Here is a 72,089-nt window from a genome sequence, read left to right as displayed (position 1 = left end):
TGGTTCATGGAGGGGTTAGGACAATTAAACTAATTGACTGGTGTCCTGTTGCACTGAAGTGTATCCTTTAATAGTTTTATTCTCGTATCACTGCAGGATTGTAGAGTTCCACACACTGTTGGCTCCCATCGGGCACTGGGTGGCGGGCGAAGAGAGAAACTGAAAACAAGCTGTTTCGTCACTTGGAACAACATACTCCACTCAGTTGTCAGTTTATTAGGGACACCCACTTAAACCGAATGCACTCTTTATACAGAAGTGCTGCAATAAATCCTCAGCTCATTTTGGAGGCTGCAGTTTAGTGGTGCTGTTGAACTGCACCGTGTTACATTGACAGGCGTTCCTATTATTTCGTCCACCCCATTCGAACCAGTGAGGGCAGGCTGAACAACAGAGACGCCTCTCCGTACAATGCAATGCAGTTCGACAGCGCCACAAATGACATCCCACAAAATGTTTTCTACATTTGAGTGAAAACCACTTGGACACACTTTCAACAAAAGCAGGATATTATAACCCTGGTGGATTTGGGATTTATTGCAGGACTGTTGTATTAAATTGCATTAGTTTAAGCTATGGGTTCACTGTACCTAATAAACCGACAACTGAAAGTGTATATGAAAATTGCACACTGTGCAGTATTATATAACGGTCACCGTTGCCGACTTGATTTCAGTATTAAGGCCAAAGTAATATATCAGTCAACGCTCAAGAGGCTACAGACAATTTCTTCCCAGATTTCCATTTAGGATATGGAATCAGTCAAGGGGAGCAGATAAGAATACTTATCTGAAACTATTCGCAGATGTAGCACAGAAGTCGGACATTGGCAGAATGACCCTCTAATCTACATAAAACACAAGGAAATGAAAAAGTGGAACAAGCCCAGGCTTATGGGGCTTATAGCCAACACAAAGTGTGTTTTGGTTCACAAATTAATAATTCAAGCAGAAAAAAGGATATTTATCTTTTCTTGTATGATGTAGCTCTGAATACAGGGGCAGAAAAATAATTAAATCTACAAATATTTGCATGGTTTTCATCACTGACGTCCATACAGAAAAAATGATCTGCCATGTTTTGGTTGGATTATTTATCTGCTAACAAGATGAATATGATCCAGTCAGATTTTCTTCGTTTTCATAAACTGACATGAGTGAGAGATTCACCAATGCGACTCGCTCTCCCCTCACATCTGGACAGTGTGCCGGGACGGACATCTGTTTAAAATTGTGCCAGTCATTCCTGCGAAAAATGGTAATTCCGAGTCGAGCCGTCTGCCAGAATAGACATAGACGGATTTAGAACAATTTCCTCTTCACTGTCTCCATACTTTGGTGAGGTGACAGTTTTTGAGGTGACAGGATGAATCTTCAGCAGGAAAGCGAAACACTTCACATACTGTGTTTTTGGAAAAACTATGCAGCAAAAACACACAAGAGAACTGTAAATATCATGGACTAAAATAAAAAAGAGTGTAAAGAAGAGAGTAAAGCCTTTCGATTTTTCCACGTATCACCTGGAACCCACTTTTGCTCCATCGCTCCGTCTCCATGACTCTTCGGTTTGTGTGTGGAAACTCTTCCACTCGTGTGAAGTGTCTGTTTGCCAACTGTTAAAGTGTGTGTTTTTCTTTCACACCGACCTATAAATGAAGAGTCAACAGAGTGGGGTAAATGATGCGCAGTCCACACAGGTGGGAAGGACGCCGCAAACCTACCGTCCAAACAAAGAGGCCCATTCAGACACCTGCCTCTTCTTACAAGTCTCCCTTCTTAGCGCTAAAAAAAAAAGAAAAATGCAGTCGCACGCACTGAAAAAAGTCACGTCGGGGCCAAATAACTTGAAGGTCGGAACAAAAACTGCGATCCAGCCAGTGGTTATTTTGGCAACATGGTCATTTCAACTAATTTCAACATGACATGCTGTGATTGGTAAAAACAACAAAAAAAAACCCCTGCCTCATTTTACCACAAACAAAAATATACATACAATGTCAAAGAAGTCACCTCATCACCGAGCACCGCCGATTTCAGACCTGCTGCAGTTGAACAAAACACATTTCACTGCCACTGTCTGGCGTCACTGGGCACTAACACGGAAAAAAAGGGTCGGCATGTTTTTTTGCAGTTTAAAAGACGGCCAACAATATATTAACAAAGGGGGTAACCCTCCGGACCATTTCATTCAGCAGTTCCAGTCCCAGAGCGACGCCGGCCGAGAGACACAGGAGGCAGTTGAGCATGAATTCAAGATTTACACGGAAGCCCTGCAAGACAGAAGCGGGGGGGTCAGGGTGTGGACCGCAACCGAAGCTGTGGCCTCGGCTTTTTTAATGACTGACCGCGGTGAGGCAAGGAGGAGGTCCATTGTGTCCAGCTCCGCAGCGTCTTATGCTGGCTGCGGCCGCAGCCACGCACATGGCAGCCGACTGGGCCTGCGCTTTGATGTACAGCTGCTCCCCGAGCAGATGGAAAAAGAAAAGAAAGAAAGAAAGAAAGAAAGAAAGAAAGAATAATAATAAAAACTGTTAGGGGATTAAAGAGACAAAAACTTGAGGTTGTCGGAGATTGGATTGAAACGGGACAAGGCGGGAAAGGGGTGGATAAAAACAGAGCAGAACAGAGTTTTGTTTCTTCCCAGTATGATTTCAATGCTGCGTGCTCATATGTGTGTTTGTATTTGTGTGTGTGTGTGTGTGTGTGTGTATGTGTGTGTGTGTGAGAGAGAGAGAGAGAGAGAGAGAGAGAGAGAGACCTACAAAATCATAGTAGCAGCCAGTCCCAGGCCCCCAACCCCCTCGTCCCGCGCCGCCAGGCTGGAGTTGGGGTGGGATATGCAAATACAGGCCGTCTGTCTGCCTGCCCCTTCACAGGCAGCAGAGCAGCACGCTGCTTCTTGCGCACACACCCTCAACTCATGCAGAGGAGGGCCGAAGCCCAGTCAGCAGGTCTCACACAAGCTGGTGTGTGTGTGTGTGTGTGTGTGTGTGTGTGTGTGTGTGTATGCAGCCGAAACTTTCCTAGAGACACACTCGCACGCTCTCCTCCCTCCTGCTCTCCTCTGTCCCGCTCTCCTCCTTCTCCTCCTTCTCCCCTCCCCTCCTCCTGCACACCTTTGTGTTGTTTTCCTTGCCCCCTCTCCCTCTCCCCTCCCTCTCCAGCCTCACTAGTTTCCCCCTCTCTCCACCCTGCCCTGCACGAGTGTGGTTAGTGTGCGAGCTGAGGGCGCGCGGGCCAAGATGCTGCTGATGCTGCCGCTGTTTGGGCTCCAGGTCGCCGTCAGGGCCCACTGAAGGAGACACGGCCGCAGGTGTTGCCAGGGGGATTCAGCACAGCGCCCCGAGGAACCCGACGACTTATCGCCTTTCACGTTCGTTTTCCTCATCGCCAGTTGCAATTTCAAGAGAGACAAAAACAATGAGGACCAAGTTGCGTCAACTGGTTGTGCAGCTCTTTCTCCTAGGAGCGTTGCTCCGTGTGGTGGACAGCAAGGGAACTTTCTACGGCGGTCATGTCAACCCGTTCTACGGAAACAGATACAACCTGTTCAAGGGCGGACTCAACGCTCACCATTTACCAAACAAGCCCATGACCCGTCACAAGTAAGTTCTCAGTTTTGGATATGTCAAAGGAGCTGATGCGTGTTTTATTTCAATCCCAGTGCCGCAGGCTAAATATCAATATAGAGTGCTCGCGAGCCGGACCCACCTCATACTGTATTTCCCCCCGAGAAACACATGTCACTGGCGTAGTTGCAGAAGTATGGTTTTCGTTAGGGCATCAGCTCGGTAACAGATCCCTGAATTGACTCTGTGTTTCTCTCTTGCTCACCATCAGCCCCTTTCTGCGGCTCACACCTAAAACCATCTGTGGCCGGGGATAAACATTATGCTGCAACAATGACATTATGAAAACAAAGCCCACATCATGGTCAGAATGGTGCAGAGGTGGGGGGGGGGGGGGGACTGAACTAATCTTCAGTCAAGACAACTGAATTTACAGCGAGATTACTGTTGAAAGCCGTGTTTTACTCTCTCTTTGTGAATCATCCAATATCAATAAGAGCATCCTCTGTATTTGAATATGTGGTCTGCGATGTATGCTAATTCCCCGGGACTGATACTGTCAGGACAGTCGAACCCCATGAGCAGAGCAAAAATCACAATCCCATACTTGTGCGTGAAAGATTTGAAAGTCATGACGCCGGGAGATGAAACGGAGCCTTGTGGATATATATTTTGCCTGGACGGAGATGGCTGATGTTTGGCCGGCGGGGCTCTGTCAGATTCTTTCCTCCCTTTTCCTCCCATCTCTTTTGCTTGGCTTCCCCTGAGAGCTGTTATGTCTTTGGACAGCTCGCCCAGCTACCTGCTGCTTCACTCAAACTGCCACAGAGGTCTGTTGCTCGCCGAGCCCTGTTAGGACTGCCGTTCACCAGCACCTCCAGGGAGGAGACCCCTCGGCATCCCTCAAACCAGCCCGTTTTCTCTCCTCTCCTTCAACTCTGTCGCCCGCCTTCATCCATCCCTCTCCCCAGCCTCATTTCCAGTCACCGTGTCCTTATTTCCACTGTTTAGCCGACTCTACCAGTGCTGTGTTTAAAGCTGAAATCACCACCTGTTGCTTTTGTCTCTCTTGCGTCGAGTGTCGGGCGCACGTCACCAGCTAGTCGAACGTTGCTGCATGCCAGAGATTTCATCCTCGTCCTCGTCCCGCAGCCTCCAATTCCCTTTGCTGTTCATGGCATTTGCATGCTGGTGCCATATGACGGTGGCACCGAAAGAGATAAGCCTGAACACTGCCCAGTGAAGAATGACAGATGGTCAGCAATTGCTTGTTGCTGGTGGCTGTTTTCCCCGCACGTGTCTATAAGTCCAGCTAGTGTTTATACAAAAGCTGCTGAACCACCTTGGACACAGTGGGCCCCCAGGGACGTGTCAGTGTCGGACCACCACTACAGATATATGAGCTCAGTTGTTGTCGGCTGACTGGTCAGTGGAAATTGAGACTTAAAAATAACACACGTGCTATAACCAGTGTATGTGTGTGTGTGTGTGTGTGTGTGTGTGTGTGTGTGAAAGTGCTTGTCTAAGTGTGTATGGGTGTTTGATTATATGTTTTTGCGTAGGTTTTCACTGCTTCTACTACTGCTGAATGCCTACTTGTGACCACACCGTCACATGGACGGAACTTTTAGAGAGAGATATATAAAAGATTCTCAGCTGCTGTTTTTCTTCCTGTTGAATTATTGTCTGTGTTTTGGCAGCAAAGCGAGGTATTCGATTTCACAGTCATTCCTTTCTTTCAATATGATCACTTGCTGCTGTAGAAAGGAGAAGAAAACCTACGGCCACTTGTCACAGACTGTCACATCTTAGAGTATCTTACAGCTGCAATACTGTACCTACCACTTCATTTCCTTTTTGCATTGGCGGCTTAGAAGGTGTTTTGACATGCAATCTTTATCTGAACAGCAATTTATCAAATCGTAACTTTGCACATCACAAATGAAAAGACATCAAGATCCATCGGTGTCCCTAGCATCGCACAGACACCGCTCGCCGTGTTGCCCGACACAACATATCGCTATGGCACGAAAATGCACACAACAGGTGAAACATAATCCAACGAGAGCCACAGACCCTTCCCTGGCCAATGTGTGGTGTATAAATCAATTAGGATCCGCAGCAGATGTGACGTGTCCTCCCTGATCAGATTAGAGAACATATCTGAGGGCTTTGCCATGATGTATGCGACAGGGATCAGGGGAGAAAGGTCAGCGAGTTAGTGGGGGTTAGAGGTCATCGGTTGCTGTTGTAAGTTTGTGTTTGAGTGTCCAGCGGAGGACAAGAATGGAGCCAGCCTCCTGCTAAGGGGTCACAGAGGCTGGGCAGTAAACTCTCAAGCTCCCTACCGGCACCAAATATTTCTGTTTCTTACTGACCCTTTGGCAAAAAGAAAGATTTGAGGCTGTTAACGTGAATTTATTTTATCTTTAGGTTTTCTTCTTTAAGATTCCACCACATAGTGTTGTCAGGCTACCAATGTTTTTGTCTTAACAGTAACCTCGTATTATGCAGCTACTCTTTTCAAGGGAGCTGCGTTGGTTAGTTCAGCAGTGACTGCCTAAATAAAATATCATACCGCACTGCTATTTGTTTCACCCCCAATTAGGCGCCCGTGTACAACGAGTCTAACAAGAGAAACCGTTCCATTGGAAAACTATTCTTACTCAAAGAAGATTATGTGCTTTGGGAAATGCCTGAGGATAAGTTATCGGTGTGTTTTTTTTCTCCCATTACCAGTGTTTGAGCTTCTTTCTGTATTTCAAGAGAAAAATAGAAGATAATAAAAAAAAAATCAATTAATGAGATTGTGTGTTAATTTAATTTGAACAACTAAAAGTTATGAATAGTGAATAAGAACCAGTACTAAATTAATGATTAACTGTCTGACATGATTGCATTGCTGTAACAGGGATTAAAGACCAATAGCCAAATTCTAAGCACGCGTCAAAGTAACGGGCTGCCTTCAAGCTATAGCAATCAGAGCTGGATCGAATCGGAGTATCACATCTTTCCTTTAACCTTAATCAGTGGCCACGAGATCAACGTCAATCAACTCTGCACCATGGGGCCTTCAGGACCTGCCAGTTGGCTCGAAATAGGACTCATTAAAAACATATATGGAAAGAGATGGGCCCTGGAGGGGAGTTGTTAGCCCACGGACCCGGTCCGCTCAAGTCATAAATCTACCAGAGGCAACAGCAGTGACCTGAGTTCCAACAGTCAGCAGCCCCGCAGGTGAGAGCGTGGTCAGGAGGGAGGAAGGTGTGCCGCGGTGTCAAAACGAGCGAGGCGACGGTTGGAGAGGTGGCAAGTTAAAGGGCCGGAGATGTCAGTGGCATGATTTTGCAACACAGAGAGGCTTGATGAAAAAAGTGGAAGCGAAAAAGAGCACGCAAGCAAACCCTGGTTATGCTTACATAATTAAACAGAGATTACCTGCAGTGTTCATATTTTGCAGGGGGCGGTGGGGGATGGAAAGGTGAATTGTTTTGGTCCCAGCAGAGGGTGGAGGTCTAGCAGCAATAATATTTGCTGAAAACGCTCCACGTGAGAACCCGAGATGGGAATTCGGCGTCGCCCCCTGGGAGGCTGCGAAGCGACTTAGAAACTGTAATTTCATCCTGGAAATATTTACAGTGAGACCAGACTAACAGTCAAAAAATGACACGGTCCAGTGACAGAAAAAAAGACAATATTTTGGTCTCGAAGAAGGCGAGAGAGAGACAGAGAAAGAGAGAGAGCGGGGGCCAAAAGGAGCAAGCAAAGTTTGGAGTGTGGCTTTTTTCGTGTCAGGGCGAAAGGAGGCGAAGTCTGTTTGGATATCCATCAGGGAGGAAGAGAGGGAGGTCAGGTGAGGGTGGGAGGTGCACAAGACAGGAGAGTTTAACACACGGAAGAATTTGAATCGGCCGGGTCATTTGGGGTTGGGTGGTTCAGTGAGGGTGCGGCTGAACTAATGACATTAATTTGTTTCTGCTTCTTCAGATATTGGGTGTTTTCTTTTTGTCATTGGTGTGAAAGCAGAAACACACAAAAGATATGTGTGTGGAAAAAATGTGAATTATCATCAGCACTCAAATAGTATAGTTAGTGTGGATATTCAAGGCCTAGATTTGTTTCAAACTGCCAATGGGAGCAGGTCGCAAGTGTAGGTGGGCGAGCAGTGGACGAGCTCTACGACCGGCCTCGCCCCTTCTCCTCCAAATATGGTTACTGATGGTTTAAAAACAAACAAACAAGATGGCGCCGACCACGACGCTTAACTCAAGGCTTTAAAAACAGCAGGTTCACGAACCAATGTGTTAATTGCCACTTGGCTAATGTGCAAATGTGAATGTGCTAAAACTCTAAACCACAGTGGTGAACATGGTAAACTTATTCAACCTCGACATGTTAACAGTGTAATTGTGAAGGTTCGCAGGCTCGCACAAAGACACTCGCATGTCTTGTAGACTTTTCTTTTCAGGATTTATTAGGTTTATTAGGTTTATTAGGTCCTATAATCCTTTGACCTTCATCCACCTTTTCCACGTCCAGGTCACTAATAGTTCCTCGGACCAGATGCTCTTGTCCGTCCCACAGGCACAGTTGGAGCTGAAGGCTCATCAGTGACTTTTTCCCGTCTGGCACTTACTGCGTTATTCTGTGTGGCCAACCGCTCCCCTGTGTCATCCACCAGCGATTAAACAAACGTCAGAAAGTATTTGTAACTTTCAACACCTGTCTCCGCATGCCTGCGCTCCTCTCCCTCCTCGTCTCCTTCCTCTCCATACTCCCCATATCTCAAATCATGTACTGGATCAAAACTTCTCCCCTCACGTGTCCAGTGACTTGTCCAGCCTGGAGATTCTCCCATACAAGCAGCTCATACAAAGTTCTCACCTACCCTGCAGCTGCTGGGTCTGGATGAGAGGGAAAAAAGAAAAGGAGACAGCACTTTTTCCTCACATATGACCATTTGCACGTAATGGTTTTGCATTTCATGTGACGAAACTTGTGTAATCCTCATCCCGCGGAGCTGCGCGGCCCCTGTGGATGTAAAATAAAAGGGGCCATGAGCTTCGCTGCGCATGTATAATATGTGCACGTGTGCGTGATTTGGCCTCGGTGTCCACACAGCTAAAACACAATATGACTGTCTCTCAGGCTGAAACTCAACATCCATCCTATAAAGATCTGCAGCTGAGGAGGTGACCTGCCGTTGCCCCGACCAACACCGCAGCGCAGAGGGACAGGATTTATCTCAGCACTCAGCTTTGATGCTCACAACGCCAGAAACCCCTCTGTCTGCGAGACACCGAGGATAAAATATCATTCACAGCCCCAAATGACGTTGACAGATCCGTGAAAACAGCCTCGGCGCAGACAGGGAGGGAGGGATGCAGAAACAGAGACCAATGAACACGTTGTTTGTGCACATCTGGACTCCTGCACTTTTCTGTCATAGTGTGAGAGTCTGAGGGCCATTGCCCCCCTCCCCGCCCATGATGTGCACTTGACAAACAAATCGGTGAACATTGTCACTTTTCACTCCATTGAAAAGATTGGCTCTTCGAGTAATGTGAAAAAGATCACACACTTACTGTGCTGTACACGCAAGCATACTCATGCACTGAGTCTGCTCTCTGTCAGCTGTCACCGATCCTCCTCTGCCTATAGACGCTTTTCCCCCGCAACTCTTACACACACACACACACACACACACACACACACACACACACACACACACACACACACACACACACACACACACACACACACACACACACACACACACACACACACACACACACACACACACACACACACACACACACACACACACACACCAACAAGTCATAAAGCTCTCTAATGCTCACGATAAATCTGTCGTACATGAGGAGGAAACCATTGAAAACTATTTCGATTTTACAATTTGATACTTAAAGGACTTACTAAAGTGCTGATGGTCTCATGGGTGAAAGCATTGTCACTTTTTTCTTAAATCCAGGAATCCATGAATGGGATCTCGCATGAATTGATTTGTGCTCTGCGTATTCTGTGAGCAGCAGATGAGAGCAGAAGGAAGTGATCGGTCTGAGCCTGCAGGTGGGACGGGGCTGAGGAAACATGTGAAAAGTGATTCGGATTTGTAAATGAAGGAAAATGTACCGGAAATGATGACGCAGCACTATATGTGTTATCAGATTAGGTGTGCAGTCTGCATACACACACAAACCACATGATACATAAAATCGATGTTTTTCCAGCCAGATGTTCGTGTTTTTCTTTTTCTTTTTCTACAGCTGCAGTGGCCGCGAAATTTCCTGCGCGAGTTTAAAGTGCTTTAAGAGCTCCCATCATCCCACATCAGTGCAGGTCTTAACAGCCACTTCCTTAACAACGCATGACCTGGCAGCATGCTGTCAGGCCAGTATGAAAGGAGCTCTGTCATTCTGACTCCTGCCCTTTTCCTTCCCCCCGCTATTAACACATGTCAACACAAGGAGAGTGGTGACATACGCACAAAACGCAGTCAGCGGTTTGCAGAAGGCAGCAGCAGCAGCAGCAGTGCAGTGGTTTCTCACAGACTCCAACAGGCTGTGCTGTTTGTTATCCCTCTGAACCTGGCAACTTGGCACGTAGGCCCTCCTCGGCTCCCGTGTCCCTCCCTGCTCCTCCAAACGCTTCTATTTGTCCCGAAACAGCTGTGGAGTAACATGAAGTACTGCATGTGTTGCTAAATGCTCCCCGCTGAATGCAAGAAATGCTTCACATGTGAGCCCAGAGAGCCTGGATCATCGTTTCCTGTGTTGCACGGGGGCCAGGGGAACATTTAGCAGTTGCTATAGCTGCGCTGGCAAGTGGAGCGAGAGGAGAGAGGAGGTCCAGCTCCGGCATGATGCAAGAACTGCTCAAAGTAGTTATAGAGTGAAGTTGTTGTGTGCTGGATGTTGCGCCCCTGAGATGATGTACGTTGTGATTTGGTGCTATACAAATAAAATTGAATAGCACTGAATTGGATGCATACAAAAAACTATCTGTGTTCTGCTGCTGATTTGCCATATTTAAATTTTAAAAAAGCAAAAAGACAGATGAAAAACATCCTCTGTCTTCATACGGATTAATGCCAGTCGTTTGCATGTATTTATTTTCAAAAGTTAAACACATCAATCGCTATAATTCATGCCGTGTAACTGAGTGAACAACGGATTGATGTACTCTCGCTTTAATCCACTGCATTTGGCAGATGCAAAGCAAAAGAACATATATATTCTAGGATTTATATACACATCAGTTATGTATGCTATTAAATCTAATGTCGTCCTGCCATCTCCACAGGAACCACTGTGCCTATGTGGTCCAGAGGAACATTACCTGCACCATGCAGGACGGGGTGGCCACCTACGTGAAGGCAGAGTATACCACCAAGTGCATCTGGGGTCAGAAGTGTCCTGTTGTTGTGTAAGTCTTTTTATTTTTTTTAAAAAGTGCAAGCAATTTAAAGTGTGAGAAGTTTGTCAGTGTACATATTCCCTTACATTCAGCAAACAGTAGCATGGAACACACTGTGGAATATACTCTGCATCAATGCTGCCCCCTAGTGTCCACTCAGTGATCTGTTCGAGGAATGATCTGTTGTTGTCAGAGAGTTCTTCTTCAGAGAAATGCCACTAGGGAGAAATAGTGTTAGTTCAAAGGACACCGGCAACCAGTGCCATTTCTCTTTCAGCAAATTAAAAATGTTCAAAATCTCCTCCTCAATTATGTATCGTTCTGCTGCAGACGTGGTCACACTTCCCTCTTACTTGCCAAACTGAGAAACGCAAGAGAAAATGTTCAGATTAATATAATGAATGTATCACTACATATTTACTGTGTTCTTAACTGTATATGGACTTCTTTACTTTTACTGTATAGTGATTTTGTAGATCTGTTTGATGTGCCTTTCAAAAGCGGCCACAGGGAAATCAAAGATGAATCACTGTGTGTGTGTGTGTGTGTGTGTGTGTGTGTGTGTGTGTGTGTGTGTGTGTGAGAGAGAGAGAGAGACAGACAGACAGACAGACAGAGAGAGAGCGAGAGAGAGAGAGAGAGACAGAGAGAGAGAGAGAGAGAGAAAATTCGATTGACAAGTGAAATTCTGCTTTTACAAGATAACACTGAAATTTGCTGACCCCGGTTCAATCCTCTGGTGTCACATCATTTACACTACACTTGTTTAATCTCCCTCTAATCTGCATTTAATCCCATTGAGTTAAAGCTCATCCTTTCATTATCCTCTGTCCAGGCTCTGTGCCCGTAATTAGTAAAAGGCAAATGCGCTGATATGACAGTTGTCATATCTGTCAGACCTCAAAACCTCAGACCTCTGACGGTTAATATGTTTTTTTCCCTTTTCATCCATGCTTCCTTCAGGTACAGGACGTTCTACAAGCCAAAGTACAAGGTGGGTTTCAAGACAGTGACTGAGCTGGAGTGGAGGTGTTGTCCAGGCTACTCTGGAGAACAGTGCCACGACGGACCCACATCGTCGCCTGACGCCGGATTTCCCCATCGCCCGGGGATAAGGGGTTTCCCCCACGGCCCGAGACCTCCGGTGGACCAGAAGCCTGAAGGAGGCCAGCTGGAGCCAGGCAACCCTTTCCCCAGTGTGCCTGACCAAAGACCAATACCCACAGGACAACTGCCTGCAGGAAGCGGAAAACCAAACTATGGTAAGAAGAGACTTCAACTGATTTAATGCTAAGCCCTTGGGTTTAAACTCCCACTGCTGCTGTTCCTGCGTGCCAGTGCATGTTTGTGTGCTGGCAGACTTTTTCTAAAAAATGCAAAACTGTCCCCCCCCAGGAAACAAATTTGGTATTTCTGGAGTGACCGGTGAACGTTTGGACCGTATGGAGGAGGACCTGAGACGCCTCACCCAGGGTCTGGACACTCTCAACGGGGTGGTGGCCGGTCTTGAGGAGCGACTGCGCACGTCCCTCAGAGAAGACACCAACAAAATCCTGGTGTCTCTGCTGCCCAGCGGTCCCCGTGTGCCTGACTCGACCGTGGGATTTGGGGCGATCCCCGATGGGACTCCCGATGGAGTGGAGGGAGGACAAAGCTTCAATGGATTTGGGGACTTAGCGGGGAGAGTGACAGAAGTGAGCGATGAGCTTCGAGCCAAGACTCACATCCTCGAGGAGATTCAGGTACTGTGCACAAAAATCTAATTGATATATCTGTACACTTTTTTTCACCTTAATGCTTCTTTCCTCCTCACCTGTATGTGTCTTCAGGGAATGGTCTTGGGCCATGATGGACAGCTGAAGAGGCTGCTGGACGGAGCCCGAGGCAGTCCCATCCCCGGCCCCGGCACCACCGCTCATCTCGATGAGATCCTGGACGCCAAGTTGAATGGCGTGCGGGCTGAGATCCTGGATCGCTTCGAGAGCCGTCTGTCTGGCCACGAGAACAACTGTGACAAGAAGATGGGGGAGGTGCAGAGCCAGTGCCACCGGGAGCACATGGATGGCCAGGAGCAGATGCAGCAGAGTCTGGACGGAAGGGAGACCGGGCTCAGGGAGGAGTTGGGCTCCCTGCAGGCTCAGATCCAGGGCCTGACTCTGACCGAGAGCTGCTGTGGACAGGTACAGACACGATTGAGATATGATCAGCATGAAGCAAATGAAGGTGAACGGCACACAAATTCATTCGTTAATGTGATTTCCATGCGGGCCATGTTCAAAGGCAAATAAAGTCTGCCCGCTGTTTCCTCATTTCCAGTCTTTAACAGTCAATTTCTCAGTAAGTCAAACCCTCAAAACTTTTCATACAAACAATGTAACACTAAGTACTTTACAGAACAAAAGCAATAATAAACAATAGCACTCACCCACGCACGTGGCAAACCATGTTAGTCTCATCAATTTGTAATGAGGAAACACCGGAGGCAGTTAGAAAAAGAGAGATGAATTGATAAACATAAAACAATAAAACAATAAAAGAGAGGAGAAAGAATGTAGATAAAACAATAAAAATGCTACAGGAGAGGAGGACGTACCAGAGATAAAACTTAGGGTCTTAAAGGGAAAAAAATCTGATAAAATAAATGAATAAGTCAACGATTAGATATATAAATATTGCAGAATAGATTACATTTTATGTATTTATCACATAGCCAGATAAATACATAAATATATTTCAATAAAAAGCCATGACTAAAAAAGTAGGCCTTGAGTTTGCTTTGGAAAGAGTGAGAGTGATACTGATATTTCTTTTAGTAAATACTGTACATTTGAGACTACGCTACTCAAAGGGCAAACTCGCTACACTGTTGTCACGTATAACTTTTTAAAAGGTTACCAATTAACCAATGAGTTATTGATTTTTTCCGCAGGTCAACAGCCTGTCCCAGCGTGTGCTGCTGCTGGAGGAGTCTGTGAAGGGTTTGACCGAATCTCAGCGACAGCTCCAGACCGCCCTCGCCGACCAGAGCATCCACGTGGAGACGCTGATCGAGACCCGCCTGGTGGACATAGAGGGCCGCCTCAACGCCACAGAGGGCGGACCCGACGGAGCAGGAGGGCTCTCTGGGGGTCTGGATGGCTTCAAGACCATGCTGGAGGACAAGTTGAAGACCCTGGAGGAGAGAGTGTTTGTGGCTGTGGAGGAGCTGAGTAATGCCACGGCCCCTGCACTGCTGGAAGGCCAGGTGGTGCCAGCGCTGGAGACGGAGATCGAGTCTGTGAGGAGGAGAGTGGAGGGAGACCTGGACGGCATTCAGAAACAGTTGGTAGACCTGGAGCTGCTCTGCACCTCCTCCTGCTCACCCTCCACCCCACCAGCAGGGGGTGTCAGTGTCACCGACGTGGAGGAGGTGTGTGAGGGGATGGAGAAGAAGATGACGGGCCGCCTGGACTCTCACTCCAACCAGCTGGACCGCCTGAACCACACCCTGCACAGCCTACTCTTCAGGATCGCACAGGAGGAAGAAGAGGGCTCCGTCCATGGGGAGATCACCCTGCTGAAGGTCAACATCAACTCTGTGAACCGCACGCTGAAGGGCCTGAAGGACTCTATTAGGTACATCGCAAGTGAAGTGGGCCACGCCAACAGCACCTGGGAGCAGAGAGAGCACCAGCTCGTCAACCAGGTCCAAGGAATTACCAAACTAGTGGGCCACCAAGCCTCCCTGCTGGGGGCCGGGGAGAGGCGGCTGGCCCAGCTGAAGGGAGAACTTGTGTCGCTGAAGAGGCGGCTGTCCGGGGAGCTGCAGGGCTGCAGGAGCACAGCGATAGAAGTGCAGAGAGAGGTGAAGGACTTTGACAGCAGGGTGAGCCATGTCGAGGGCCAGTGCAGCAGCCTGGGGGAGCTGGCGGAGCACCTGGAAAGGATCCGGGCGGAGCTGGAGAGACACTCGGAATCGTACCTGGCCCAGGTGAATGGCACCCTGGCCGTCCACTCCGAGCAGCTAGCTGAGCTGAAAGGAGAGGTCAAAGACTGCGCGGCCAAGGAGGCGGCAAACCAAAAAGGAGACCAGTAGCATCTGAGCTACAGATTCTTTTTTCTTTCTTTCTTTCAAGAGACTTTATGTGTGCTTCTCGTTAGGCTCAAGCGACTTCCTCTGATTCTCTCTTCTCTTTTTCAAATCCCATTTGCACAGATGCAAATTAACTGAACCGGTGAAAGACATTTCCCATAAGCATCCCAGCCCAGTGCCTCCAGATGTCCCGGGTATTTGGTTTAGTGAAGTGAGGGGAAGCAGACGCAGAATACAAAGACACACGTGTGGGTGTATGGCTGGGCAATATTTTCCCTCGAGATTTTATTCTGTAGGGCATTTTTTTCCTCTCTCTCTCAGATCATGATTGTTTTGTTTTCCATATTTTACCTTTTTTTTTAACTTATATGAGGTGACTGCATTGATATGATGTTAAACTGTTTGTATTAGAGAAATAATTACAGTACAAAGTGAATGATATGGGACTAATACGCTGCTACGGGTTTCTACTGGCCAGCACACTCAACATCCTCTGTGTGGTCACTTGTCTGGTCTGTTGTTGTTTTTTAAGAATACTGTACATCCACTTGGTGCTATTTACGTTTTTTGTAAACTCCTGTTTTACACAATGTTTAAAAATGTGTTTCTCTTTGGACAATTTTGTTTGTTTTCTTGCCACATTGCTCCAAGTTGCCGAGGAGTTCCATAATTCACCATTGGAGGACAGTGACGACACATTTCATGGCATGGTAGATGGAAAAGAAATAAAATCTTAAACACTCATTTTGAATGATAGTGGTATTTACACTAAACTTAAGCTAAGAAGGTTTTTCTTTCATTTCAAATACCATGTGGGTTCTGTTCTGTTCAATTCCATATAACTTTATTAATCCCTGTAAGGAACTCTAAAGTGATGTGGAGTTTATGATGGAGATATTTAGAGTTACTATTGGTGATCTGATAGCAATCCCACGTCTTTGTGTTTATTTTTTGGGAAATGGACAACTCTCCATCCCATTTAAGTTTAAAATCTAGATGTGTAATTGGTAAAAAAATATCTAATTAAAACCATAAAAGCGTACAGAAATACAAACCATACAAACCAATTAAGATGTACGGAAACATAGAGATCATACGGAGAACTGAGAAGAGATAATGTAACACCAAATTCAAACTGCCGTCTCACACGGCTGGAGTGGCAGTCGATAACAATAAATCCTTGTTAGTTAACAGAATCTGAAGGGTCACTAGAATTTGAATGAACAGGTCGAATTTACAGCATCACAGCACCCTGGAGGCCGTGATTCAAGTTTTCTTGCCAAGATGTAGTCTAAAGTAGATCTAAAGTCTTTAAAGTAGTACCTTTAAAATGCTGTCAAGGCTTTTACTGTCTTTCACTGACAGGCTCTGAAATGGAAAGACCAAGAAGAACTGCACAGACTGAAAAAGAGTCAGGGTTTTCAAGAAGATACATTTAAGTAGTAGTAGTAGTAGTTGATGGTCAAAAAATGTCCCTTGAGAATGTCTACATGAAAAAAAGTCGACAGTATTAATCTGAAAAGATGAACTAGGGGAAGTGTGAGTGTGTTTTTTTTGTTCAAAGGCTGCATCACATTGGATTCTTTCCTACATCACTTTCACTGAGTGAGGACAGCAAACAGATTTTGAATTATGACTAAGCCCGTAGTCAGGCTGCACTGTCTGCAGGTTCCACACAATATCTGCACATAGTTTGAGACAGCAACATCTCTCACCGATTAACTGGCCTGTCGGCCTGTAACGGGGACCGCAGAAAGGTAATAATATGGCGTGTCCCGCGCAGCCTGTAGGCGGCAGGGATCTGAGCTGCGAGTGCACAGAGTAAGCAGTATTTTTTTCTGAAAAAGGAATTCACTTTTGTTCAAACCCCCCTGACTTTACCGAACTGGCACAAAAAAGGAAACTGTGCTCATCTGATGAGAATGTAATTGAAATAACACGAGGAGAGCACAGCCTAGAAAAGTTGTGGCCGCTCACAAGACTTCGGTCACATGAAGCGGTCAGGTGATAAGCCGGGTCATTAGGTGAATGTGTGGAGGATATTGGCGTGTCAGTAGAGTCGGAGGTTATGTGCGACCCAATGATAATGAATGGAGCCCAGTGAAATGAGGTGAAAAAAAAATGGAGTTGATCTTGCACCACAGATGCACCGTCAGCAGGTCTTCTGCACGGCATCAGCACATAGCTGTTGTTTTTTTTAAAGACAACATCTCTCAACCAGAACGGGATGAAGCAATCATAGCGTAATGAAAACCAGAGGCTACACAAAAATAAGAACGCTGGAGGGGAACCGAAGAGCGGATAGAGAGGGTGGAGGTCACAGGCAAACGCACATATGGATAAAATGCTGTATGGGGAGGAATTGGCTGAGGGATGAGGAGGGAATGATGATCACGAGCAGGAGGAGGGAGAAATGCTGTACAGGAGAGACGTCATGCGGAGAAAAACCCATTACCGTATAAACAGTCAGAGAGAAAAATGAGACGAGACAACAGATGATGAACAGACGTGGCACACAGTGCAGGAGGGAGGCGAGCTGATAGGATGAGCCCAGCGGAAGTGAGGAGGAACACTCCAGCCGAGAGACAAAGGGTCCGACAAGAGCCGGGCGGTGACACGGAGAGCCCAGCGGATGTGTGTACAGCCTCCCCGTCCTCCGACTGCATCCCGCCTGTGCCGGCGGGGAGAGCAGGCAGGAGCCACAACAGGAGCGGGAGGAAACACGTCTGCTCTGATGCGTGCGAGTATGCCGAGCACAAACAGACATCTACAACGGGGCCAAACAGCTTGGACGTATTCAATCCCCAGGGCCCCGGCAACAGCTGGACGCTCTGCCGTCGCCCGGGAAGCAGCACCACACAAAGGACAGTCCTGTTGGTGACGAGGAGAAGACAGAGCACAAGTGCACACATGAACAGAGAATATGGCATCTACGAGGGGGGGGTCCATGATAAATAGTTATGTAATACCAAGCTCTGTCACCATGCTGTGACATCCACACATGGACACTGTTTTAGGTTTTTTTCCCACATCTCTGAGACAGCAGCACTTCTGCGCGTACATGCGCAACATCCCACGAGGCACCGCTGTTTCTCTATTACTCAAACATCTGATTTAACAAGAAATGAGTGCATGGGCCCCTTGAATGCGATGAGGTCAGCACATACAGTATTTAATATAGAAGGTACACGCAAAGCTAAAATTGTGGAAAGCTAAAGGGCACGTTTCTGGTTGGAGAAGGCACGCGCGCACACACACACTCTCACACACACACACTCTCACACACACACACGCACACACACAAACTCACACACACACACACGCACTCACACACAAAGTGTTGATGAGTGTGACACTATTCTGCACCACTGAAAAGACCCAAATCCAGTTCTTCGGCTATTTCCCGATGCCAGTTGATGACCCTCAGTAGGGAGAAGCGAACACAGACACACGAGCAGCACACAAAGGCAAAGGCGCCACAGATGACAGCAGAGCCTTTGAGTAGCAAGATACTCAAGGGGTTGCGTGTGGGTGAATTAATGACGGGGGTGTGTGTGTGTGTGTGTGTGTGTGTGTGTGTGTGTGCGCACGGGCGTGTGTTGTATACACATGCCAAGACATCTCTTGAGATCGTAAGAGCTGCCCCCTGTGTGTGTCTGACAGCTTAGCGACGCTGGTCAAAGCCTTGTGTTTCCCAGACTCCATTAAGATGTGGCTACTTCAGCCAGGCTCTGTGCCTCTCTGCCAAGCCTCTCCCTCCCCCCGTCTCCCTCTCCCTCTCTCCACCGTTCATGGTGAGGATAATAAATATTTAAACTAATAAATACAGTCCATCATATTAATTACAGCCATCTCCACCTTTCTCCCCACCAATTCTGTGGGATACTATATTTACTCCCATGCAGCTATTCCAATCCCTGCTATTCGGCATTTCATTTTTTCTGAGAGCATAATTAAATTATCAGCTGTCACTTCTGTTAACTAGCAGAGATGCACACAAGTTAATGTGCCAAACGCCACAGGGTTGTTGCTGCTCTGATTCAATGACTCTTGAGTGAATTGTGGTCAAAGCCTCTCATTCTGCCTGTTTTTCCCTCTCTTCTTCTGTGGATGGACAGGCTGGACTGTTCCAACAAGCATCCCCATTGTCTTGGGATCTGGATGTCCATGTGTGCACGCACACCGCACAGCTTGAGACAGCATGACAGAATGTAAAGTGGAACCTTTAAAAGAAAGTATGCTAAAATTGAGAAATCTTTTGCCAAGAGTTGGGACTTTGTTAGCAGCTCCGGATCACGAGAGTCGCTCGGCTGGTGTCCGACACAAAATCACTCTGTTTGGGCGAGAGCGTTTAAGCCTCAAAGGCCCTCACACTGGAATTCAGCCCCCAAACGAAGAAAACTTATAGGTCACGTTGCTCACGCAGTTACTTTTGTGGACTCAAACAACTTACGTCGAAATAAGTGACAGAAATATTTTAGATTTTTGCAGAACATCCTCTTGGACATTCAACAGCCCTGTGAACTGTAAGTTCCCCCAACAGTCCATGAAAACTAAATACCTCCACACGTCCATATATTTTCTCTCGCAGCGTAGAAGTTGAATACGCAGCACATCATTTTTCCGAACATTTAAATTACAGACACTGACCGCAGCGTGAGGAAATGCTTGTTGAGAGCCGCTGGTTCCAGGAAAAACACTGAAAGGAGATGGACCTCAGAAAACACACATTTACACACTCGTACACACACGCCGACAGAGATACTGTGTGTTTTGTAAGTTTTATTGGTGTACTTTGACAATAACAATGATGGTATAAAAGAAAATCTCCATCATACAAATTTCAATAATCAAAAGATAATATGCCGATACACAAACAGATCCACGTAAGGCTGACATCAAGTTTTGACAAGTGGCTTCAGATGGCTTCAATTCAAGGAGAATTTCTCTCCTTACAATCAGAGAAGATAGGATTTTCAATTTAGCAATCTGCATCTTTTATTTCTTTTTTAAGTAGATAGCTTTCGTACAAAAAAAAAAGAAAAAATATTGATTGGTGTAGATTTTGGAGCAGATCGTGTCGCTGGTTTGGGTGCCTCTGTTTCATTGCATTGTAAGCATAATATTGTTTTTGGCTGACACATGACGCTTTCCTGCAGTGCTTCCGTCCGACCTACACCTCACCCCGACTGCCGTCACACTCACAGAGACATCACACGCAGACACAAGGACACTGAATTCCATCTGGAGATTGGTGTCAAGCGTCTGCCGTGATACGTCTCTCTTACTGCTAGAGCATGTCAAGTACAGGGAGGCCTCTGGAATGCACCACACCTCTGAGATGATGAGAGGAATCTAAAATTGATGGGCTATTTCTAATAAGAATAAAAAAAAGAAGGAAAAAGAAGATAAGAAAAAAGAAAGAAAAGAAAGGCTGTGCTGGTAAGCAGTGATGTAAAAACATTGATGTCACTGTGTAAGCTTCACTAGCACTTAAAATGGCACCAGATAATTTACCCCCCGCCCCCCGCCCCCGGCCAAACCCCCTCCAAAACTTGTTCTTAACGGTAGCATCTGTAGTGATTTAAGACCTTATAGAATTTCTAAAACACTACACACAACAATATTTACAATGATCATCATGTTGATATGCACTTTTTTTCTTCAATTTAAATATATTCGCTTATAAAAAAAAAAACCAACTTGAGTGAAAAACAACAACAGCAACACTGCAATAAATTAAGAAGCTTTAAGGCTGCCAGTCTTGTCAGATGCCCAAAGAATGGTCCCTTCATTTAAACTGGCACAGAATGGATCAGAGCAGGTGAGATTATGGTACAATGAAGGCTCTTTTGTGAGCAGCAGGCTTGGTCTTGGTCTGGACTGAGACCACACACAGGAAGTGAGGAACACGAAGAAGACGAGCTTTTGTCGCCAGGTGCTAAGAATATTTCCTGTTTTTTGACAGAAGCGAGAGATCGATTTGCTCCTGTTACCAAGTCGTCCTGTGGACAAAGCTGTCCAGCAGTCACAGATAACCAGTCCTGTTGTCTAATACTGACTCTAAGAATCTTTATCTACGTCATCCAGAGGGCCCTCTCATGTTGAGGCCGCTCGGGGGCCTGAATCTGCACCTGCATACTCAAACTAGAACCATTTGGCTTTTGCTAAATGTCCATCTAGCTTTGAATTTAAAGCAACGAAAATATAGAAAAAAGAAAAAGGTAATACACAATGTTAGCATGAAAGTGTTAGGAATGAAAAAAATGACCTGCAGGTTCTGTGAGAACCAGGTCACTATGAATCATGTTCTAATCAGTGCTGGAAAACAAACAAACAAAGAAAATCCTCAAAATCTAGATGGAGGACAGTTAGACCCCTGGAAGGTTTTAACCATTTCACTCAAACACACGTGGAAAAGAAAAACTTAACACAAATGCTGCTACTGTCCTTGACTTTCACTGGGCTCCTCCTGAGTGACTGGCTAGGAGGTACACACGTGCTTCTGCTTGTAGCAAATGAACCGGAGCAATAAAAACATACATTATCTGAACCTGGCAGGATGGAAATGCATCAGGATTGACAAAGGTATGGATGAAAAAAAGGTATGGATGGAAAAAAATGTTGAGAGAACATCTACACCACTTTTTGTTGTTGTTGTGGGTTGGAATTAGATAAAAGAGCCATAAAAGCTGAAAGAAGGTTTTTGCCTGATGATACGAGCATTTACGATGTCAGGGTTGGTTCCGGTAAGCACGTACAGCAGTAAGAGGCTCCCTCAAAAGGAGCTCCGGAAGGTCAGCACCATTGATTATCAATAAAAAAAAAACATAAAAGAGGGCGCCCAGTGAAAGACAGTGACCACTGGCATTGTCTGATTCTGTGTCTTGCTCTTCCTGTGGTTGTCACACAAAATGGCCTCCTCCAACGTGTCCATTCAGCAGATTAATACACACCAAGCTGCGGCCCCCCCTCCCCACTACGTTCCATTTCATCAAAAAAAGCTCCTCCTGTAATTTACGAAGAGGAAATCTGCATCCGAACGAAACGGAACGATTTTACACAGACCTGAACCTCACAATCTCACACAGACACATAACTACAAGTTTCAGTGCATCTAACACTGTCATACAGTATGTCACCAACTAAATCATCACATCAATCGCAAGAAAAGTAAAAACTGGACAATTCCAGAAAATAATCCATAAAAGATCAAATAAATAAAAAGAGGTCCCGCCTCTATGCTTCTTTTTTTCTCTCTCTCATTGTTGGATACTTCAGTTTGTTGACCAGCCACATTTTCCCCAAAAAGATATCTTCTTAAGAAATGCATACAAGGCGATTCGTGTGAAATGAAGTAGCTGCATGACTAGAGGACAGCCGGTAAGGAAAGAGTGTCTGCATGTGTGTGGGTTTTTACTTTTTCTGTTAGGGAACTATGTTTTCAGTATTGGGACATTTTACTCAAAAATCAACACTGTCACACACACAAACAAAGGAGGGAAATTATAGCAACCCCTGCATGCTGCCATAGTGCTGCCGGTCTGTGCACAAAACAGACCGAAACTCTGCTGAGACCACCACTACTGAAAGTCGGATTCACACAACTCCAGAGCTAAAACCTGGGTACAAGCTAACGGGGACAATCGGTGGTTTATCACCTGATGTCTCAGTTGAGCATTGAGCTCTGCCCCCCCCCCCCCCCATCCAAGAAGTGTCAGTTAAAAAATAAAATAAATAAAGGCAGCCATAGATACGTCATTGAAGAGATTTCACAGCACCCGCGGTGAAGGAGGGCTGGCTAATGTCATTACGAACACTAGACAATCTGAAAAAATAACAAAGCAAAAGCTTCTGTAAACACCAGTGACAGCAATCAAGTATTTTCTACCTCCAATCTTCTTCTGTAAAAATGAAGGTGAGTAAACATTGAGGATATGGGATCTACAAATAAAACGGTTCATCTGCCCCTGGCCTGGACTTGCGCACCACACACAAAGTGAGGTCTGAAGTCAAGTCCGTCGGTTTCAGGAGGGTGAAGCCTCCTGGAGGTCACGCTGATGACCTTACACTGACAACAGAACACACACACAGGCCATTTGCATAGCTCTCCCTCACTTTTATATGCACACACACACGCACGCACACAGCTGAGAAAAGGGTGGCATGTGAAGTCTGTTGAATGTGAAGTTTGCATACACAGTCACTCGTTCTCTGTAGTCCAATAAGGGTATGGTAGCACCCGTGCTATTGCATCTGTATAGTGAGGAAATCAGGTCTAAGTTCTGCTGTCTGCTTTTAAAGCTTATTGCTTACAGGATGAGCATTGCTTTCCTACATGCAGCCACGTTCAGGCAGCCAGAACATCCGACGCTATGCAAACAAAAACATCAAACTATCACAGTTTTTAAAATGGTATGTTCACAGGACAAAATATTGTTGGTAAGAGATGATTAAGGTATCAATATTCTGCAAAGCTAGGATAAAATATTTTACATACAGTTTATATATGTATATATTTATATATATGAATGAAAACACTCATTCTTTAAGCCATTTTTTCTTGCTCTCGTCACTTGTAGATTTGGCATACCTTCTGCAGAACCAGCTGCAGGAATCCACTCGGTTAAAGTTGCTATGTGGTGGTCGAGTGGGTGTGTATGTGTGTGTGTGTAAAGGTGTTCAGTGTTTTCACAGGTTTACTGCATTTGTGAAGATAAGAAGTGCAAGAGCAAAGTAAAATTCTAAAGCCTCAGGGACCATGTCAGCACATGCAGGTCAAAATGTTGCGTCCGTGCATGTGTGGCGTGTGCGTGCACTTGAATGAGCGTGTGATCATTATGGCCTATTCTAATAGACAAGCACAACAGTGTAGGGCCGAACCTATTGTTGACTGAATCCAAAAATGAATGAATGGATAATGAAATGGATGCTGAAGGCCAAAATGGTGCAAAAAGGCATGTGGAGAAAGAAGACTAGATAAGCCCAGATGAGAGGAGTGATGGACTGTAGCACAAACAAGTGCAGCGTTTATCCCTATTTTTTTTTCTCTGATTTATCTTACTTATTTAAGTCTTCATTTTTTTTTTGCATACAAACAAAAGAAAAAAAGCAAAGTATCAATCAACTGAAAAGTCCTAAGCAGTACTGCAACTGGTGATATATGGCTGACGTCCCAGAGGACTTTGATTCCCAGGTGGTCTGCAGTCCAGCGGTGCCGATGTCAGTAGTCGGCTATGGGTGCAAGCTTTCTGCTCAAGCTGACTGTGATGTTGGTGTAGAGAGGCCTCCTGGACACTATGGGGGAGTAGTTTAGGTTGTTCAGACCATCCACTTTCTGTCTCGCCTTTGAGTGACGTAGTAGACTATACCTGCAGGAAGGAACAATCAAGAGAGGAGAGGAGAGAATTCACCCAGTTTAACCCAGTGTAATATTAAACAATGTATAGTTCAAGTTAGACAAGTTACACTGATTCGCTCCAGAGCCTTAATGAGAAATAAATATGAAGAGGAACAGGTCCCTTTATCATACACAGTGTTACTACTGTAGATGGTAAACTTGGCTGATGTAGAGAGCATCCTAGTCAGTGGTTTAGACAGAAAGTGACATATTTGTGGCTTTTTTTTATCCATGGGAATGATTCATCAGCCGATCACTTCCTCATTGCGACTGCACCAGAATAATCATGAGATGAAAAAGCTTTAACTAAAGCAAATTCATTTTTGAGGAAATACATTTTATAGTTTTAATGCCCAGTATCGACTTTTCGTTATAAAGAAACATTTATTCTTTGGGCTGTTATAAGTATTTGAGCAGAGGGAGCAATGATCGGAATTCAGCCCCCGAAGCATACAAGCATATCACATGCAAAGTCTTTAAAAGAGACGAAATTCTCTCAAAGTTACTGCTTTCGCTATTCATGTGACTGGCTTACATCACATGAGGCTAAGCCTCATTCCAATTATTAACTTCCACTTTTTACCAGAAGGTGTGTTTGTGTGTGCGTGCGTGTGTGTGTATGAATGAGCTTTGCATTCATGCACACTAACCTTCCAAGGAACTGGACTTCCCCACGATGGTGATGTGGAATGGACATGTAGCGTCCCTGCTCTCCGTGTGGTCTACTTACTGTGAGGTTGGCAAACTGCACCCTACACAAACATATGTAATGGTCTTTTATCCAAAATACATGCAGTCAGGCGGTCATATTTTCATGATTATTATCACTCTGAAAACCAGGCTGTCAGTGACAGGGTTAAAGACATAAAAATGCTAGAGGAAGGTTCACAGTTACTGCACACAGAGGGGATCATGTCATAACGACGCATACAGTATACACAGGTCAATCGAGAGCCCCCATGAGTGTTTACATCTGCCTGTGAGCTGTAAGGGTGGGGGGGGGGGGCGATGACATTGCAAAGTGGGGTTAAAAAAAACAACCAAAACTAATAGTAAAGCTTCCCTCACCTATTCCAGAGGTCATCGTCCTCTCCTCCCCAGCCCCAGAACGCATTAGGAAATCCATTAATCTTCTTGAACTGCTTCACCGTCAGGCCACTGACACCGCCGAAGAACTCATTATATGGAAGCCTTGGAGGGACAATTACACGTATTATATTCATATTAAAGGAAGGAATACATTTACTGCAGACGGCGACAGAATCGAGACTCACATGTAGGAGTACTTGTCGAGCTTGACCGCAAAGTGTCTGGGCATGTCTGTGCATCCGTAGTAGTTCCTGTCGTTCTGCATGAGGTGGTCCACGTCGTGGAAGACCAGACAGTCCCAGTCCAGGTCCTTCATAGCCTCCTTGTAGCCCACGTTGAACAACATGGCTCTGTTAAATGGCTCCGTGCCCCCCTAGAGGACAAATAAATAATAAAAGATTATTTTATATTATTACAATTCCTCTTTTTGCAGGTTGTCACGCTAAATCATTTCAAACCATCAGTATCTACTGCAAAGTATTGACATTATTACCACCGGAGAAAGATAATCACTTCCTGCAAAATACATGTGCGAATATACCTGCTCTACGACATAAAAGGCAAACTGGAGTCTCTGTTTCCTGAGCACTGGCACTAGGTGTCTGAAGAGGATTGGTAAGTGCTCATGTCGGTTCCTGAACGGGACTAAGATCGCGACCTGGAGACACAAATGGAGCAGAACAGAATATATAAGTATGACAAAAATGACAAGCATCTGCAAACAAATGTGGGAGATGGCATGTGAGCGTTCAGATTCAGCATTCTGTCCCTCCATACTGGCACACCTTTATACACAGACCTCGATCAAGCTCTGTGACTACCTCCAACAAGACCCCCCCATTCTGTGTTCATGTCTTTTATACGGAACAGCAAGGTGGAATAAAGGTGCAACCTTGCCAGCGTGAACAGGCTTAAGTCAATGGTACCATTTGTAGATTCCTGGGCATCATGATCTCTCACTATTAAAAAAACACAATCCTTTTTCTCAAAAATTTCCACTGTCAATCAAAAGCTGCTCTCAGACATGGCACTGAAGTCTGGACATCTTCCTGAACTCTTCCAGTGGGGCTGTATGTGAGTACGGAAATGTTGCTCAGGAACTTTTTTGAAAATGTCTTAGAGAACCCATGTGAGAATACAGCCAGAAAATCGCAGCTTGTAGATTGAATGGGATTTGCTGAGGCTTGAAGATATCAGCTGTGTCACACTAATGCATGGAGCTCAAGGTAACAATCTCAAGGCACAGCATTGTAACTAACAGTGATTCTTTGTTACAATGACGAAAAAAAGTTGCTAAACTCAGTTGCTAAAACTAATGTCTAATGAATAAATCCTACTGTCCTCATCCTGTGATTTCATGAAGGTTACAATGTTCAGTTGGAGTTAAAACTGGTTCAGGGACGGGTTGATCTTTTTAAAGAATGTAGCTTGAGGTTCTGTTAAACTGCAGAGAGGTTTTTCCGTTGTCTAACCTGCCCTTGTTGACAGGAAAAGGGTTGACAAAATTATGAATTCATCCGCCAATATGACACTGCAACTGCAGCCTCCAAAATGACAATGGAATGAAATTACCACCTCTCTAAAATGTCTCAACATTAACAGCCTTCATAAGGATTCACTGCAGGAGTTCTGTATTAGACTACATTAGTTTTTTCTGCAAGGAGTAATAAACTGGTAACTAAGTGTATACTGCTTTTAAGTGCAATTTTATTTTTTGCATGCTCAACCAAATGCCACTAAGTGCTGCATTGTCAAACTGGTACACAAATAATACACAAACAGGAAGCAGGGGACATTTGTATATAGAGCACCATTCAAAGCACTTTACACTAGAAGACACACCCATTCATACACAGTGTTTCTATATTCCATCACACATCATTCACACTCTGATGGAACAGACATCAGGGGGTGAAGACTATTACTCTCAAATTCTTCTATGTGTTTGTAATGACGGTGTCTCACATATTGTTCCATGATCTCCCACAGATATCCACTGGGATCTGGATCATTGACACACTAAAAACACAGCAACCTGTATGTGCTCTGCATGGAAGCATCTGCATTATTTTTTCATTTCTCCACTCATCCGATCTGCATATTTGACGGTGCTTTTAACAAGGTCACATCCCCACTTACCTTCCAGCGAGGTAAACAGTCTTTGGGCTTCCAGTAGCCTCCTGGGGCCATGTTAGGCTCCGACTCTAGCAAGGATCTCTCCACCTCCTCCAGAGATACCTCACTCATGTTCACCTCCAACCTGCCCTCTGTGTGTGTTGAGATGAAATAGTGAAAAGGCAAAGAAGAGGAACATAAGAGGAATAAGAAAAGGAAAGAGGTGTGGAGCAGAAGGGAGGGGATAGAAAACAAACAAAAGCAACGCTCGTTAAAGCCTGTAACAGTCTAACAATCCGGGACACAAATTGCAGGGTAAAGCCATTCTGTTCCATTACAACATATTTGCATGCATCATCAATCAAAGCAGAAATAAAACACAAGGTTTCAACCGTTTCACTACTCATTATTAAAACAAATATGTACCATGGCACAATGAAAATCCACTTAAGGGAACACTTAACAGGGCCGAGAAAAACCACTGTTTTAAAGTTATTTCAGGTCAACCAAGGAGACTGAGAGAGAGAGAGAGATGTCCTCCTGAGTCATGAGCCAGGATCAAAGCCAAAGCATTAAAACTCAACTTTAAAAATTGTACTTACTCATGGAGGGCAGTCTGTCAGGACAGACCTGCGAGGGGAGGTAGGTGAATCCCTCAGGGAGGTATGTGGGGGGAGGAGAATCGCTCTCACTCAAGTTGAAGTCATAGGAATAATCTGCAATCACACACACACACAAATGCAAGTGTCAACATCAGCTTCCGGAGCAGCTCCATCAAGTCTTTCACTGCAGGATTCTAGCCGTGTGTGCTATAGTTTTGCATCATTGCTTTTTGCCTTTGCACCACTAATCTTTCACTGGAACCCTTACTGTAAACTCTACTGTATAAACACATGAATGAGTCACCAAAAGTGAGACTGGTTGACTCAACTTAATCAGTGTGGGAACTACATTTGTGGCCGTGCAACTGGATGTAAGCCAGTATTAGCCAGTATTCAACTGTATGTTCTTCTTACCTGTGCCGTTGACGCTGTACGCCCCTCTCACCACCTGCTCCAGAACCTGTGCCCCAATGTTCTTCACATTCTCTCTGATCTGGATCCCCGTGGCTTGGGCCATGAACACATACTCATTCACTGTGGACAGGAGGAAGAAAAGATGGAGAAGTCAAACATTTATTCTTGTTCCCCCCTGCAAAAGTGACGTGTTTCTGCCCGGCAGACTGAGTTGGCACGGGTCAACAGGTCAACATTTTAACACAACACAAGTTAAGGCCAGCCGAGTGCATTAATTAACTCTGGTAGCTTCACTCATGACTCATGACCAACAGTCATCCCATTGCAAAACACATGCTTCCACTTGATCTGACCCAAACCGATTATCTGCCATGATGGGGGTTTCCCGGTCACACATTACAGGTCATTCATTGCAAACTATTGGAATGTTAATCTATGATGTCGGGGGATATGGGAGGAGAAAGGCGCCACACAAATTTAGAGCGCAAGACTGAGTGACAAATCTGAAATATACAGTTGGTTCCTTCCCTCTGTGTATGACTATTGCAATGTTTTGACTTATTATTTTAATCTGTACCATTTTCAAATGTAATTTTAGTTACAGATTGTAATTTTTTGATGCATTTATCTGGTACAGGTAAAAAAAAAAGAAAAAAGAAAATGGGCTGACGTCCATCATACTTAAGCGTGACCAGCATTATCAACCTTCAATCAAGCACCTGACATGACCACATCCTCACATCATGTTAGAAATCACGTATTACTACTGTTCGGTGGATTAACATGACATTGGGAAGTTTACCAGAGAGGCTTAGCACCAGTTCCGCTCAGTGTGGGCTGACCTAAATAAGACTACAACATGGTTCAACCTGCCAAAAAGGAGCTACGCAGTGGAACACAGAGGGGACGTGGTCTAACTGACCCGAATCCTCTAGCTCACCTCACTCAACTGTGCGCCTGAGCTGGGTTATTTATGCACAGTAAAATGACTGTGTGTTGCTGATTTACTGGAGAGGTGACTCACACAAGTTCCTCATGCCAGGAAACAACACAGGGAAAGACAGTTTGTCCACAACTCCAGGAATAACATCCAGGGTCATTGACTACAGCTCCCGTCCAGTTTCTCTATTTGATGAATCGTGCCAGCACAATGCAGCCACGTTGCGGATTACTGCCTATCTATATCCATCTACACAATCTCTTGCACATTAATCCAATCAACATCTATCTTAAAGCAGTGCCAAAATGATACACACCCCTCTGTGTGTGTCTCTGTATGTGCTGCTGTGCTCGTGTGCAATAATGCTGAGCTAGAAATTGTCATTAGTAATTGTATTACAGTCTCCATCACATTCATCTTGTTTTATACGAACTGCCTGGCTTGCAGGACTAGAGACTCATGGCGAAGCAGTAACTGAAATCAATGTTCTCATTTTACCTCTGTAATGCGAAAATATTACTGTGCAGCTGGAGCAAATCTACAAAGGACAATAACAATAAAAAAGGAAAACAAGAACACAGGGTATATCCTGTTCTCTCTCTCTCTCTCACTGCAAGACACACACACACACACACACACACACACACACACACACACACACACACACACACACACACACACACACACACACACACACACACACACACACACACACACACACACACACACACACACACACACACACACACACACACACACACACACACACACACACACACACACACACACACACTTTGACTTCCTTTCTGAGGCATCATATGATGGGGAATTGCTAAGAGGCTTCTGTAGTGTGATCCAGTCATGCAGGCAGCAACATATTTTTACATGTTGGTATCTCCGTCTCATGCCTGCCAGGAGACAAAAAATGGAGTAGATGGACACTGGATCGTGTCATAGCAAAGCAAACCGTTGAGCAAAAGAAAATGGAATCTCTTCCTAGAAATGAATGTTCTAGTCTTCTTTTTGTCGCAGAAATGGAGAATATAAACACACCATCTACATTATTGTACGCAAACCAGTGGACATACAGTTCCCCTCTAATCAAAAAAGCACTCTATGTATGCACTGGAGTCATGGTCAGTGCCGAGGTATTCATGACTACAACCTGTGACAAATGCAATTAGACACATGGCAGAGGACTGGAGTTTGGAGGACGCTAACGTGGCAGGCTCCAGCACACGGCCATTAGCGGTGGACATAGAAGCAGATAAGGGGGCACAGACACACAGACGCATAAAACAGTAAACAGTCTGACATGTCACTGTCAAGGGACAATGCCTTAATACACAAGCACATGATGATGCCCCCCCCCCCCCAACTGCTTCTCATCCCATAAGAAACCCCCACTGTAACCTATGAAGCATGACAAGAGACCTTGAACGACCTTGTATTCTATAGGTCTCACAGAGCACACTGTCCGCATGCCAAGGCCGGCCCACTTCTCCCCCTCGCTCGCACTCTGTCTCGCTGCACATCCCTCCATTTTCTACTTATCTGCCCTTCCCTCTATCTCTCCTCTTCATCCCCCCGCGCTGCCTCTCTGTGTAACGCGGTTTGTATCACTACCTGTCAAGTCCGTTTGTCCCTGTTGTGTAAGTAAGTCATCTGACTGATGTATTGCAGACTTAAGGGGACAGTTCCCGGCACAGATCCTTTCACCATACGGTACCATAAATGAGGTTGACCCCTCCCCCAAAGAAAACAAACCAAAAAAACGCAGAAATAGTCAAGGAGCAAAACAAAAAGAAAAAATAATAATATAAATGCGCATGCACGCACACAAATACACACACAGACACAAAAACACACTGCTGCTTCGCCACTGAAAGGCAATTAACTCCACATTGACAGCTCAGCAGTGGGAGGTGATCGGCCCTGTTCTGCTAGCTCCCTGATAAGAGCTGAGAGGTAGTTTTTCCGACCAGCAGAAGTGGCTTCCGCGCGCACACACACACACACACACACACACACACACACACACACACACACACACACACACACACACACACACACACACACACACACACACACACACACACACACACACACACACACACACACACACACACACACACACACACACACACACACACACACACACACACACACAGAGCTTTCAGGGCTTAAAGCTGTCACTCTCACAAAGCGTCATTTTTACTGCCACTGCCTATCACAGACACCTACAGCCTACAGGATGTACGACACTACGGGCGCATACCCTTTATCAGTGAATGCCGAGTGTGTAACCGTGTGAGTTTAAAAGCTGAATTAATGACATTATCAGCCCTGGTAATGCTGCAGATTAGCCACGCATGGTCCGTTGCGACACCTTACTGGAAAGCAAACAGGCAAATCACTCAAAACATTAGCACTAAATCCCTCACAATTAGCTGGAGCAACCACTGTAATTTGCATGTATTGATCCGTCGAGGATGTTTAGGATTGGCATGCGATGGTGATGGAGATTATTGATTTCTGATTGGGTGTCGGTGGACTTTTTTAAAATGCAAAAAAATGGTGTTCTCTGTCAAGGATTATTGGCTCTGAACTAAAGGGACAAGCATACTATTACCTCCCCTGACCCTCTTTAAGTGATGCCGAGAAACCCTGAGGCTATGGCGGATCAATATCCACACACATGTAAACACAAATCATTTTTTTCTCCTAAACCAATTCGTTATTTTTACAACTACAAAAACTGCCACTATCAATCTTCACTCTTGTCTGTAACGGCGTTTTTCACCATACTCACAAACTTCTTTTCACTACTGTACATCATAACTAGTAGAGGCTGATGTACTCTCATCTTGAGAACGTCATTGTGCACTAGTTACTCCGTGTATATAACAACAACTAAAAAAAACCTTGACCACCCCCTTGTTGTGCCAAAACAAACACATTACGGTCATACCAGAGCATGAAGTCTGCACAGCCCTGTTATGCATACATACTTTGAGTTGTCGATTAGATGCCATCTCCTCTATTGTTTTGGTAACATTTGGATAAATGCACTCTACATATTTCCTTCCGACAGGACAGATAAGGAACTAGAGCACACAAAGTTATTTGCCCCCATTTTGCACTCGCTCATGGAAAAAGATCACCGGTCTCCAAGATGGAATTTGTCACTTCCCAATTAATTATCAGTGTTCAGTCTCACTCACTGTCTCTTATCTAGGTCTTTGTTTATCTTTCGCCCTCCTTGTTCTTCATAGCCCCGCCCCCCAACCACTCCTGTTGTCATGGGTAACTCAGGGTTATGTAAGCAGCAGCAATTTGCAACGCTTTCCCAAGGGGCCATTCTGTGCACACTTTGAGAGACACATACAGTACATACAGTACAAAGCCATTAAACTGCTGTATCGCCCTTCGGTTCAAAAACAGTTGTTGTATAATGTATTTCCTAGAGAATATGCTGACAAATGATCCGCAACATTTATATAAATGCTGAAAGACAAAGCTAAAAGTTAAAACACTATTAAAAAAAAAGATGGCTCATCCATTCTTAAAGTGGAGAGATTAACTTGTATGCCAGAGCTCAAATAGCTTCTCCAATGTTCACTTAATATTTGACATGGATTCAGACTTTTCCTCTACATGCTACATATAGCACGGTTAACGGGACAACTTTTATTTTCCTACTCTTATTGGCAGAAAAGCGGTGGACAACATAACAAAAATATATAATTAAATACAGTCAAAAATCAGATCAGCTATCAAGACCTGGTCATACACCTCAATTAACCCCAGGGAGGAAGACAGAAGGAAATGAGGCAGAATGTGGTGATGTACTAACACTAGTAAGGGGAAGTTTGGGTCACAACAGCCAAAGCAAGATCATCTGAGCAAATAAAAAATGTTGCGTTGCTTTGTGAATCCCTTCTTTTATTGTTGCAGAACTTACGGACACAAATGGACACAAACAGTAGCTGATAATGAGGTCAATATTAGTCTAGTGCAAATGTGATCACAAAACTCTAAGTCATAAGTGGATCATGAGGCTTTGTTGAAACACACAACTGCACTGCAGGCACAGGCACGCGCACACAAACAGAGCCCCTTTCACACCACACCCAAACTGCCTGAAAATAACTGAATGTGGAACTACAATTACAGGAAAACCATCATGACTGCATCAACCAGAATCTCCGTCACACGCACAGGAATTCAAAAACGCTTCCAAGAGCTCCCTTTCTTGATCCGACCTGAAACCCAAACAGGCTGGCTGGCAAACATGAGACGGAAAAATCAAGAGTTCATGAGAGTGAGAGAAGAAAAGAAAAAAAGGGAGAACAGGGCAGACAAGATTCTCAGAGCAGATGTCTCTTTGACAGGCAGAGTACTCCACATTTACTGCAGCAGAAATGATGTCAGCACTCATAACAGTCCCTGGCATCCCACTTACTGAGAACATACCATACCACTTCTATTCCCTTCTTCCCTTCCAAGTTCCTCTCTTGTGGTCAGTTTCATTCATTCGTTCAGCTGGGGCAACTTGTACTACGCTGCTGCTCAACACCACACTTGCTTTTTGTTGCCTCCCTCCACGAGCTAATGCGACGTGTTCATACAGCGGCTTCAGAAAAATACTCTTAATACACCCTTCACCTTTTGCACATTTTATGGTGACGATTTGATTATTAAATGGATAACATGGCCTTTGCTTTTCTTTTTTTTTTTACAACTTTAAATATCCTGTCCTCCAATGCTGGAGTGTTTTCGGGGACAAGGCTCTGACTGTCCCTGAGTGTCCCGGCCAATGTCCAGACTTTACTGAATTAAAGGTCTGACTATTTTGTAAACAAGTTTGTAAATCAGTCTATGATCTTGAATTAACTGGCTGGAGAAAGTCCACTGTACATTCACAAAGACACAGAGTGATTACATGATCTGTGGTCATATACTCTAAGTCAAATCATTAGCCTGCATGAGTAACTGTGATGGAAGCTTGCCAATGTGCTAAGCAACCAAACTTTCAATTAACTGTTGTGAGAGAAAGGCTTTGAGTAAGATAAAAAATGCACTACAAAACCTTTTCTTTTTTTTTTTTTTTTTTAATCTTACAGTTAAGTGACATTAAGCAACCATTTGTTGCCCAATTTCTTGAATTGGAAGAAAACTAACATGCATCTAATTGTTTAAGCTGAGAATGTTACACATGATCATTTTGTGCAGACAGTGAGGGATAGTCAAAAGAGTCACGCTGGGAAATTCTCATCTGTAAAAATAAAACTTAGCCTTGCAGATGCCGGATGTTGTGGTGTGGCAACAGACACGACAAAGGCATTAGGCCCATGTCTGAATGACCAAAACCACTTCTGTATCTGAATAGACAAAACTGGCCATTTTAGATTTACCCGCCCTGCACGGAGTCTTAAGATATGGTGTGAAAATGTACTTACTTATATCATTGTACTCTGTAATGCAGCAAATTCACTTAACCACCATTTGAAACGGAGGAAGACATGTGAATACAGGCATATGCCGTTTTAAAGCCATTCTCAGTGTAACGATACAGTAACAGCCAACTGGTGGCTACTTCTTACCAGCATTATACTTAACTCTATTGAGCTATTTACTCTTGGGTACAGGCAGGGCCTGAGTAAGCATACTTTCTTAAACTCTCAGCTTAAAGGCTGTTTTGAACTGCCCTGGTTAATCAATGACACCAATCGATTGATTAACCTCCCAACAGAGAGAAAGCAAATCTGCTATCTTGTGGTTAAAAAAAGAAAAGAAAAAGAAAAAATCATTGCACCTGTCACTCTAAAGAATGTTGAACTTTTCCCCTGACTCCGAACTAAGACAGAACACAGAGTGGAGCTGAAAGGATGCATTCAGAAGCTGTGTTATCCGGAACTATACGTCATGGAAAAGAAAACCTCCTTTAAATGGCATATCACACCGTCAGTCTATACTAACACATGCCAGCGGGGACAGCATGACATCTAGTTTGAGATCAATTTTGGTCTTGCACTAGTCACTCTGCCCCTCCATCTGCTCAGCTGTCCCAAGTGTGTGTGAGCGCGTGCATAGCCGCCTGTTTGCGTGCGTGTCTGACCCTCCCTTGAATCACTGTCTGCCGAGCCGCTACATGGCAGAGGAACACAGGGACCAGACGCTGCGGGAAGACTTACATAAACGACATAGTGGTGCCAGGACCCCTTGCTTTCACTCGACTGCAAGCAAAACAGATCTAAGGGAGGGAAAGTGAGAGACAGAGAACGGGAGACAGACAGATTGTGTATATGTAGTGTGTGTGAGGGGTCTAGAGAGATCCATTCTGCAACATGACAATGATCCCAAACGCAGAGTCGCAGAGAACTATCTTTTGGGAAAAAGAAGAACAAGGAGACCTGCAACAGATGGTGTGGACCCCAAAGAGCGCAGATCTCAGCATCATTGAGTCAGTCCAGAGTGTAATATCAAATAACTGTGATATTTGGAACAACCTATCAGCGAAGATGGATGAAAAACGATGCACATCGGTCCCTGAATGAATTGGTGCTGTGTTTAAGCTTAAGGGTGGTCACGCCAAATATTGATAATGAATATTAAATTAATGAACTCATTTAATATTAAGTCCCATATTTCGTCTTAGCAACACATCCTGGAACTGCTTACAAGTGATTAAAAATGCTGGTGCCAAGCTCCTAATCCTGGTTTCTATATGCTGGCTCCCCATCAAATATAGTTCAAAGATTTTTGTGATTATGTTAAGAGCCTTGCAAGGGCCTGCCTATATCAAAGAGCTATATAATTCCAGTAGGAATTCGAGGTCCTCTGATCAGGGCTCGTTGGTTGTTCCTCGCTCCAGGCTCAAGACAGGAAACTTTTTTAACTCTCTCCAATTGGATTTAGGATCTGTGGATACTGTGGACGATTTAAAAGAGCAGCTTAAGATCAATTTGTTAAGACTTGCTACTGTTGGTGTCAATATGAGTGTGTTTTTTCATTCTTTTTTTTTGTGATGCTCTTGAAGGTTTTGTTTTTCCTAATCTGCAGTCACGGGTGACTATAAAAAATATAGAACCTTCATCATTCAAACTAAACAGAGCAGGCAGACACAGGGGCATACAACAATGTTGAGGAAGGAACAATGAGTGGTTTTCCAGTGGCTCTTGTCTGCTGTACTAAGTGTGCCTGCAGGTGGTGGTGAAGCCCCACCGGCCTATTTCCTCAGCTTCCTGTCTCACCACAGATTCTCTGTTGCCCAAGATTTGCTAACCCAGCCCTGTTTCATCCTTTCACAACCTCTGATTTCAAAGCGAGTGTTTGTTGCTACACAAGTGTACACTTGTACAATATTTTCTATAGTCGTGTCCACTTACGCCCCCAATACTTTGTAACACAGCTATTGCACACCACCACATCCTGTTGCAATCAGAGGGCTTACAGCAGTGAGACAGTTGGGTCGTTTGTCCAGGAAGTAGTGATTGATTCCGGCAGTGGCTCCGCCATTCCCTTCTGCCAGCCCATTTCAGCGTGCTTTTATATTTGGCAGCTGTCCAGAACATTCTTGTGTTATTGCAGTTGCTCAGTGCGAAGGATTGGAAATACATAGACAGGTACGCACAAACACACATCGGTACCTGCCACATGCACACACACACACACACACACACACACACACTCACAGATCCACACAGACACACAATACTGCCTCTGCTTATTTTCTTCTGCACGCTCTATTTTCCTATCCCCACCCCCTGCAGAAAGATGAGGTCTACTCACAGCTGGAGGTTACTCCTGTTGACTGAACAAATGGGCCAGAGCAGGCAGCTACTGTAGTATACCACACTAGCACAGCCGCTACACGATGCAGGAGAGAAAATAAACACACAGCAGTCCCTATGGATTAATGACATCATCTTGATATCTATTTTGATAACTTACAAGTCCTAAAATGAAGTGGTGAGACATCAAAAGTAGACGGCTCTTTTGAAAATGCCACGATTACCGTTTACTTTTTAAGTTGATGACAAACTGTAACAGTGCACATTTGAAGAATACAGTATATCTGTTATAGTATCTATTCACAAAACTGTATAAGGCAGCAATATTTAATACAAAATACATAAAGTGGGCACAGCACTGTAGTTTGAGGACACAATTAAAATCACTTTAAGATACCAGTTAGTAAATCATATTGTATAGATACTGTATAATAGTATAAGCCAAGTACCCCAGTATTGTGTTGTATTACACTGCTTGTAATTAATACTTGAATGCATGTAATAATTTCAAAAAATTTAAAATTGCATGTTTGGCAGTAGTTAATATTTGGCAGTTATTTTTAATGGGAAAGAGGTTGGTTTAATTAGTGAGGGTTATGTAAACAACCACAAGTGGTAGTAAAATTACTAATGGATTTCAAAACCAATTAATTTCTGCCAACATGAATCCAGGTCACGACACAGATTTGAAAAGAGGTGTTTTATTCTTGAATTTAAGTTTGCTGTGCATCAAACAATAGAAGTGAGGGTGGGCTTTGACGTGAAGTGTGAGTTTTCGATATGCTCTGGTTCCCGGTATGCAGTGTATAGTCAAAAAGCAGCAAGAAGGTTGTTCTGACTCAGAAAATAATACAGTAATTAGAAAGTATTCATCTAGTCTGGTACAAATCATAAGAATATTAATTAGTTTTGGCTTCTCAACATCCATATCCACAAAGCCAGTTAGGCTGTGTTCAGACTGACAATATGAGTGGATCAAATATGTAGCCTCCTGGTAATTTCAAAAGGGTCTACTTCATTGGTGGGGATGCTAGAGGGGTGAGCTGAAATGCAAAGTGCAAAAGGTATATCCTGGCTCATCCAGCATTGAAACAGAAGCTGCTGTGATAACCTAAAAAAAAACAAAAAAACATGGTCTCAGTGGTTCATATTACAGCATCTGCAGCAAGCCTTTGTTTTACCCCGGTATATCTATTGGGTTTTCACAAATATATAATATATGACAAAGTGATAATATTTCATGTCTGAAAGACGGTGAGGATCAAAATAAAATATCAAAAAGAGTGAAAGATCAAACATAGCAAACTCATCTGTTGTATGGTTTCAGATTATGATTCCATTACAATTTGGTTCCTGGGCTAATCATTCCTAGTTTCCATGCTGGCCCTGAAGAGAGCCCATCCTAATGTGATTCCAATGTACAAGGTGGGGGACAAAAGTTCTATGGTAGCAAAAAAAAGTAAATATAAAGCTTCAGCAGACGGAGTTAGCCAAATTGAGGAGATTTTACAAGGTTCCAGTCTTTTGAGTAGGAAATCCCCCCTCCTCCAACAGGGCAAAAGACCGTAAATCTGAAGATCCTCACTTGATTTGGCTATTTAATACTACTGACACTTATTAGCTTTAACTGATGTTTAAAATATATTTTTCCATGGAACAAGGACTGCAGGTTTTGTCCCCCTTTGCCATCATTAAAATCACATTTTGGAGGGATCCTTGTATGGTCAGTATAGACAGGAGGAGCAATAACATCAATCAATGATAAAAAAAAATGGCATTTTGGCAATTAACTATGGTTTTAAGACAGTCTTTGAACATTCCCACATGCAGTCATCTACAGTACTTTCATAAATGCCACATTTATAATTAAACTGTGAAATGTTCGTATCAAACCAAAGCAATCAGGGAGCAATTATAATTAATTAAGTTATACAGTGGCAATGTTTTTGTTTAAGAAATGACATTTAGGCCACTGTAGCGAAGTCCTGCTGTATAGGATAATTAATTACTTTTCAATATTCTCATTTTAGGCTACATAAAAAGGTTTTTTTTATTGTAGACAACCAGAAATGTTTAATGTCTGTGTGCAAAACAACAGGATGTCTTCACCCATCCAGAGTTAAAGTTTAGACAGACTTGCTTTCATTAAAAACACTTATTTCTGTACAAACGTTAAAAACAGATGCAGCATCACAATCACAATCCTTTCAAACAGCAGTGCTCCATCATCAACACTGTTATCAATGTTGTCTTTTGGATTAACCCTCTCTGGCATCATCACACAAGTTACAGTGCGACTGCCCTCAAACAAGTGACCAAAGAAACCATGGCAACAGTCTCAATAACAAAGGGAGGCCCAGAACAGGTCAACAAAGACTGGGATTCTCCTGATGGATGATTAGGTTACATAAATGATTAGTGCCTCAACACAAGTCCTTCAGTCTGCCTCTGAAATGACTCAGAACTGTCCACCTAAACATTCAGCACCACCATCTGTCTGTGGTCAAATATCCTGACCATAGGTGATGGACAAGGATCAGGTTACTGTCAACAATATAAGACATAACAGTACGGTCGCTATGTGTTTAGGGATCACCTCTGGATCACCTATCATTGCTTTGGTGTCTCTCTACTGGTTTACCAAGCACACTTTAGGTGCAGCATCAGGAACGGGAACTTAGGCTGGGAAAAACTGGGGATATATGTAAAATATGCAATATGAAAAGTGATGAAGCCATAAAAACATGTGAAGCTCTCGCTACATAGGCTCTGGGGACTAAAAAAACGAATATAAGAAAAAGCAGACATTCCATTTTTCACAGATCACTTAAAACCATTTGTTGAATAAATACCCCAACAAGCAAGTCAACACAAAACTGCCTAGGATAAAATTGATAGAGTAATGCTGCAATTTTCTCAACTTGGGGAATACACCGGAAAATATATTTCTTCTATTATTATTTACTATCTTGTTTTGTTACATTTTAACATGTTTTTCCCTTATGAAATACAATAAGACATGGTTTTCAAACCATAACTATAATAATTCAACTGAGAAGGAACGTAAATTGATTAATTTTTCCCCACTTTGCCTGTCCATGTCACAGAATTACCACTTGGGCAGGTCAAAATCCAAAATGGAAGAAAACCCAAGGAGTAATGTGTCTATAGATTGTAACTTTTTTTATTTAGTTTAAATCAATCAATAGGTTGGAAGGGAGCTGCCATGGATGGGTTATTATACTATGTACACTTTGTCTCATTTTATTGTGTCGCATGGCTATTTCAAAAATCAACAGTATATTTATGAGGAGGTAATCTGGGTGTTACTCATCAAATAGACACTACCTCTTTAGTAAAGAGAGACAAACACGCAAGTTTTGTTCGACTCCCTTGTGAAGACCTAAGCCCAAGCTATTTGTAGTACAACAGTGATGCAAATAGACTCACACATAATGTTTGCTTGAATACCCAAGTAAATATTATAGTGCACCAACAGGTGTAAAGCATTTGGGCAGCCACATTTTACATCAGGCTAATCTCTTGTTTTCCAGCTATTGACTAAGGCAATAACAAATATCCACAGAATTGTCTCGAAAATATTGGCTAAAGTCGCTTCCTACTCAAGCCAAGTGAGAAAAAAAAATACTGTAAAAAGCACAGGAAAGATCATTTTAGATTTTACATTCACAAGCAGAACACTTACAATCAATGTGCTTTTTAGGAAAACGTTCAATGTTGCTGAATATTTGGTGTGTGTGTGTGTGTGTGTGTGGGTGGGTGTAGCTGGTAGGCTAAGGTAGGGTATCTCATGGTCGATGAAAGGCTTCAAACGGATTGACTGACGCACAAGGTGCAATGAACTCCCACTCCATTGATGTTTAACTAAATTCCTTTGCTAATAGAGTATTAAGAGTCACATGTCCTTGTACTGTGCATTCACATTTACAATACAGACATGAAACAGACTCCCACAGCAGGCAGATTTACACAAGGAAGAAGAAATAACAATTTTGACGTGTTTATTTCAATAATGTGGCAAGTGTTGTTCTGACCTGTCAGTGGTAAAGAGGGGGAAAAAGACCTTTGAAGTTATTTATACTTGAAGTAATGACTTCTTTGCAGTGTAGAGATGTCCCAGACAAAGACACACTCCATGGCTATGTCCCAAACGTCTGCAATGACTGTCTCCTCTGGGATCCGTTGTCACCCAGATCATCATGGAAACAAGGCTGGCATGTTTCTGTGGTTGCCGTGACAATAAAAAGAAGTCAGTCATGGATGGGAAAAAACCCTCAGAAAACCATGGCAACTGCAGTGAAAATGTCAAACGTCAGACCTTAAGTGCTTCAGCCGGAGGAATTTCAGTGATTGAACTGATGGGCATCCAGCTTTCTGTTTTCCCTTTCATTCTGATTTCATAAAAACAATTGTATTCATTATTTCTAAATCAAGGAGATTCAATTTTTAAATGGCTGACAAACTTTACAGATATTAAATAGAGTGGAACTTGCATTATTCATTGCTATGTAGCATGCTTGTTTATTTACAATGGAATCTATTTGAGGCAGTTTGGCACCAAGTTAATATTTCACCCTGGCTATCCCCAGCCTCTGGAAATTCGCCTTAGGAGGCTCACTGAATTGACCTAAATGGATGGATCAATTAAGCAGCAGAGGGAGTGTGGGGGGAGTGGGCGGGGGGAGGTTGCAATACAGTGTGCTCTGAGGACAAGTGATGGATGGCTTTAAGAGTGCCAGAGAAGCTCGACTGCATTGATAGCCACATCAGCATAGAGGCAGCAGGCCCCAAAGTACACATGGGCACTAGTACTGCCAACCAGTACTTTCTGTGGACACACCTTCACTCGTATGCACATGAACACAAACACACACTCATGCACCACTGCAGTGTACAAAGACTAACACAGCGAGTGGTAGAGTCTGGTCACACTGGTCACCGCTAACGATGCCAGAATTTTTTAAACCTATTGCGAAGAATAATAACTTTGCATGACTTAGTTCAACCACAGGTAGAAATGATTTAGGGTTGAGGAGAGCAAATGTTTGTATATCTGAGAGTGCATGTTTAGCTAATCTATCTAGCATAACAGACAAAGTTCAATGTTACGCTACGTCTTCTTCCTCAAAAAAAGGTAATGATTTAACCCCATTAGGTCAGCACGGGTAACAGGTTCAAACATCATCAACAGCATTGTCACAAACACGTTATAATCGCTGGGCCAAGGCAAGCAACATGTGGCTTTTTAATTTCCTTCTACAGTGAAGCAACAAAGCGCATACCACCAAACATAATCTGTCTGATCTTTACAAGCACCTGCCCACTTGAATGACTCTCTCAGTCAAGAGCCAGTTTTTACTCAAATTAGTATTCAACTGTTCCTGGCATAGGGCAGCCACTCATTGTTATGCTGCAAAGTCGGCTTTGGAGGAAGTGGCTGCACAAACAAAAAGATGCAGAGGTGGATGACCAATCATATATGTGCAAGCTTGTACACAGCTCGGTGGGTGTGGCCAGAGGAAATGTGTTCTTTAGGAAAGAGTTCTCTAGGAAAACAGCTTTCTCTGAAACACAACGGACAGAGCGTGGCATGTCCAGTAGCTGTGAGGGGGAAAAAGTATAGCGCCATTATGGCTCAGAGTGCACAGAGTAATAACACAGAACATAAAAACATGGTTTTTCGGCTTGTCCCTCCAATCTAGTCCCTTGAAGCTTGGTAGGAAATGATCAGCACAAAAAACTTACAATAGGATCCGGTATCATCTGATCACTCGTGCCGTGACAGTATCCTGATATTATCTGATGATGACAGTTTCTAAAAATTTGTAATGTACTTCAAGACAGTCAGGGCCAGACAAAATTGAACTGGGCAGCTGATGATATGTTTATCATTAGTTATTTTCAGAATAATGGTTGCTGACACAGTGAAGCAGAACCTACCTGAACACATGACACCTGCATATCTACAATTAAATGGGGTGTGCCTACAACCAAAGACTTTGGCTATAATTTGCTTCAGAGACATGTACTTAGCAGCAGTCTAAACTATAATTCTGTGCAAGGGATGATGATGAAGATAAGACATAATGTAGGTTTCCATAAACTGAATAAGAGATTGTCTGATTACTAACCATGAAAAAAGAAAAAGCATATAGCGGCGGCGCCTTGGTCCACCTTTAAACTGTTGGACAATGTATGGACACTACTTTAAAGCTACTAGCGGATACTTGCGTTATTATATTTGCAGCACACAATGGCATTACTCTTTTTCTCCACAGACAAAGGCAAGCACCTGGCGCTTCTCCTTGCTCTCCCCGGATGCGAAGGTGTGTGTGTGTGCCTGTATAAAACAAACTTATAAATAGAGCCCGTGTCTTCCCTACCTCTCGCTCCAGCGGGATCCTCTCATGTTTTAATTAAATAAACTGCTGCAATCTCGCCCAGCTGTGCCCTGCATCCCCAGCCTGCATCAGGCAGCTCCAATGCTCAGGGGCAACATAGCGGCCGGGGGTGTCAGTGCATATGAGTATATGGAGTCAGAAAAAAAAAAACAGCGAGAGAGAGAGAGAGAGAGAGAGGAGGGACTAGGCTGTGAAAATGGGGCATTCTGCACTGCACTGAAGTCACCGGGGCATCATAGGAAGCCCTGCTCAGGTGTTCTGGATAGGTTCCCCGATGTGCAAACCAGCAGAAAGAAAAGGAGCTCAGCTCATCTCTTTCATCCTTCCCTCTCCATCTCCCCCTCCCCTTGCCCTTTTTTTTCTATTCTCTCTCTCTTTACTATGAATTATTCTGCTGAACCTTTGTCATGTCCCCTCCTCCTATATGACCCCTTTCAGAAATCTGCTCACATTCAAGGTGTGGCTGTAATAACACAGCTGTGGTCCAAACTCCCATATGATGAGGTGTACAGTATAAACTAACGCAGTAAGATGCTATTATTTGTCTTCAGTAAAATTAATAGCATTTCATTTCCAGCTCTTATTTATATCCCAGGGCGCCACTAGAGTGGCTTTTTTTTAAGATTCCAATACAAAAAAAGTCCTTATTTAACTCAAACTGCCTGACATGCCCCTCAGTTAAGCCTCTAACTGAAAAAGGTAATGTTAGCCCAGGCCTTCTCAAGAGGCCACTTTCTCCTGATTGGCCGAACCTCTCTGTTCGGTATATATTACGGTCATTTAATGCTTATTGTGTGACATAATGGCGGATTTAGTTATTATTCGTATAGAAAAACGTTTCTATGCATGACTCTGTATGGAATGTGCTAAAACAGCGACTGAAGTGCAAAAAGTCTGCAGTAAGGGAATAAACATAAAGCCAAAGTTGCTATTAAAATGTTATTTGCTATTGTCAAATGACTGTATAGTAAACCTCTACTGTTGTTTATTTGTATGTTGGAGTACATTAAATGCATGTAATACTACTCAGTTAGGACTGGTAGAATGAGTTGTGCTCTGAGCAGATGACCGTATAAAGAACTCTGTGATTGGCTGATGTCAGCTTTATCATTAAAGAAGAAAAAAAACTGTTGGACCAGACGTTCGGAGCAGTCTGACCCCTACGCTTTTGTCTCACAAGGATTACTTTTACATAAGATTACCATATAAGTTGACGAAAATAAGGAAAATCATAATTGGTCCTCTTTAACTTAACAAAAGTATGCATTATTGCTGGAGGGTGATGGCAGTAGGGAACGCTAGAATGGTCTTTCTTGTACACTACTAATGGGCTATTTTATGGAGAGTGTAGATACAGTCAAGTAAAAGGATTGATTTACAAGCATCTTTGAACCCCACTCTGTCTTCACGTTCTCTCAAAGGGGCAGATGATCAGACACAGAGCGGTGGTTAAAGTAACTGGAAGCGTTGCTAATAATGAGTAATAAATATTGTCAGACCAACAAATAACAGTAGCAAATAAATTGCATAAAAACAACACTACTCAATACTTTCCTCTGTGTCATGGAACAATGCACTTCGTTGAACATCCACAACACAGAGGAATCTGCGAGGAGATTCAAGCATCATTAAGATCCTTTGGATGATGTATTCTGTTTGGGATGGTTAAATCAAATGCTAATGCTGCATTGTGGTTTAGAATGATTTTGTTAACTGGCCCCATTTGCTACCGTTTATCTAAGCAGCAGGCTCACTGGTCCTCCTCTCACCACAGGAGCTGAAACCTCAGCTAATGTCTATCCATCAGTATCACTACCAGAGAATGAAACTAACCACCTTATGTTAAGAAAAAAAGGAACTATTCCCTTTGAGCACCATCTCCCGACCCCCACCTCATTTCCCCACTAAAACTCACCCAGGCAGCACAAGTGTAAAACAGTAAACTGCAGCTTTTAGTAGCAGCAGCAGCAGAAAAGCGCAGCCGCTTTGCTCCGTGGTACCATTTATAATTAATGGACTGGTCCTGCTGGTGCTTGTTCTGTTTCTGAACTAACCCCCAGTAACCCACATGGCCATTACAGCCCGACAATAGTCAACACCCAGGAGGATGGATAGTGCAGCTCTCAGTCTGTTACAAGACACCATCAATACCTGAGCTGGGGAAAAAATGGGGTCTAATTTTTAACCCATTACGCAACTATTTATTTGTTCATTCGCTTCACGTTTAGGGGGAATCATTGTCCTCCGTTATTGGGACTTACACCCGCTATTCCCGTCAGTAATATTCCTGTCAGTAATTCCATGTGAGAATTGATTCAATTATTGATCCATGGCAGGCAAAAAGCGTGAATGGATCAATACCCATTTTGACGAGTAAGATGGGCGAGCCTTGTATTTAATGTTTCTGAAAGGCTACACTTCTGTGACATTTAACACCATTTCACTCAGACTGCCACCCCCCTATTCCAACAATGACAAGTGTGGGGAAGGAAAATGTTTTTGTCTTGCCTCAGACATGATCCATGTCTCAAGCAAATGTTGCCCCCGTGAAATGTATTGTTGTTAAAAACATAACAGATACTGTAATATAAAAAAGCACACCTGTTCAGCCAGCACAACAGAATACCCAACACGGGTGGCTTGAGCAGTAGTCAAGGTTATAGTTGGCAATTTCTAACGGCACCCCTGCGCTTCCTCACTTGTTAAGTTCCCCCTTAACTTGCCGAAAAATATAAATATGTAGGCGTGTATGGCTGCTCCTTTTGCACATTGCTCTTGAATCTAATGGAAAGTTATCGCATATCTGGTCTGCACAGAGTCAAGGACAGAACCGGGTTAAAGTACCGGTTTTACAATATGTGCTATGCATCAAGATAAGCTCCTGTCACTTTGCTACAGTGAAGTAACTGATGTTTGCGCATCACATGGGCTGGGAGGCCTCCAAGAGAGGATGGGTGAGATATACTCCAGGAGAATGAGGCGTCCACACACACACACACACACACACACACACACACACACACATTAATTATTGATGAGAGGGATTCAGGACATGATATTGCACAACTGCATGTGACTAACAAGCAGCACATTTTGTGTGAGCAGCGATTTGTCATCTCAATGCTGAGGTTTCCCTACAAACATCTCTCAAGGCTCATGAATCTGAGTCATAACGTGACCTTTGACAGGCCAGAAAGCCAGTCACACTGGGCGAGGCTTGTGACCTGCACACATGGGCCAACTTTGAGCAGCCCATGGCCGCCGACGATGAGCCTAACATCAATGCCCACATACGTTTTCTCCCTCGATCGGCACTGTGGCCATGGCTGTTAGGCCTGCTAACATCAGTATGATCACAGTCGCCATGATGCTCATTAGAGGGACTATTATTAGCATTGGTCAGGTGCATGGATATTACAGGACTGAGCGCCAGCATCCCGCTTGGCCTCATCATCGGCGCATGGCCCCCTTCGGCTCGTCCACACACTCCCAAAGGCACGTCGAGCTGTCACACATGACCCAGCAGCCCGCACGGACGGCGTCACACCGCCCTCCCGTCTCAAACAGCACCGTCCATTTCACGCGACTTACCGATTCCGGGGGCGGAGTAGATGAAGTACAACAGGGAGGTGGACAGCGAAAAGAAGAATATGAGCCCGAGGAATGACCTTCTCCGGAATCGTAGATGTGTCGGCATTATACAGGCGGCGGATGCACACACGCGCACGTTTCGGCTTCGCTGCAACGACGACGGGGCGGTCGGCGATGCGTCCAGGTGCCAGATGCCAGGGGCCGGGCGGGCTGCGGGCTGCGGGCTGCGGACGGTCTGGGCTCGGCGAGCCGAGCGGGGGGAGCGGGGGCTGCGGGCAGCCGTGCGGGAACCACTCGGCTACGAGGAAGTCGGTCTATTTCCGCGACAGGCTGAGCGCGGGGGCGGAGAGGACCTCCGGGTCTTCAGTGAAGAAACGCCAAATCCATTTGTGCTTCGGTTGTAGCTCGGCGCGGGATCCCGACGACGAAACGAATGGCGATGATAGCGCGGTAAAAGAGAAACCTGGCCTGGTGGTGGTGGGGGGGGGGGGCGGGGGGGTTGTCTTTTCTTCAGTGAGAGAAAATCATGTAGCTCACACTACGTCGCTGCTGTGTGCGCGGCCGCTTCGGCGGTTTGCCCTGCCTGCCTGAACAGCCCCTATGAATGGAACTGCCCCTCCGCAAAATGAGCAATAGCGAGAGTGGGCGTTAACTGTATTCAGCCCCCCCCCCCTCCCAAAAAAAAGAAAAAACGTACGCGCTCGCGACGTTGAACAGCGTAACCTGGCGACGGAACATCAAAGGAGTCAGGGGGATGACGACAGCCCGCTGAAATTAAGATTATTGAAACAAAAACCTAAATGTCGTCTATTTTTATCTGATATACATTTTCATCTGATAGTTATTTTGTATTATTATGATTTATATATGTATTTTTTATTTGATTTTTTTTGTTGGAGGGATATTGAGCTGGTAAAATAAAGATTTAAACTTTTAAGGTTTCGCCTTAGCTTTAAAAAAAATGTTTTTTCATCAACTCACAGTTTGTGTAGTTGTACTGCTGTCTGGGTGTGTCATTTTTTAACTGATTGAACAATAATTTAACGACCTACTTGTTTATCTTCATCAACTTTACAATGTAAAAAAGTGAATTCAGGTTTAGACCTAAATACCAAGGGGGTAATTATGTTCAGTTTCTTGTGAAACTCTTGACTTTTTTATGTGTTGAATATTTATTTTATGGCCGTGGTTAACTAATGGGCATATATCAATATTTAATATATATATAATTTCGAGACTCCTTAGACTGCGTCACTCAAACTAAGGTCAAATATTTTGAGGGAAATATTTCTCTAGGACCTACGACTGAGTGCATATCTTTATTACAATGACGATGCAGGATACACACATTTTTACACTTTAAACATTTTATCAATTTGATGTGTATACAATATAACTTTTTAATATGTTCGTCCAACAGAAAATGACTCATCACAACGTGGCAGGCATAGTGTTTTCATGCAGAGCTGCAGGTCAAAATAAAACTACAACATCCATGAGCCAGCGGGCGGAGCTACACCGCAATGGCTGATGGGAATTAGTGTATACTGTATATTGTGGACATGGGCGTTTTATTTTAAACGTCAAGAGTGGAATGTTATCCACTTTGACTATAATATGCAGTTTGTTTAAAAAATCAACAACAACAACAACAACAACAACACCAACACACCAGCCGCATCAAGCAGCGTCTCCTTGTTTCTCCGCCGCCCGTGTCGTCCTTTCGACGTAAAGACTACAACTCCCTGCGGCCTCAGCGTCACCAGGAAGTGGAGCCGTGATGTCAACAGAAACACGGAGATGTCGACATGAAGCTGCCAGGAATATTTTAAATTACAAAACGCCGTGGTTGTGCGGTTCGTATTGACCGTTTGGAGAATGAGGGGCGTCGCTCGTGGGGCTTTGCCGCTGCTTCTGTCCATTCTGCTGTTGTTCGTGAACCGCTGCGTGCCGGAGGGAGTTGAGAGAGAACACTCGCCGGAACTGCACGAGAGAGATGACACCGGCGGAGGAGGAGGAGATGTGAAACAAGTTACTGCTGGAAACCAGCAAATATCTGTACACCACGACCAAGAGGACGGGGTCGAGCCAAACGTCCCACACAAGGATGGACAGTCCGTCAGGTGTGACACCACATACATTCACCTCCGTACTCGTAGCCCAGTGCAGCTAGTTAGCTTTAGCCTCACTCGGGTTCCTTATGTTCTGCAGTCAAAGGACCGACCTGCTCAATAACAGTTGACGTTCACAACAGACTATGATTTGATACAGCCAAATTAGCATTATCTATATTTATCCCACCGCTCTATATTTATTCCAGAAACGTCCAGAGTGGATCAACACGAATTAATATCAAACCACACGTTCCAATATGTAAACCTACCAGAATCTAACTGCACAATAAGATGACCTCAAGCAAATAGGAATGGCCTTCATATGATACATCCAAGAATGGAAATCAAATGAATGTAAACACACACACACACACACATACACACACACACACATACACACACGCACACAATCCGTCTCATAAGTATATTGTACAAATTGAAACACATCTAATCCAAATAATACTAAATCTACTCATGCATCTGCTCATGTCAGTTAGGATATAGAATATGTGTGATTCAGATCATGAATATAGTATGTAATCCATGTAAATGGTGAGGATTTTGTGTACCACCACACGTTTCATCTCTTTTCCTGTTCCATGCTTGTAGAATCATATTCAGCATTACCTAACAGGAGTCAACGCAAAGGCAGTGCTTAAAATGGCATAAATAAATACATAAGCTGATTACAAACACTGAAGTGAACCTATGCACACTTTTCTAAGGTTCCTTCATTTAAGTCCCTCTAGTTTAGTCAGACATCATACCCCATAATGAATAAGATGACATGAAGTTGTTTTAACTTAGAAAAGTCACTAGTTTACCTAAGAAAAATAAAATAAAAAACTATTTGTCAATTGTGATGTATATTGAGCATGACATTGAATAGTTGATTGTATGCCTTACACCATCATGCTTTCTGCTCCTGACTGTCTCCATGCAGAGGCTCAAATGACACAGATCACTACAGCAATGAGACCCTTCACACTGCTGCCACTACTGCTGTCAAGCCGACTACCCCGGCACCCCCAACCCCCAAGCCCATTCTGCCTGTACAGACGGGGGTCAAGGCCCAAGAAGAAGAGCAGTCCAGCGGGTTGACCATATTCTTCAGCCTGCTGGTTATTGGTATGTAGACTACCGGTTACTGTGTTGCGGAATATCTACCGGACTCTGTTTTCTGGCTTATTTACTGTTTCATCTGTCAGTGTAAATTTGTTTTACGCAAACTGTATAACTTCATACAACAAACAATAAAGGGTAAATGTACAGCCACTCGAGTGTCTGATTAAATGAAGTGTGGATGATTCAGGATGAAGGAAGTAGATAAACGATAGGGTGTGGTTAAACATTAATGTGTGAGGTCGTGAAATGCTTCTTCAGACACAGAGCGCTCATTGGGCATTTAAGTTCACTGCCGGTCAAGTCAAAGGCTTACCACTGTGAGAGTTTCGACAAAGGAAATAGAATTAATCATGCATAGGTTTACCAACTAAACTCATTTACTTTGTCGACACACAAAAATGTTATTTGGTCTCGATTAAATATGTAATAATAGCGTCAAATGTGGTTGGTTTTTAGAAGCAAAATTTGCTAGAAATCATTTGTTTTCTGAAGTTAGTACCAACTCATCATTGACTGAGAGAGTATAGGTCATTAGGTCATCAATGGATTTGTATTATTTTATTTTTTGATGTGAAGGAAAGCAGCCAAAGAAAAGATCTTAACACTATATGATGTGGGGACTATTTTTGGTCTGATCTGAGTTAGTTTGACATGTTGGTCCAGACATGGACATATTTGTCCTAAATATTCACTCAGTTGTTTTTGCTCTCCCTACTCAACCCAGGAATCTGCATCATATTGGTGCACTTGCTTATCAAGTTCAAGCTGCACTTTCTTCCGGAGAGTGTGGCTGTCGTTTCCCTTGGTGAGTACTTCTTATGTAACACGTTGCTCTGCACAGGCAGAATCTAGGAGCATTGTCTCTGCATTTAAGAGCTCTCTAGAAAAGTCTGGGTTTTTTTTATGTGGAAACTGATTTGGGAATCATTCAATCTTGTTTTTTTCCAAGGGCCTGATGAAGTCGATGTCAAATCGTTCAGTCTACAGCGCTAAAATAATTTCCATTAAAATCAACTGTCTTTTAGGATGAGCATAGGCTATTCGATATATTGATATCTTTTCCATAGATTTAATAAGTACTTGGTTGTATAAAAGACTTTCCAGAGATACAGTTGGTTTCAGTTAATTGTACTTCCTCTAAATCCATCCATTGTCTCCCTTTTTACATCTATGTGCAGTAATATTTGCTCAAACTCAGCGACACACATCTGTCTTGACCCTGAAGGTCTTTTCCTCTTGGGTGCCCTGCATGCTGCACATTGAAACTGAGCGCCTCTCAGTGTTTGGAGCAGGGTACTCTGCTGAAGAGAGATAACACTCTGCTTACAAATCAGGACTTCTTTTCCTTCCTCATAACTTCCTCCTTCTCATCTATTCATTGTCAGTGTCTTCCTCTGCACTAGCCCGCTCCATCGCTTGTAAATCTGGGTCTTACACAGCGCTTTGATGCTTGTACTTCATTTCCTTTCCCATCTTATCTCTCTCCCTTTCTTTGCCCTTTACACATCTCTGTGTTTCCCTCACCCTTTTAATTAATGCTCTGCCGGGCTGTGTAGCCAGAGAGCTGAATGCCCAAGGGGACTTTCTCAAAGACAAAACCTAAGACGTTAGCCCCTTTACACTCTTTGTATCTAATTTATCCCTGAACTATGGTGGTCATTTGCCAGACATCCATTTGTTTTAACCGGTAACATAGCACTTTCCCTCAGGTTTGCACTCAATCTTTGTTCTGGTTTCATTGGAAATTTCATATGAAGTCGTAAAGTATTTAAACAGTGGTATTGTTTGTTATGTCTTCCTGCTCTTTCCAGGAATTCTAATGGGAGGCTTCATCAAGATTATCGAGTTCCAGGAACTAGCCAACTGGAAGGTAAGATGTTTGACTCGAAGGCACAGGGCTCCACAGCTTCTAATCTTTTATTCTTTCTGCACTGGCCAGAAACAATTAAGACTACATTTGCAATTAGTGGTGCTTAGTTTGGTTTAATTCATTGAGCTTTGAGCAAAACAACCACAATTCTCCATGCACAAACATGAACAGCAGACAGACATATAGCCTCCTTGAAAACAATTGGCAAGACAAATTAATTTGTTTTGGTTGTACAAAGAAGGCATTGGTGTTTAAAATCAATAAGATTAATATGGGACAAGAGTGATTCAATTCAACAATTACGAGTCCTAAAAAAGAGGAGAAACAACTGGTCTACCGAACAACAGACAAACAGGTCAACAACATAAGCAGTTGATGCGAAAAACATTATGAGACCTATGAAGAAAAACCCCAAACGCTCAGTGATGTTACCATCAACCTCCACAGTGCCACGGGCGAAGGTTTCACAAGCTGTTCGAAGAAGACAGAGCAAAAATATAGAGGCCATACTACAAACCACTAACTCACCAACCTTTACCAAATGGTAGGAAAGCTCAAAGTATGGAAGAAGAATAGATCTGCTCACGATCCAGAGCAAGCTCATCTGTGAAGGTGGTGTGGTGGCTTGGGTTTGCATGTTTGCTTCTGGAACAAGCTCACTAATATTTATTGATGATGTAACTCATGGTGGCAGCAGCAGGATGAATTCTGAAGTCTACAGAAACAAAACAAATCAAGGGCCTTTATCGGGGGGAAATGGCAGGTTTAAGCCTTAGCAAGGCAATCACCAGAACTTCCTGTGAGAAAACCTACATGACACTAACAGGAAATGAAAGAAACTGTGGTAAAAGGCTGCAAATGCATGACAAATGACGAGTGCAACAGTTTCACCCACTGATACAAATTTAATGTAATGTCAGAAATTCTGAACTCTTTTCTCACATAGTTTGATCTTCTTCCTAAATGTCGTCAGTGTACAACGAAAAAAAAGGAATTACAAGCTTCCAGTTGTTATCTCCAGTAGTTGTCCTGTTAGATGGAAAAAATCAACGACTAAAATGTGGAAAATGGTGAAAGACGCCAAATTGCCTCCGCTGATACAACAATGAGAGCTTCATTGAGTGTTTGGTCTTGTGACCAGGCTTGACTCCACACATTTGCAAGAGTTTGACTTGTCAAAGCAGATATTCTTCAGCCAGTTAAAAAAAAGAAAAGAATCAATTGCACGAGTAGAGCAGCTGAAACTAGCAAGACTACAGACAGCGTAAAGCTCCTAATGAAATGGAATATGTGAAAGCCAAAATATCCAAATAATGGTAAGAGACATGAAACAGGTAGAGTGACAAAATGTTCTCCACCATTTGTGAGAGGGCTGGTAGAACAAATAGCTTTATCAAAGGGTCAATTAATTGGATATCCTCTATGGCTGCTCTGACCACACAAGTGCCAAGCAAAAGATTTTTTTTACATGTAGGCTATATTATATGGTTATTTAAAACGTGTATTGTAGTTTTTCTTTATAGCTGGAATTATGAAATATTAAAGGCTAAATTGGCCGTGTGGCCTTCCCTCTGCTGTAGATAATATAACCGGTACAACCCCTTTAATTATTAAACAAAGTTATTTGAAAATCAAATAAGAAAAGGAGTATACTCACTGCATTCTTAGTATTAACTGTAATTTAGCTGTTTCAGACATGCACTGAACTTTTCCAGAGGGGCAAAATGTCCACAAATGTTAAAATGTACCCAACAATGTACTAATTTTACGAAACATTTCCAGTCAGCCCCCTAGTAAAATTTCTGCTAAATATCCGATTGAGTACATGTGAGAATACAGCAGGAAAATCTCCGGTAGATTCACGACGAGCGAGTGGACGCTCTACCCAGGCACCACCCCCTCTCCTGAATGTTTTGGAAATGTTCCTACTGTTGTGAACGACCGGGACACAATCTCCTGCTGTGTACTTCATATGTGAATGGCAAACTCTGGAAAATGTCCAAAACCATTTTCACTGTAGGAACAGCACAGGCGTCACTGATAACATGAACGATGGCTCTTTTCAGTTCAAGAAAGACATCACAGTGTGACAGTGAGCCAGCATTCGCAATACCAGGACCCTCAAACTGAGGGTCCCCCCCACCCCCACCCCAGGTCCTACCCAACCCAGCCCCAGTAAACATGTGACGCCCCATAGTGCCACACACTATTCTTTGCTTGGTATCTCTTCCTCTCTGTCCCTGTGAGCCCCCGATTTTTTTTCCACTGGATCTCAGCCTTTAATTAACATTCCTTGTTCTCTGCCAGTGAGTGAGAGACCAAATGAATAAGAGAGGTAGAGTGAGGGGGAGGGAGGAAAAACGGGACAGGTTGTGTCAGTGTTTCATTCACACAGGGGCCCATTGTTTTTTAGCCTGGGGGCCCCAGGGTGTTGCTGAGTCATCGGCACTAGTAACCAGAGCCCCCGGAGCCCCTTCCCCTGTATGCCCCTGTCCTGCGAATCTTTAAACCAATATCTCTGTTTTTTGTGTTTAACCTACAGCAGGCAGACCTGCTCACCCGTCCAAATGCTGTAGGCAGTGATGCGTGACCTATTATCTCTGTACATCTTCATCAAAACTGTCTGAGTAGAGCGTAATGAGGATACTCTGTGATATTTAGGAGCTTCTTTGCAGGAGCATGGGTATGCTGAGTGGTTAATAGGCCGGTGGAGACCCAGGCCATGATGCAAATCCATTATGTCTGACCTATTTGTATTTGAGAAAGCCCCAAAGAGCAGGCCGCACCATGTAACCTGTTAAGTGAGTTACACAGCCAGTGGCAAGCCTGTCATTCTATCAGCATCATTTTTCTAACTTGCATCTCTTTTGAAATTATGAGTCGAGGGCACTTATGTTACATATTATATATATTATATTCAGTGTCACTAGGTGTTGCACTAACTATAGTATCTCAGACCACTGCCACCTCTGTTAACTACTAGATTGTTCAGATATACAATGTACCGACCTCCATATACTTCTACTATTACCTCCATCATTAAAATAGTCAGCACTGCTCTGCCACTCACACGCGACATATATTGCACTCCTGTCCCTCCTGGGAGAGGAATCCCTCACTCGTGTTTCTCCCTGAGGTTTCTGAATAGGAGCTTTACAAATTAAATTAAATTAAATTTGAATGATTGATTGGTTTTCATCACTGCTGAGCAGCGCTGGAACCAAAACTCTTTATGAACATGGAGAGCCCCCAAGGTTTCACAGGAAGGAACTCCGGCGTGCTCTGACATGAACACACCCAGCTACCAAAACAAACAAACAAACGACACAAGCTCAGCTCAAAACACACACAAAGGGAGTGTGACTTCATTCTCTCCTCAGAAAATAGTTGGCTGCCATATTAATGTTTAAAATCTCATATATGTAGCCGTTTTACTATCTCAGAAGGCATCCGTCTTCCCCGGCCAGAGGTGTGGCCAACAAAAGGATTTGTTTTGCTCCAAGATGCTGCAGCCGTTGCAACATATTATGGCAGTGAATCTCATATAGTTTTATATACACATTTATTTTTTTTGCTCTCACAAGTGTGTTAGTAAAGCTGGCCTACATGGCTAATCTAGCAAGCCTCCCGGATTTCCTCACAAACCACCAAGGGTGTATAAACCCCTTAGGCTGCAGCATCCTGTCATCACCAATCTGCTTTCTTTTCCGTTTCCTTCCAACCTCTCTGTTCACTGTACTGTACTGTTCTCTGTACAATCTAGCGCATGAAAAGGCGCTTTTCCCGTATGTGCTTCTCTGGTTGCTATTCATTGCTTTTCCTTTTTCCCTCATCTGCCCATCTCTCCCCTGTGTTCTGACACAGATTGAAGAAGAAATAGCATGCTGGTACAAAGCAAGCACACTAGCAGCAATTTGTCTCTCAGGCAAAGCACAGAGAGAGATACATAGGTGAATTAATTTCCATCTACAGTGTACTTGAGATGAAAATTTAGTTTGCTTTCTGATTTAGCAGTGTACCATGTGCTGTATAATCTGGGCTGATCATTTTTCCTCGCGACTGCAGTGGTGTATTTTAAGCCCCAAAGGGCAGCACGTACTTTTAAAAGATATCTCCCATGTTGCAGAGAGAGACACACAAGGAGAGCAGTTTTAATTGTGGTTTCAGGGGCCTTTGTCCCACGTGGTGATGTCACAGTGTGTCAAAGCTGAGCCTCCAGGGAGCTGTACTCCGAACGAAGGTCTCTCCGTGGTTCCCGTTCATATTTTTTTCTCTTATCTCTCGACCCTCTTTTAACTGTGTTCTCTTCATCTTTGGCATTCATCTTTTTTCATTTACTTCAAGCCCTGTCTCAGCACTTCCCCAGAGTATGCCCATCCCCTGCTCTCTGGATTAATCTGTTTCATCTTTCTTTTACAACACATTTTATTTCTCTTCTTTCTGTCAATATCAGTGTTCCTGAAATCTCATTAGCCCCTTGTAAGTCCACAACTTTACCCATAGGATTCAGGAGGTCAGTGTAGCAAAGCTGGTGCTGAATTAATAAATCAATCAACATAGCATTAATCAACTAATCAAAGAGTTTTGATAACTAATTAATTGTTTACGTTGCAAGTATGCAAACTTTTGCTGCTTTCAGCTTCTTAAAAGTGAAAAAAGTTTTATATCATTTTAAATCGATATATTTGGGCTATGAGAAATAATGTGCATTTTAAATTATCTATTTTATATAATCTATTGACAAGTTAATGGTAAAGGATTTTAACACTCAATGTGCTGTGATATTGTCTCTTCTCATTTGCTGCACACTTCATGCTGTTTTGGGTCTACAAGCCTTAAATAATTTCCTTAGAAATAGATCATAAATTCTGACGATTACTATATGTCAAGTAATAGGTGATAACAACAATTGTCAACAATTATTTTTCATTACAGTTTTTGTTGGTGTTTTTTTTTTAATCAAATGTGATAAGAATCCAACATCAAATTTAATGTTGGATTCAGGCTCCACCAACTGTCAAAACTGGCTCCCATAACACAATGAGAGAGATCGTTAAGTAAATATGGTCCTTCCCTGTTCTGATTCAATCTTTTTGACAGACACACTGTAATGTCCACCAGGACCTAGAAATAGATCTTCCCTTTTAACATTCATTAATGGATACAGTATATTGACTTTAACACACACACACACACACACACGCTGAGTGGCGTCTCCATGACTTCAGGACATTACACTGACTTACAACGATTTCCTGTAGACATACTCTAACCCTAACCTTACAACACATCCTCATCATGAGACTTACATTATGGGGACTTGCTCTTATGTCCCCACAAAACTAGCAATACCCTTAGACCACACAAACACACACTTCCCTATCATACACAGACAAATTGGCAGCCAGAGTGTAACGCATGGGCACATGATGCCTACGTCTGATCTGGGAGGATGGCCCATTTAGCTGAGTAGCAACAATGATTTCATTATGTCGCTGAAATAATCACGGAGCTAAAGTCTGTGGGATTCTCTGCGTATGTATTTGTGTGTGTGTGGGTGTTTCTGTGTGTACTCACGTGCGCATCATCCATAAATCAACGTTCAAATTTGTTTTGTCAGATTTAGGGTGGTTACTAAGAGCAAAGGCATGTGCTTTCACATCCCGTTTTTCATGATCAAGTATGAAGTTAGCTGATGGTCACTCAACCGACTACATGATAACCTCAAACACATGTTTTATTATTCATATCTGACAGAATCTGTAACAACCCAATCCAACTAAAATTATTCAATAAAAAAATGTTTCCTGTTCACTGTATTGAAGAGGCTACAATCGCTTTTCAAAGTAATATGATTTGGAATTTATTGAATCTGCAAAGTTTTCTTATTATAATCCCATATTCACACTAGTTAGACTCCACTTCTTTCCTTGTAACTCTACAATTTGTTGCTGCTGGCCTGCCTGCAGCTCAAAACCAAGGTCACTAATCTGTCATCTGATCACTGCTGCCTTTGCTCATGTGGATTGTATGTAACTTTGTCCTTCTCTAAAAGGAGGAGGAAATGTTCCGGCCCAACATGTTCTTCCTTTTGCTTCTGCCTCCCATCATCTTTGAATCTGGATACTCTTTACACAAGGTACGGCAGAATGTGTGCGTGAAGCTGAGCTTACAAAACAACCCACACATCTATAAATTACATTTGATGTGTTTTCAATGCCAAATAAAAAAAAATGTTGTTTTTTTTAAATCACAGAAAGAAAAAAAAAAGTCACAAAAGATATATAATAATATGCTGTATATTTTTTGTATTTTTATTGTACTATGAAAACTCACAACAATTTACACTAAGTTAAGCCAAATGAAATACAGGCAGTTAAGCAAGCTGGGTTTTTCTTCTGTACTTTTGTTTTAATGTTTTATGTGTTCTAGCCCGCTTGCGTATTCATATTCACTGTTGTCATATCTTATTATAAACTATAAAATGAATCAGCAAATTCCAGATGTTGAGGTGACTCATGATATATATCTATATATATATGAAATACAGGCAGATGTTGAGGTGACTCAACATCTATATATATATATATATATATATATATATATATATATATATATATATATCATGAGTCACCTCAACATCTGGAATTTGCTGACCATTCACTTTTGATCTCAAAACCGGGTTTAGGAAATATTTTAGTTTCATTACTTCAGTGTAATTTCAATTATTGTCTTTGTACCTATATTGTACCCTACTTTTACATATTAATGCTGGCTACATGTTGTATAACACTATTTAACTTCAATTGTCATGCTACGAAGCACATGAATACTTAAAATGCATGTCCATGTACATTCAGGGAAACTTCTTCCAGAACATTGGCTCCATTACCCTCTTTGCTGTGATTGGCACAGCCATCTCCGCCTTTATAGTTGGAGGTGGTATCTATTTCCTTGGACAGGTAAGGATTATTGCGGCAGCGGTGAATGACTGCCGTTGCCACTAGTGTCTGTCCAGACTCTGAACTTGTTTATGTGATTTGATAAAATATTATCATTGCATTTTCTAAAAATCAATTCCTACTGGTTTTAATACAAAGAATGTTTATTCAACCCTGTAATGGAAATGTTCAAACGCCATTAACACTGTTCAGTGCGTTTGGGTTTAACAAGAGTTGTGCTACATGTCTTTGGCTTTATATGTTCTTCCACAGGCAGATGTGATCTACAAGATGACCATGACTGATAGGTGAGTGTTTGTTTTCCTCTCAAACTAGCAGTAATGTGTTTCCTGCATTCATGTTTTAGAATAAAGGGGTCTATCTCCAAACCTGTAGGGATTTAACTTTTGTACTTGGATCAATAATTTTCTGTCCAAAGTGATTTGGAGGGGAAATTGGATAGTTGAATTCCACAGTAGCATCATCCACTCACACCATCTATTGTAAATTGTAAAAAGATAAAATATTATTGTACATTTTGAAAGAATCTTTTGAAATCTTTTGGACGCTCAAGAGTTAATCTATTAGCAAGGACTACTAGAGATCACTGAGATGCATGCTACTCCACACGCATGTGGTTTTTTTTCTTTTGCAGAAACTTTTACAGAAACACACTGTGTGTGTGTGTGTGTGTGTGTGTGTGTGTGTGTGTGTGTGTGTGTGTATATGTGGTGTGTGGTGTGTGTGATATATTTTTAGTTTTACTTACTGGCCGGAATTACTTAGAAGATTTTATTGATATATTCGGGGGAATTCATGACATGGGAAAGCACTGATTAGATTCTAGTGGGGAAAGTCCCAAATGTAATGTTTTTTAATGTTTTTTAATGTTTTTTCCTTTCCTGGATTGTTGTTGTCCCAGCACACAGTGTACTGTATCTAGGCGCCCATTTCTGCCTACACATTTTTTACCACTCCTCCCTCATTCTATTGTAATTCAATCTAAACATTAGCAACTTTGGCACATGCCATGTTTGTATAACCCTAGAAAGTTTGTTTTATAGCATCCCACACTGTTTCCCTTGGAATATTTTTGTGGCCTATTTTTGTGTGACATTACTGAATATAATTGCGGTGCATTCCCTGTGTCTATTGGCTATGTTGATGATTTGTCCCTGACCACATGTTTGTTTCTCAATTCTTCCTATGTAAGTTTACCACTTTTGAATTGTGATTCTCCACTCACTCACTCTCTCTCTCTCTCCCTTTGGTCCCACTGTAGCTTTGCCTTTGGCTCGCTGATCTCAGCTGTGGACCCTGTAGCCACCATCGCCATCTTTAACGCCCTCAACGTAGACCCAGTCCTTAATATGCTGGTGTTTGGTGAAAGCATCCTCAACGACGCCGTCTCCATTGTCCTCACCAAGTAAGAGTCTCTGTCTGCCCCCTCATGTCGTTTGTTCTCATGGGCACACATTTTACGTTTGCCCATGCCTGATCAATGCACAGCATTTCGCCACAAGCAACCCTAAGGGGGATGTCCAGATGACTACGGATGTTATGACACAACTACTTCTACCGTTTTGCACACAGAAACCCACTCTCAGAGCCATGGGTCGATGCACACTCTGGCTCTAATGTCCATATTTATAACAGAAACAGACTAAAAAGCCTCAACTTACTTTTTAATGCAATTTTTTTCTTTTCCTCTTTGAGGTGAGTAAAGACCATCCCCTACCCTGCCCCTGGTTGGGTTAGGTGGAGTCAAGAAGAGTGATGATCAGTTAGGGTTAGGGACAAATATCTGGGTAGGGACTGGTCTTTGCCCTCCTTTTGGTAGGAAAGTAGTAATGCCTATCTTTGAATACGTATTGGACCATTTGTGTGTTTAGACAACGTTTGTATTTACAATTCATTTCTCTTTTGTACTTCAAAACATCCCCAACACAGACTTTTTTTTTCCCCCCAGTATTTGTTTTATGAATATATCTTTATTTTATCATCTGCTGCTGTGAAGTATTTGCATTCTCTTTATTCTCCTGTAGGATACAATTATCTGATCTAGTGCAGGAAACCTCTCACACACACACAGAGACTCGGTTAGTTATTTATGGAACTTGTCTGAAACGTTTTTCAGCCTTTGAACCCACCTGCCTCTCCTGCATTACACAGTGACAGGAAGTGAGGACGACACAAACTGCCCTGACATGAAGTTTGCGGCAAAGCTAGCATAGTTGAGCATAGTTGGACGGTTTTCATAGCATGTGTGTCATATCAGAAAAAAAGCGTCATGATAGTATAAAACTCCATTTTGACGCCCTTATGTTTGCATATCTGTCACAAAACTTGATGTCTACTTGAGAAACAGTCTATTTGGAGTATCACTGTGTGTTTTTCCAATACTTTGCTCACTGTAATCTGTAATGAGACGCTTCCTACAGAATGGTGGCCCCACTCGCCAACACAGAAACTAAATCTTGACAGACAAGAAAATCGACAGTTGGCAGGAAATACCTTGATTTTACGCATCACCGTGATCTTATCTGCTGTGTCAGTAATTACTTAAAAGCTGCTTTAACTCTCCTACTCACTACCAGCTAAATGTGCAACGTGATCTGTGTGTTTGCCCGCCGCCCCCATAGGGTAAATGAAGCCATGAATAATAGAAATGCTGAACAACCCTGGCAATTTGTTCGTTGATAGCGCCTTACCGACGGGCTTTCTTGGAAATCTACTCTAGAGTTTGGCACATCCATTCATTGCATCCACACGGCTGAGCTTGTTTATAAGCATTAAAATCTGATTAATCATTACACTCTGACGTCTCCCTGTTTGTCTGGATAACTGTCAATGATAAAAAGGATTTCAATTCGACAAATTTACAAATAGATTGTCTCTGTAACAACTGTAAAACATCCACAATGCTAGATTTCGGATACACATGCGATGGTTAAGTCTAAAGTCCATAGAATGAATAAACTGCGAGAATATGGCAAAACTATATTTGCATCAAAAGGAGTCACAGACGTCACAGAGGAAATCCTGGAGCATTAGTTTGTTGTAATAGTTTTTCTTTGCCGTATACTTTACAGTTCCAAGTGTGTTTTAAAAATAACAACAGATGTTCCTGAAAATGTGGTCAAATGTACATTGAACATTCAAAAGTAGATAATAATAATGGCTCAGATAGTCTCCATATGTGTTGTCTGGGTGTTCCTTCTGATTACATTCCTGTGATTGAGGTGATACTGGCACTTAATTCTGCCATTCATCTCAAAAAGTCTTAACCGTTAAACAGCCATTTAAACAGGTCTGTCATTTTGTTCCCTACAAGTAAAGTGGGCTCCTGGTTTTCAAGCCCCATAAATATGGTAAAACAAGGCCCCTCCTTCTCTTTCTCTCTCTCCCTTTCTCATTTATTTATGAGTTTGTAGTATTCAGTGGTGGAGTGTTTCTGCCCTCTAGGGTCAGATGAAGGTGTAACAACATGAATGGCTTCCCTCACTGTCCTTTTTGTCTTTTTTTCTCTCTCTCTCTCTCTCTTGTCTTTCAGCACAGCAGAGGGCTTCACCCGCTCAGACAACTCCATGGTAACGGGCTGGGATACCTTTTTGCAGGCGTTGGGTTATTTTCTTAAAATGTTCTTTGGATCTGCTGCTCTGGGAACCCTCACTGGACTCATCTCTGCTTTTGTATCCAGACTAATTCTGTGCGCGCATGTGTTTTTTTTTGTACTTGATATTCTCGTCTTGTATTTTCATTGGGTCTTATTGAATTTCCCTAACTCCACGACCAGTTTCTCAAACACTTTGACCTGAGGAAGACTCCTTCCCTGGAGTTTGGTATGATGATAATATTTGCATACCTACCCTATGGCCTGGCAGAGGGCATCAAACTATCTGGTGAGTGCATCAATACACAGGCACAGACTCCATACATGACAAAGTGGAACATGTATGTTTTTTACTTTTTAGGAGTTTTTTTATACCATGCTTTCTCTCTATCTACAGGGATTATGTCTATCCTGTTTGCGGGAATTGTGATGTCTCATTACACCCATCACAACTTGTCTCCTGTCACCCAGATCCTCATGCAGCAGACGTTGCGCACTGTAGCCTTTATGTGTGGTCAGTGAATTACTTCTTATACTTATACATGTTTCCCCTTTTTTGTATTTTAGAATAAGTTCTCAACAGAATTCTTTCCACTTCTCTCTCCAGAGACTTGCGTGTTTGCCTTCCTTGGTCTCTCCATCTTTAGCTTCCCACATAAGTTTGAAATATCCTTTGTCATCTGGTGCATCGTAAGTGCTCCCGTATTTCTTTAATCTTATCTGAATGGCGTCTCCGATTGCTCCCAAGACTGTCGGTGTCACAGCTGTTCTTCTCTCGGTAGGTCCTGGTTCTTCTTGGCCGAGCGGTGAACATCTTCCCCCTGTCATTCCTGCTGAACTTCTTCAGAGACCACAAGATCACACCCAAGATGATGTTCATCATGTGGTTCAGTGGTGAGATGATACAGCGCACCTCTAGGCCAGTGTGTGTCACCAGTGTGTGGCCGTTGCCCTAGCATTATGTGCCTGTATCTGGGGTAGAATGAAACTAGAAACAGCTTGAGCTGAACAGGTAGTCGATTAAAAAATAGAAGTGTTCGAATAAAAATAAAGCAATTCATAGTCTTAGTCCTTTTTTAAACATAGGGTTTTGGACTTATGGTCAGACAGAGAAATTAAAGGACCACGTTGGATAATCTGTGATGACCGCTTCAGATTATTTTCTAAATCGGGAATATGATCATTTTATAATTCAATAATGAAAACGTTTGTAGCACGAGTGACAACTATGGAAAAGAGAGAGGCTGTGGGATATGTTGAACCCCTGAAAGTTGCCAGCCTAACAATGAGTTTTAAAGATATTCTCATACAAAATTTGTTATGACAAAAACTATCTATAGCTAGTAAGCTTAGCAGTTACCAGCAAAAAGCTAAGCAGCGTAATCAACTGCAGCTTAACACAAACTGTCCCACTTTGTTGATACATATTGGTGCTACACCTTGTCTTGGAGTTCACTAATAAACTCCACCAGCCAGAAATAAAGATAAATGGAAATCGATCATCTGAGCCTGCTGCACAACCTGGAGAATACTGCTCCCAAGAGTAGGGTACAAGAGGAGGATATCTGTCAGCTCTGATCAATTGCATATCGTTTGAGGTATATTTAGGTATATATTAGGGTTAGGGTTCACTTTATTTCATCAAAAAAATATGCTCTGTGTAATACTGTAGAAGTTTACTGATTATCTATGTCATATGATTTGGGCTGTTGGTCCAAAAGAAAAAAAAAGCTATTTCGTTTCATCCTCGGCTCTGGGTAAAAAAAAAGGTAGCTTTACTGTTTTCTGACATTTAACAGTCAATCAATAGAAAGAAAAATGTCAGATTATCAATAATGAAAATAATCATTATTTTCTGCTGTAATACTTTTTATGAAGAAAAATGTAAAAACAAGTGTTCGAGTTTCAGGTCCTCAGTCTCATCCCATTTTTTTTGTCTGCTAGGCTTGAGAGGAGCCATCCCCTACGCTCTGAGCCTTCATCTGGGCCTGGAGCCCATCGAGAAGCGGCAGCTAATCGGCACCACCACCATCATCATCGTGCTCTTCACCATCCTCTTCCTTGGGGGCGGGACCATGCCACTCATCCGTCTCATGGACATTGAGGAGAGCCAATCGAGGCGTAAGAGCAAGAAAGATATCAATCTCAGCAAGACACAGAAAATGGTAATGAAGCACTTTTATTCCACTCACTAACACACACCCACACACACACAACCGGGTGCACATTAATAAACAGACAATTTGTTGGAAGTCGCGGGGCCATCCTCCCATCTGTCATCAGAAACTTACTGCTCTCTTCAGAGAGAAATACATCAAAGGGTGTATTATGGTTTGAGTGAAGGACACTGAATCAGCGGGAAGCAAACCACTCTCATTACAGAGATGCTCACTGAGAAACACATATAGATCCCAACAACTAGTACTAATAGAATTTCTCAGACACAGCAGAAAAGAATGAAAGTGTGTTTAATATTTCACTTGATTCTATTGGCTTTATCTCTAGGTAGTCTGTCTTTATTTTAAAGTACATCCTACCATTTAAGTCACTGGCAGCTTGTGGCGGTGTGTTTGCATGATTAATGTCTCCCAAAGCTTAGTGCTACACCCCGGGGTACCAGCAACTAGAGCTAGCAAGCTTCCATTTTCCCCTCACGGCTCTCACGCCCTCTTTGATGTAATTCTCGCTCTTTGCTCCCTCAGCTCTTTCTCTGTCATCCCTCATCCTTCTGTGTGTGATCTTGACTCCACCACCCTCAGTGCTGTCCTGTCATTTTGACTTTCTCCATTGCACCCAACCTCCGCTCCTCCATGTCTTCCACCTCATTTGTGGTCCCACTTCCTTTCATTTCTTTTGTATCTATTTATTATTGGACTCTCTCCCCCTCTCCTTTTGTCTCTCTAGGGTAATACCATTGAGTCGGAGCACCTATCAGAACTGACAGAGGAGGAGTACGAGGCTCACATCTACCAGAGACAAGATCTGAAGGGCTTCTTGTGGCTTGATGCTAAGTACCTTAACCCCTTCTTCACTCGCAGGCTTACCCAAGAGGTGAGACAATTCCGTGACGTCAATGATCCCTTAAACACTTGTCATTGTTTTGTAGTCGTACCGATCGGCTCTCTTTGTGTTTCATGTCCAATAAATAGAAATGCTTCCCAATAAATCCAATTTGATGAGGCTTGTCATTGTTGTTAAGAAGTAAATTAAAAGTAAAATTTGATCCTCATTTTTTAAGCCATGCAAGAACAATCACCAAGTCTTTGTGGCCCCATTTTACCTGCTCAAGGACTATGTTACCGTACTGAGGGGTTTTATTTTTTTTTATTTTTTAAGATTGAAGAAAAGTGGCTTTGCTAGAATTATTTGTATGGGCTCATGCAATATCTATTTTGATGCATTTCTGTTTAGAAGCACAAAAATTGGAAGAGGAAATGGAAACTTCTGAAATATTTATCACTAACGTCTGAGATTTAACATCTTGGAAAAGCAAGTGTAAATTCTGTGGCACTGCTTCATCAGAATCACACGTGTTGGGAGAGACTAGCTATTCAAATAAGACAAAACCTTTCTGTTCTGCCTTTCTGTTTCCCAAAATGTATTTTCTCAGAGCAAATTCAGTCCATTATATTTAGCCTGTTATATTATTATGTTCATGTTTACAACAGTAGTATGGTCAAAAATGGTTTTACCAAAACTACCCCAGATCCTTTTTTTTATCAATGTTTTGCTGAGCGGTACTTCTCCTAGAATACTGTACAGACTCCCCGCTGCTGGATGAATACACTCCTGCAGTTCTTCTCTTCAATTAATATTCCAGCAACAGAAATCACATTGCTTCACTGCTTTTCAGTAAAAAGTGTCAAAACAGCCCGGCTTAATGCAAAATAAATTATCTCCGGCTCATTTACATCCTTAGTCCTGGTAAATACCCCAGTGAAGAGAGAAAAACTGAATTCTCCCGATGGTGATTTACTTAAGGCTCTGTTTATTGTTTTGCACGTTTGCTTAAATATATTTAAGTCATCATCTAAGATCATTGTCAATAGGCTGCATGCTTCCATTTAGTACTTCATTCTTTAGCAGGCTTGCTAATTATGATTTGCAGTAGTATCTTCCTAAATTGCTGGTCATAAACAGAGCAGCATTATTTAATTTCCCATGGGCAGACTGTTCCAACTATACCAATAAAGAAACTAAACAGTGTATTTATCTTCAATCAAAACCATTTCCAGTATTAACAAGAATCACAAAAAGAGCCTCATCAACTTGGTCGTTTACTCAAAGGTGAACTCTCCTTTTCATGTCTCTATTTGTACATGGTCCCGTTTATCTTGCACGTATGCTGATGCGTCGATTTGTTTTGTGTTTGTGACGCGTGTCTCGCAGGACCTGTTGCACGGCCGGATCCAGATGAAGACCCTGACCAACAAGTGGTATGAAGAAGTTCGCCAGGGACCCTCTGGCTCTGAGGACGACGACGATGAAGCAGAAATTCTTTGAACGGGACAAAACACTTTCAGTTCATATGAAAACAATGAATGGTCATTGTGTGTTTGTGTGTGTCTGGGCAGGGTGGGTGGGTGGGTGGGTGAGTGTTTGTGTGAAGACGAGCACTGTTCTAAGTTTCAGTCACGTGAACTTCTTGTTTGTTCACCTGCCACCAAGTTTGTGTGACAAACTGCGTGCACACTGTGGATTTTCCAGCGCACAAAGTGAGCTGGAATGTGTCCAATCTTGGTCCCAGTAAAACTGTCTCATGAACTTATAACGCTGGATGAAGCAAAAAGAAAAAGAAAAATGTGAAAAAATGATATTCCTCATTTGAATGCAATATTTTTACTAGCTAACGAAACTTAACAGGATATCTGAATAAGTGTGCACCAGTTCATTGATCTGCCAAATAGCACACAGGACGTCGCTGATCCTGAGAGACGTTTCCCAGGTGTTTCTTTTAAAAAGGATTAGGTGTGAAGGGAAATCGACAGGGAAGCTATGGGAGACGTTTTCAATGTGAAGCAATACCACAGCACCGTTTTACTTGTTTCTCTTTACTTCTCACACTTCTGTATCGTTAATTGCTTTGTCAAATTCCCACTTTCAATAGCTTCCTGTTTGACCAGATTGAATTCTCTCTTGGTTATATGCATGTATGAGTATGCATTAATGGTTTTGAGTTAATTCATTACAAACACATACTGTATATGCATACATACGTAATGAAGATAAAAATCCGAGAGGTGATGCACAAGCTACCACTGCCCCCTCCAGCAGCAACAAAGAGAAAGGCAGGAGATCTAGTGAAACGTTCCGGGTAAAACCATTCATTTCCAAAACATCAAACACCTAGCTTGCACGAGAATCATAATGAAGAATTATGCAAATTGAAAAAAAAATTGCTTACATTTTACTTTCCAAGTATGGTCCTAGTTTTGTTTGCACAAATTAACCTTTTATCTGATTTTGTTCTCTGGCGAGGTTCCTTCCTTTACACTGTGTAAAGTCAATCTGTGAATTAGAACTTGGAATGTTCCTCTTGTGATTTGCATTATGGGTTTCGAATGAAGATAGGCACCAATGAATGTGGGTATCTGGGAATATGATCTTGTGAATTTTAATGTATTTTCTTTCTATTTATTTTTTTTAACGTGTGTGCGCGCTGTTTGTGGGATGAAAGCTTTTATACAAGCTCTATGAGCACTGCAGACTTAAGAAAAGAAATAATAAATAATATCAACACCCTTTTCTTAAATGGAGAAGAGCTACACCATCTTACAGAGTTTAAACATTTTCAAATATCTGAAGAAGTATTGCGTAGTGCATTTATAATTCTTAAGGGCTTTAAAGAGGAACTGAAAATAAATCAGCTCATGAATTACTGTTATATACTTCTTTTAATAACCTAAGCTATTTTTAAAGAATACTGGGCCACTTACTAATAAATAGGAACTGAAAATCGGTTTGACGTGTGGTAAGTCTGCAAAAACTTTAGGTTCAAATGAAAACAATGAATGTGCCTTGTGTGTTTATAGGGATTTGATTTTTTTGTAATCGTATGCCTCTCACAAGAAAAAACACTTTCTGGTCAAAAAAACTAAGGGGAAATTGGATAGTTGAATTCCACAGCATCACCCACTCACACCTTCAGTCTATTGTACTTTGAAAGAACAAAACTGTCAGAACCTCAAGAGTTTATTAGCAGGACAACTAGAGATCACTGAGAAGCATGCGACTCCACACCCAATACTGGAATACTTTTCTATATTATTGTTATCATTGTTATTATAAATAGGAACTGAAAATCAGCTAAACGTGTAGTAAGTCTACTTTTTATTGTAGGTAATTAACTTAGAGCCTCTTAAAATCTGCCAAAATAAGAGTATATCAAAACACTTCAGTGTGAAGAAAATAAAGTAAAGCATGGGAATAAATTTAAAAAAAAGATACACTGCCAGATTTTGTAATATGGGTTCAAACTCAATGGTGTGATTATACACTAAGATACTAACCAGGATACATTCAGGCTTCTTATGTAAGTTAACATGAAGAAAAACGAGCCTGTCCTCCAACTCATAGAACAAACGATGTTGTTTGTCCTATGAGTAGGATGACTTGTTGTGAGCCAACCCATTGCCACATTTATATCTTTAATATGAATGACTTTAGTCACTTTACAAGATGTCTTTAACTACATGTTAACATTTCACTGTGAGTCGCAGAGTGCCCTGTCACTACTCATTTCATCAGCAGCATGAAAAGATAATTCATCCATGGATTGTAAAGTCGGAGCTTATGATGGTTCTATGGTGGGGAGTTCTCAGAGTATAGAATACATAAAAAGGTTAATGTGTGGTCCTGCTGGGGATGATATCCTGTTACTATATGGGCAGGGCACGTTCAACTCAACTCTGGGCTGACATACACTTGAAACATCCCTCGGGATCTCTTTGGACACATTGATGGGGCCGTTAGACTGCAGGAAGAAATCATCGGTGTCAAAGTCGGTGGTGTAATTACTGTTGGCAGTGGCTCCACACTGTAACTCAGGGAGGTGCATGTCTATGTAAGAATTCATGCTTCGCTTCTTTGGAAGCCATGAACTCATATGTTGAATTCGTGCAGCTGACCTTGATTTACTGATTTATTTATATTCAGGGGTCTTAATGATTTGATTCAAAGAGTGGAATTTGTCTGATGATTACATTGCTGTAGTAATGATATTCAACCAGCAGGGGGGTCTAAATCCACAGCATGGTTCATGAAAGATTAATAATGCTATAGCAGTGGATGACAGTGTTACATTATTTACTCCCCACCACCCCCACTATACTTCGCTGTATGTTTTGGATGGGTGAGAGTTTACAGGTGGCAGAAGAGTCCATTAGAATCTCCGGCTTCGGCTCGGCCTTCGTTCTCTTTAAAAGAGAGAATGTTATTCTTTGTAAGTTTGTACAAAGTGATACCTCGATGACACAGTGCATGGACACCAGCAGCGTAACAATCTTTTCTGAACGTCTCCCCAAGGTTTCCATCGAGCTGGACACATTTCAGCAAAACAAAATGTTATTCCGTCAATAATTCACTGTGGTGTAAACACATCGTCCACATTTTCACAATATTTCAGCCCCGCCACTTCCACACTGCCAGATCGTAGTCACTGGGGAGTCAGTATCCAGCCTGCGCTTCTAGCTCCGTAGTGAATTTTTGTCTCTTAAACTTTATCCCACTAAAAAGTAACACTTTTTTTTTTTCTCTCTGCCCAGCATCCCTCTCCCTGGACTCTGCTCACTCCCACCTTCACTGTCCCCCCCTGCTCTGGACTGCAGTACTGCCCCCACGGATTCCCTTTAGGACAAACCCAACTCTCGCCCCTGGACCTGGGTTCACCTGTAACTATGCCACGTAAGTAGTTTTGGGGAAATTACCAATTCTCGCAATTCTTCCAGTCTTTCACCTTTCATATCTTTGGAAATTGGGAGGCAATAAGTATCACCACTTGAGATATAATTGCTTGTTGTACAACTGACAATATTATGATTAATATTATTATAAAGATTGGATGAAAGACCGACAAGCGTAGAGAGAATCCAGTCAGATCAACAGCCAAATAGCAAAATTAAATATGTTGGTATGATGAATGAGAGAATGTAACTACCATCCTGGTTTTTGCAAAGTCGAATGAATAATACTTCACACTGATAAAGAGCGGAAGGCTTTGGATTACTTACATGTTCTTGCATGCAAATGTGGGTGTGTGATTTAGATCCCTGATCACTGATTAGCGTGCCCTGAATCGTGGATAGACAAATCCCCTGTATGAGCACAAAGTCATAGATCTCATGGAAGTGAACATCTTTAATAAACGAAGAAAAAAGAAAATAAAGAGAAAACATTTCATGTTCCTGCTCTCTGCCCACTCCTGCTCCCCTGCTGGGAACACCACCGAGGAAGCTGAGAGGGTCGGCAGAGAACCACAACACATGAATATACTTAAAACTACAGCTTCAAAAGCACACACACACACACACACACACACACACACACAAAAATTGCTCTAATAACATATAAGAACCAACCGAGTCTACAACACAGGACTAAATCAGTTTCTCTTTTACTTTGCCCTAAATTTATGGGAAACAAACAAGAGCCAACAGAATGATGTTTCTTAGTTCTTGAAGTGTGACTTCATGGACAGACGATAAAGCTGTTCATGTCGACAGTGAATTGACAGTAGAGGAACCGTGCTTGAGCAGATGCGTATCGGATATGTGACTGGTCTGTGTGTCTGAGCGAGCCCTTCGCTGAAATCCCCGCGTCTGCAGACAGACCGGCAGGTAGGGAAAGTCTGCGGATGTTAAAGACTTTGCTTCCTTCGATTTAAGGGCAGCAGGTTGCCATGGGAACTGACTTTGGGTCTATAATAAGTTTTCGAGTCCTATGCAGTCGACAGCCTTGTCGTCCTCTCGAGACACAAGAGGTT

At 42.9% G+C, this 72,089-nt stretch overlaps 3 protein-coding genes across 3 annotated transcripts; 2 read left to right on the top strand and 1 right to left on the bottom strand.

The window, feature by feature from the left end:
* The first annotated feature begins 2,923 nt into the window (after nucleotides 1-2,923).
* Nucleotides 2,924-15,821, top strand: LOC118317433 (EMILIN-3). Its single transcript, XM_035646103.2, has 6 exons — nucleotides 2,924-3,604; nucleotides 10,892-11,014; nucleotides 11,969-12,267; nucleotides 12,401-12,747; nucleotides 12,835-13,185; nucleotides 13,935-15,821. The coding sequence occupies exons 1-6, from the start codon at nucleotides 3,420-3,422 to the stop codon at nucleotides 15,078-15,080; spliced, it is 2,451 nt and encodes an 816-aa protein (XP_035501996.1). The 5' UTR covers nucleotides 2,924-3,419; the 3' UTR covers nucleotides 15,081-15,821.
* A 4,023-nt stretch (nucleotides 15,822-19,844) lies between these two features.
* Nucleotides 19,845-48,053, bottom strand: b4galt5 (UDP-Gal:betaGlcNAc beta 1,4- galactosyltransferase, polypeptide 5). Its single transcript, XM_035643876.2, has 9 exons — nucleotides 47,447-48,053; nucleotides 28,698-28,817; nucleotides 28,284-28,397; nucleotides 27,706-27,833; nucleotides 26,108-26,224; nucleotides 25,752-25,939; nucleotides 25,546-25,668; nucleotides 25,128-25,229; nucleotides 19,845-24,448 (listed from the first exon to the last, which is right to left on the bottom strand). Exons 1-9 carry the CDS (start codon nucleotides 47,550-47,552, stop codon nucleotides 24,301-24,303), a joined length of 1,146 nt encoding a protein of 381 aa, XP_035499769.1. The 5' UTR covers nucleotides 47,553-48,053; the 3' UTR covers nucleotides 19,845-24,300.
* A 1,141-nt stretch (nucleotides 48,054-49,194) lies between these two features.
* Nucleotides 49,195-68,851, top strand: slc9a8 (solute carrier family 9 member 8). Its single transcript, XM_035643875.2, has 16 exons — nucleotides 49,195-49,569; nucleotides 50,504-50,688; nucleotides 51,410-51,490; nucleotides 52,497-52,555; nucleotides 58,611-58,694; nucleotides 59,416-59,517; nucleotides 59,770-59,804; nucleotides 60,779-60,922; nucleotides 63,050-63,188; nucleotides 63,293-63,398; nucleotides 63,507-63,623; nucleotides 63,717-63,799; nucleotides 63,892-64,003; nucleotides 65,054-65,274; nucleotides 66,014-66,160; nucleotides 67,499-68,851. Exons 1-16 carry the CDS (start codon nucleotides 49,325-49,327, stop codon nucleotides 67,610-67,612), a joined length of 1,974 nt encoding a protein of 657 aa, XP_035499768.1. The 5' UTR covers nucleotides 49,195-49,324; the 3' UTR covers nucleotides 67,613-68,851.
* Nucleotides 68,852-72,089: the final 3,238 nt, after the last annotated feature.

Source organism: Scophthalmus maximus, chromosome 3 (genome assembly GCF_022379125.1).
Source record: "Scophthalmus maximus strain ysfricsl-2021 chromosome 3, ASM2237912v1, whole genome shotgun sequence".
NCBI classification, from domain to species: domain Eukaryota; kingdom Metazoa; phylum Chordata; class Actinopteri; order Pleuronectiformes; family Scophthalmidae; genus Scophthalmus; species Scophthalmus maximus.
The sequence above is the reverse complement of the archived record's forward strand: the minus strand, read 5'-3'. Positions and strand labels throughout refer to the sequence as shown.

Coding starts and splice junctions, on each gene's coding strand:
- LOC118317433 (XM_035646103.2), top strand. CDS start 3,420: ATGAGGACCAAGTTGCGTCAACTGGTTGTGCAGCTCTTTCTCCTAGGA. Junction 11,015..11,968: donor CAGAAGTGTCCTGTTGTTGT/GTAAGTCTTTTT, acceptor TGCTTCCTTCAG/GTACAGGACGTTCTACAAGC. Junction 13,186..13,934: donor CCGAGAGCTGCTGTGGACAG/GTACAGACACGA, acceptor TTTTTTCCGCAG/GTCAACAGCCTGTCCCAGCG.
- b4galt5 (XM_035643876.2), bottom strand. CDS start 47,552: ATGCCGACACATCTACGATTCCGGAGAAGGTCATTCCTCGGGCTCATA. Junction 28,398..28,697: donor GTACAGCGTCAACGGCACAG/GTAAGAAGAACA, acceptor GTGTGATTGCAG/ATTATTCCTATGACTTCAAC. Junction 25,230..25,545: donor GACGATGACCTCTGGAATAG/GTGAGGGAAGCT, acceptor ATGTTTGTGTAG/GGTGCAGTTTGCCAACCTCA.
- slc9a8 (XM_035643875.2), top strand. CDS start 49,325: ATGAGGGGCGTCGCTCGTGGGGCTTTGCCGCTGCTTCTGTCCATTCTG. Junction 63,624..63,716: donor CACTGTAGCCTTTATGTGTG/GTCAGTGAATTA, acceptor TTCTCTCTCCAG/AGACTTGCGTGTTTGCCTTC. Junction 63,800..63,891: donor CCTTTGTCATCTGGTGCATC/GTAAGTGCTCCC, acceptor TTCTCTCGGTAG/GTCCTGGTTCTTCTTGGCCG.